This window comes from Microcaecilia unicolor, unplaced genomic scaffold (genome assembly GCF_901765095.1).
Source record: "Microcaecilia unicolor unplaced genomic scaffold, aMicUni1.1, whole genome shotgun sequence".
NCBI lineage: Eukaryota > Metazoa > Chordata > Amphibia > Gymnophiona > Siphonopidae > Microcaecilia > Microcaecilia unicolor.
The window spans coordinates 56,908-128,996 of record NW_021963127.1 but is presented as its reverse complement, the minus strand read 5'-3'; the positions used below and the strand labels follow the sequence as shown (position 1 = coordinate 128,996).

The 72,089-nt window shown below is 46.8% G+C and overlaps 1 protein-coding gene across 1 annotated transcript; it reads right to left on the bottom strand.

Moving 5' to 3' along the window:
* Window positions 1-15,082: 15,082 nt before the first annotated feature.
* On the bottom strand, window positions 15,083-63,587 carry LOC115458973 (desumoylating isopeptidase 1; the record flags this gene model as incomplete). The annotated part of the gene is made up of 4 exons (XM_030188835.1): window positions 15,083-15,278; window positions 24,468-24,577; window positions 63,261-63,330; window positions 63,553-63,587. Coding segments are annotated over 4 exons (342 nt in total), but the record flags the coding sequence as incomplete, so codon positions are not given.
* Between the last annotated feature and the right edge of the window lie 8,502 nt (window positions 63,588-72,089).

Below are 72,089 nucleotides of genomic sequence, written 5' to 3'. Positions count from 1 at the left end.
AAGGGGAGAGCTTATTTTAATGAGAACATTGGCCACAGCAAAGACTTCTCTCTGGGTCATGCTCTCTGGATCTGTGCCAATCTGTTCAGTGATGTCAAGCTGAGAATGAGCCACAAACGCATCATGCTGTTCACCAATGATGATCATCCTCATGTGGGCGACAGCACCAAAATCAATCTGGCATTCACTAAAGCCAGTGACCTTAGGGAGACAGGTCAGTAGCATAATAGCTAGTAGCATAATACCTTCAGCTGAAAGGTTGCTTAGCAGGCTGCCTCCCTTATTCCATGATGTTATTGAGATACAGTATTGCTTCAGCCTCTACTAGTGTAAGATAGAAATGAGAGTAAAAATGGATAATTACTTCTTAGCTCGTTCAGATAAGAGATTGCCCAGTAAGGCTGGAACAAGGCAGCTGTGCAAGTATATGGACCAGGTGGGCCTGATTTTTAATGTCTGGCACTGTCTACATCCAAGGAAACCAGGCTTTACCTGCTATTTGGCTGCCCATAAAACCTATGCTAAAATTGTTTGTTGGCTTGTTTTGTACACTCTGACTTGGTATGATGTGAGCACCATTTTACTTTAAGATCAATGTCTTAGTAACTCTGACATTTTCAGATGGTGATCCAGACAGAAGTCTGCCTACCTGGTCCATAAGTAGATCTTTGCTTAAGATTTCTAAGGAGTCAATGCTGGAAGTTTCATATTAGAGCTATGAGCTGATGACTGAGCACATGGCTACTAATGTGAATGTAACATGAAAGCTTTGCTTGCCAATGCAGTAAGCTAGTCATATGCAAACTTGGAGTGGAGGAATAGCCTAATGGTTATTGCAGCAGGCTTTGATCCTGGCAACCTGGGTTCAATTCCCACTGCAGCTCCTTGTGACCTTGGGCAAGTCACTTAACCCTCCATTGCCCCAGGTACAAAAACTTAGATTGTGAGCCCTCTAGGGACAGAAAAAGTACCTGCATATATTGTGTACAGTGCTGCATACGTCTAGTAGCGCTATAGAAATGATTAGTACTAATAGTAACATGCAGATCTTGTGCACTAATCAGGATCAGCACACCAGATGCATGGACACAGTGTTCTGTGCTGAAGGCAGCTAGTACTAGTTCTGCCTTCTCCAGCTTTTGCAAGATTTGAGACCACTCGTCAGGCTGCATTTTATTGCTTGGGCCCATGCCCTCTGAAATTCCTTTCCCTGTTCCCTAAGGCAGCTAGTACTAGTTCTCCTTTCTCCTGCTTTTGCAAGATTTCAGACCACTCGTCAGGCTGCATTTTGTTTCTTGGCCCATGCCCTCTGAAATTCCCTTCCCTGTTCCTTAAGGCTGGAGGATAATCTCGAGAAGTTTAAAAGGTACCTTGAAGCCTACTTCCTTGAGCTGGCTTTTGATGAACAGCTGTGAGATGCCAGTGGTCTTTTTATACTCTTTGTTCTATATTTTTACCTTCTCTCTTTTTAATTCTCCTTCCTTTGCATGTTCTAGTTATTGTTATGTGAACTGCTTTGGTTGTAACCCAGAAAGGCAGTATATTAAGGACCAAATAAACATAAAACATTTCTGAGCAAAATGAAAGTGTTGGTGCACATCTGCGTATGTGCTGGAATGTTGTTCTTTGCGTAAATGGCGTCATCACAAAAAAATTTGAGTGCATTAAATTTTTAAGATGGCAGTATTTATACACAGAGCAAAGTTCTAGTATACGCACAGATAAAACTTCTTATGCTTAGTAATGTGCATAGAACAGTTACTCCCCTGTTGTGTCTTAAAAAATAGTGGATGAAATGGGCCTTAAAGAAAGAAGTAAAAAGACGGCTACCACTGCTAGAAAGATATGCAACAAATAAACTAGCTAAAAAGAAATGCCCCTTCTTCCATTGGTGAACTCCATGCTACACCAATAGTTCACTGACCGAAGGAGGGGCATTCGTTTTTAACTAATTTATTTGTTAATAAAGTCTCCTGTTTTCTAACAATCATGTCTGCTCCTAAGCCTTTATTCCGTTTGGAAATTGAAGACTTTGCCAGTCTGGTTCTTGAAATTTGTACCTAAAATTGAAAGAGCATTTCTCCGAGGACAAGCAGGCTGCTTGTTCTCACGACTGGGTGATGTCCATGGCAGCCCCTACGAACGGAAATCTTCCTAGCAACAAAGATTGCTAGAGCCTTCGAGTGCGCGCAACGCACATGCGCGGCCATCTTCCCGCCCATCGCGCGAGAGTCCCGACAGTTCTTTTCTTTCCACGGTAAGGGAGTGACTGCCTATGGTCTCTCTCTGTGCCCTTGAAAAGAGCCTTCGGTTTCACTGTCTTTTTCCGCTTTTTTCTTCAGTTTTCGCTCTGTGGAGCTGTTTCTTTTAAAACAAACAAAAAAAATCCTTTATTTCTTAGGTTTTTCCCTCTTAAGTTTCCTTTCGTTTCCGTCGCAACCTCTTAGGCCATACGTACGCGTTTCTCCATTTTGTGCCCTTCTTTTTGGCACCATCGAGAATTTTGACTTCGCCGCCGCTATTTTTCCGTCCATGACATCCAGGATTCCCAGCGGCTTCAAGAAGTGTGGTCGATGCAACTGGGCAATCTCAGGTACCGATCCCCACTCGTGGTGTATCCAGTGCCTTGGGCCCGACCATCGCCCAGACGTGTGTAAGTTGTGTCTTAGCCTTAAAAGGCGGGCACAGGCGTTGAGACTAGCTCAGCGGGACCGTCTGTTTGGAGCTTTGCCCGGGACTTCAGCGTCGACATCGGTACCGTGGTCGGCGGCATTGATGTCGGCACCGGAGATGGCATCGACATCGGGAGCACAGGTAATGGCTGTTTGGAGACCACCACACATTGGGAGCAGTGAGCCATCAAGTGGGTGTCCTGCTGTGCAGGCCCAATGGGACCGACCTCTTTCGGACCCGACCCCGAGGAGGCATTTGGATTCCACGTCCTCCTCTTCGGTACCGAGGACTACCGATGACGTGCATCGAGCGAATGCTAAGAAGCATCGCCATCAGTCTCCTTCTAGACACGGTACCAGGAGCTCCAGGCCGTCGAAGGATTCGGCACCCGTGAAGCGTCGACGCCGGGAGGACCGCTCACCCTCCATATAAGAGGTGTCGGTGCATCGGTCTTCGGACAGCCCGGTACCGCCTCTTCGCCCTTTGCAGATTCTGCCTCCGACTCCTGCACCAGGCCCACAGCCTTTCCTGGCAGAGGCTCTGGACGAGCGCATCCGAGCCATTCTCCCAGGTCTTCTGGAAGGGCTGCTGCATCAGTCTGTTCCGGTACCGGAGGTGCTTGCGCCCTCGGTACCGGTGATGGAAGCAGCGGCTGGCTCTATGCCTGTATTGTGGTCTCCGACACCAGTACCGCTTGCGGTATCGGCGTCGGCTGCCACCCAGGTTGACTCCCCGTCGACATCACTGGAGGGAGCTTCATCGCCGCCGGCACGGGAGTTGACTTCTCAGCATAGCCATCGAGGATGGGGTTCCTTGGCGTCGAGACAGGCACAGTTTCGGACTGCAGTCAGAGAACCCTTGTCCGATACCGAGGAGGATGCCTCGTGGGTGGGAGGAAGAGGAGGATCCCAGATATTTCTCTTCTGAGGAGTCTTGTGGTGTTCCCTCTGATCCTACTCCTTCACCAGAAGGAAAGCTTTCTCCCCTGGAGAGTCTTTCTTTTTTTTTTCTTTTTTTTGAAAGTGTGTTTATTAGCATTTTCATATCAAACAAACATCATAAACATCACATCCTAAACAGCATATCCTTACATCCCCATCAGAACTATACAATATCCCTTTGCCCTCCCCCCCTCCCTCCAGGGTATTCAGAAGGAGAAATCTTATCCCAGAACAAAGAGACAACCGCCTCCACTAGAGATCACACTGATAAACCCCTCCACCCCATGTATGCAGTCCATGTTTTTAGAAACCGAATCATACCACCTCTCCATAAAGCAGTAAGTTTATCCATTAGACAGCAGTAGTCCACCTTAGTCAAAACCTGATCCACCGTCGGGACCGCAGTTTGTTTCCACATTCTTGCAATTAAAGTCCTGGCTGCTGTAACAATATGAGCCATCAGAGAGTGTTGCGAGCCACGGCTCATCTGTGGTGGGATATTCAGCAAACATAAGCCTGGACTAAGGATGACCGCAACTCCCAGGCCTCCCTGCAATCGGGCTTGTAGGTTTCTCCAAAACTGTTGCTCGTGTCCAAAATTCAGTCTTACCAGCTCTACACGAGCATCCACATGCGGAACAATGTGAAGCAACTGGCAGACTTGGTGGACAAGCTCCCTGTGGAGCACGCCAGGCCTTTTCAGGAGGTGATCAGGCAGCTGAAGGCGTGTCGCAAATTCCTCTCCAGGGGTGTTTACGATACTTTTGATGTTGCGTCCAGATCCGCTGCTCAAGGTATAGTGATGCGCAGACTCTCATGGCTGCGTGCCTCTGACCTGGACAATCGTACCCAGCAATGGCTTGCAGATGTTCCTTGCCGGGGGGATAATATTTTTGGCGAGAAAGTTGAGCAGGTGGGTGAGCAGCTCCACAAGCGGGAAACCGCCCTCGACAAGCTCTCCCACCTGGCGCCTTCTGCATCTACCTCAACAGGTAGATGGTTTTTCCGGGGAAGGAGGACTGCTCCCTATGCTTACAATAAGCGTAGGTACAATCCACCTTCCCGACAGCCTTCTCAGGCTCGGCACCAGCGCGCTCGTTCGCGTCAACAGGGTGCGCCCAGACAGGCCCCTGCAGCTCCCCAGCAAAAGCAAGGGATGGGCTTTTGACTGGCTCAGGCTGAGCATAGCCTCTCTAAAGGTGCCTGTGCCGGACGATCTACTGGTCGGGGGGAGGCTAAAATTTTTTTTACCAAAGGTGGCCTCTCATATCCTCCGATTGGTGGGTTCTTTAAATAGTCCGGTTCAGGTATTCCCTCAGTTTGATTTCCAGACCTCCAAATTGCCCACTGGGAGCTCAATCCTTCAGCTTCCAGCACAGGCAGGTATTTGCAGAGGAACTCTCCGCCCTTCTCAGCGCCAGTGCGATCGAGCCCGTTCCACCAGGGGAAGAAGGGCTGGGATTCTATTCCAGGTACTTCCTTGTGCAAAAGCAAACGGGGGATGCGTCCCATCCTAGACCTAAGGGCCCTGAACAAATTTCTGGTCCGAGAAAAGTTCAGGATGCTTTCCCTGGGCACCCTTCTTCCCATGATTCATGAAAACGATTGGCTATGCTCTCTGGACTTAAAACCCTAGAACGCATATTGGGGGCCTTTTAGGCCCCCATGCTTACATTTTTGCTATTATCTGCAAAATTACTTTAGTTAGAATTTTGAAACTCAAGGTATTACTCAAGTATGTCATTGTTGATAATATCCAGTTGTTCATATAATTATTTTTCATAGGCATTATGGTGTAACAATGCTTGTTTGGTGAAAACTACATCTGTACGAATTGGGGGCCTTTTAGGCCCCCGCTGTTTTTATCATGTTCTCAGAAGTGTTTGTGTCTCAAGTTACTTTATTTGTACTCAGTAATGCTGGTGGAGGGGCCAGGGTGTGGATAATAACATGTGAGGATGTCATGTGATTTTTGGAGGGAGTGATAAGGCCATGACATCACCTCAGGTCCTCTGAACACTGAGGACAGTATACACTGTGAGCTAATTGCTGAAGGACCTGTGATAAGATAAGCTGTTGAGAGGAAATCTGTTTCATTTTCTAACATCTAGTCAGCAATGGCACAGTCTTCCTCCAAGTGTCTGACTGACCAAGAGATTGAAGCGATTATGTTTCAAAGCGATGATGAAAGTGAACTATCTTTGTCTGATGAAGAATATCTGCCACCAGCTAATCAAACATCCTCATCCAGTGATTCTTCTGATGATGAAGAAGTGAATCTAGTGGATCCTCAAGAAGTGATAAGTAGAACATCCAAAACGAATGTTTTTTGGGACAGTAATCCTACATTAGTCGGACGTACTCCAATACACAATATTGTGAGGCAGGCTCAAGGAGCTGTGGGAAGTCCCAGTTACTTTACCCCTAAAGATGTATTCTGTACTTATTTTTCTGACAATATTGCAGAAGAGGTCCTATTATGTTCAAACCTAGAAGGAAGACGTATCGCTTCAGCAAAAAATAAGTCCTGGAAAAATATCTCAAAAGAGGAACTTTATGCATATATTGGACTTTTCCTGCTGGCAGGGAGTCAAAAATCGTATGATGTCCCAATACGAGAATTATTTCTGGACCCACTTTCTGATCCACACTATAAGGCGACAATGTCAGTGGGCAGATATGAGGAAATTAGAAGGATCATTCGCTTTGATGATAAGCGAACTCGTGCAGCGAGGTTTGAAACAGACAAATTAGCCCCTATCAGTTATATCTGGAACATATTTATCAAAAATTGCACAAAACTTTACAATCCTAGTACTAATGTTACTGTAGATGAGCAACTTGTACCGTTCAGAGGACGCTGCAAATTCATACAATACATGCCCAGCAAGCCAGCCAAGTACGGTATAAAAATCTTCTGGATGTGTGATTCTGCAAATTATTATGGCATAAATGGTGTAATCTACTGTGGCAAAGAGGTTGGTGCACCAGTACAGAAGGATCTGGGGTCTGAAATAGTCAAAACTCTTGCTGTTCCAATATTCAATTCAGGTAGAAACATCACCATGGACAATTATTTCACCAATGTTGAACTAGGCAATTTTCTGCTTGCAAAAGCTATTACACTTGTTGGTACTATAAAGCAAAACAGACGAGAAATTCCAGCAGCACTCAAACACAATCGTCAGCGAGCACTTTATGAGAGTGTCTTTGGATTCAATAACAAAGCGACTTTGGTATCTTACAAGGCAAAGAAGGAGAAATCTGTAATTTTACTCAGTACCATGCATCACGATTGCAGTGTTGACAGCAATAACCAAAAATTGAAACCAGAAATCATCCTGCATTACAATGCAACAAAAGGAGGTGTAGATAAAATGGATGAGATGGTGGGAGAATATTCGTGTAAGAGGCAAACAAAACGATGGCCTGTAGTACTATTTTCAAATATGCTTGATGTAGCAGCCCTAAATTCATTCATTATTTATATAGAAACTCATCCTGAATTTCATGCACAGAGGAAGGACAGGAGACGCTTATTCTTGAAGGACCTTTGTCATGAACTTGTAATACCTCACATGATAGAGCGAAGCGACTTGAAATGCTTGCCAAAGAAAACTAAAGAAGCAATTAAACGGTGTGGCGTACAGTTTCAGATTACTCCAGAGCCAGGAGAAAGAAAACAAAAGCGTTGTTTCATGTGTCCAAGAAACATAGAGAGGAAAACTGAGCGATATTGTTCCACTTGTAAGGAAACTGTTTGCAAAGAACACTCTTCTGAAAAAATAACATGTCAGAATTGTTTGGAAGACTAATATAATAGAAAAGAAAGTTAGAATAAAAATGTAGCTGCAGCTAGTTTGCTATAGATTTCTATGCATTTTTGTGTGTTTTCATGTCTTTGCGTGAAATTTGGGAAAAAAAAGATTTTTTGGTGTTTTCTGTGAAAAATTATAATTAAAATGTTGTCCACTATTCATATTTTATTGAGCAATTTTGAAATAAACTTGTGAAAGTTATTTAAGTGTGTTTTTCTACATTATGTGCATGGGGGCCTAAAAGGCCCCCATGACGTTAATATGTATATTTTTAACGTCATGCGTTCTAGGGTTAAGAAGAAAAAAAGTTACGTGCTGTTAACTGCAGAAAGGAGAAATATAACTTTCAAAACTAAGAGGCCATATTCAACATGGTTTAGGAGGACAGGAGACTCCTGCTAGCTTAAACCACACATTGCAGGCTGTTCATCAATATTCAGTGGTACTTAACAGGGTTGTGCTGCTGAATATCTGTTCCGACTGCTCTGGCCTGAATCCGGATAGTGCCACTACAGTCTGGGGGCAGAATTGGGGCAGAGCTAGAAGATTAGGTGGGCACCAGTGATATCCAGTGCCCCTGCCTTCATACCTAACTGGGCCGACAGACCACTTTTAAACGCAGGCCTATCTTTGCCCAGTTAGGTATGTGGGGTATTGACACACAATACTGGCTGGCACCAGGTACTGAGTACAGATATTCAATGCCAATGCCAGGCCACGGCCCAGCACTGAATATCCAGATCCAATTTAGTCAGCAGAGGAAGGGTATGATACATACCTGTAGCAGTTGTTCTCCGAGGACAGCAGGCTGATTGTTCTCACGACTGGGTTGACGTCCGCGGCAGCCCCCACCAACCGGAAAAAGCTTCGCGGGACGGTCGGCACGCAGGGCACGCCCACCGCGCATGCGCGGCCGTCTTCCCGCCCGTGCGCGACCGCTCCCGCCAGTTGAATGACAAGCAATAAAGTATGAAACACAACTCCAAAGGGGAGGAGGGAGGGAAGGTGAGAACAATCAGCCTGCTGTCCTCGGAGAACAACTGCTACAGGTATGTATCATACCCTTTCTCCGAGGACAAGCAGGCTGCTTGTTCTCACGACTGGGGTATCCCTAGCTCTCAGGCTCACTCAAAACAAGAACCCAGGTCAATTGAACCTCGCAACGGCGAGGGTATAACAGAAATTGACCTACGAAGAACAACTAACTGAGAGTGCAGCCTGACCAGAATAAATTCGGGTCCTGGAGGGTGGAGTTGGATTTACACCCCAAACAGATTCTGCAGCACCGACTGCCCGAACCGACTGTCGCGTCGGGTATCCTGCTGGAGGCAGTAATGAGATGTGAATGTGTGGACAGATGACCACGTCGCAGCCTTGCAGATCTCTTCAATAGTGGCTGACTTCAAGTGGGCCACCGACGCTGCCATGGCTCTGACACTATGAGCCGTGACATGACCCTCAAGAGTCAGCCCAGCCTGGGCGTAAGTGAAGGAAATGCAATCTGCTAGCCAATTAGAGATGGTGCGTTTCCCGACAGCGACCCCTAGCCTGTTAGGGTCGAAAGAAATAAACAATTGGGCGGACTGTCTGTGGGGCTGTGTCCGCTCCAAGTAGAAGGCCAATGCTCTCTTGCAGTCCAATGTGTGCAACTGACGTTCAGCAGGGCGGGTATGCGGCCTGGGGAAGAATGTTGGCAAGACAATTGACTGGTTAAGATGGAACTCCGACACCACCTTCGGCAGGAACTTTGGGTGGGTGCGGAGCACTACTCTGTTGTGATGAAATTTGGTATATGGAGCATGAGCTACTAGGGCTTGAAGCTCACTGACCCTACGAGCTGAAGTAACTGCCACCAGGAAAATGACCTTCCAGGTCAAGTACTTCAGATGGCAGGTATTCAGTGGCTCAAAAGGAGGTTTCATCAGCTGGGTGAGGACGACGTTGAGATCCCATGACACAGTAGGAGGCTTGATAGGGGGCTTTGACAAAAGCAAGCCTCTCATGAATCGAACGACTAAAGGCTCTCCAGAGATGGCTTTACCTTCCACACGATAATGGTAAGCACTAATCGCACTAAGGTGATTCCTTACTGAGTTGGTCTTGAGGCCAGACTCTGATAAGTGCAGAAGGTATTCAAGCAGGTTCTGTGCAGGGCAAGAACGAGGTTCTAGGGCCATGCTCTCACACCACACGACAAACCTCCTCCACTTGAAAAAGTAACTCTTTTTAGTGGAATCCTTCCTAGAGGCAAGCAAGACCCGGGAGACACCCTCAGACAGACCCAACGCAGTGAAGTCTACGCCCTCAACATCCAGGCCGTGAGAGCCAGAGACTGAAGGTTGGGGTGCAGCAACGCTCCGTCGTTCTGCGAAATGAGAGTCGGAAAACACTCCAATCTCCACGGTTCTTCGGAGGACAACTCCAGAAGAAGAGGGAACCAGATCTGACGGGGCCAAAAGGGCGCTATCAGAATCATGGTGCCGCGGTCTTGCTTGAGCTTCAGTAAGGTCTTCCCCACCAAAGGTATGGGAGGATAAGCATACAGGAGGCCGGTCCCCCAATGGAGGAGAAAGGCATCCGACGCTAGCCTGCCGTGTGCCTGAAGTCTGGAACAGAACAGAGGCAGCTTGTGGTTGGTCTGAGAGGCGAAAAGGTCCACCGAGGGGGTGCCCCACGCTCGGAAGATCTTGCGTACCACTCTGGCATGGAGCGACCACTCGTGCGGTTGCATGACTCTGCTCAGTCTGTCGGCCAGACTGTTGTTTACGCCTGCCAGGTATGTGGCTTGGAGGAGCATGCCGAACCGACACGCCCAACGCCACATCCCGACGGCCTCCTGGCACAGGGGGCGAGATCCGGTGCCCCCCTGCTTGTTGACGTAATACATTGCAACCTGATTGTCTGTCCGAATTTGGATAATTTGACAGGACAGCCGATCTCTGAAAGCCTTCAGTGCGTTCCAGATCGCTCGGAGCTCCAGGAGGTTGATCTGCAGATCCTTTTCCTGGAGGGACCACAGACCCTGAGTGTGGAGCCCATCGACATGGGCTCCCCACCCCAGGCGAGATGCATCCGTCGTCAGCACTTTCGTGGGCTGCGGAACTTGGAATGGACGTCCCAGGGTCAAATTGGTCCGGATGGTCCACCAGAGCAGTGAAGTGCGACAACTGGTGGAGAGGCGGATGACATCTTCTAGATTCCCGGTGGCTTGGAACCACTGGGAAGCTAGGGTCCATTGAGCAGATCTCATGTGAAGACGAGCCATGGGAGTCACATGAACTGTGGAGGCCATATGACCCAGAAGTCTCAACATCTGCCGAGCTGTGATCTGCTGAGACGCTCTGGTCTGCGAAGCCAGGGCCAAGAGATTGGTGGCCCTCGCTTCGGGAAGGTAGGCCTGAGCCGTCTGGGAATTCAGCAGCGCTCCTATGAATTCCAGAGACTGAGTTGGCTGGAGATGGGACTTTGGGTAATTTATCACAAACCCCAGCAGCTCCAGAAGTTGAATAGTGCACTGCATGGACCGGAGGGCTCCTGCCTCCGAGGTGTTCTTGACCAGCCAATCGTCGAGATATGGGAACACGTGCACTCCCAGCTTGCGTAGGTAGGCCGCTACCACCACGAGGCACTTTGTAAACACTCGTGGGGCAGAGGCGAGCCCAAAGGGCAGCACACAATACTGAAAGTGCCGTGCGCCCAGGCGGAATCTGAGATACTGTCTGTGAGCTGGCAGTATCGGGATGTGAGTGTATGCGTCCTTTAAATCCAGGGAACATAGCCAATCGTTTTTCTGAATCATTGGCAGAAGGGTGCCCAAGGAAAGCATCCTGAACTTTTCTTTGACCAGGAATTTGTTCAGGCCTCTCAGGTCTAGGATGGGACGCATCCCCCCTGTTTTCTTTTCCACAAGGAAGTACCTGGAATAGAATCCCTGCCCTTCCTGCCCGGGTGGTACGGGCTCGACCGCATTGGCGCTGAGAAGGGCGGAGAGTTCCTCTGCAAGTACCTGCTTGTGATGGGAGCTGAAAGACTGAGCTCCTGGAGGACAATTTGGAGGCAGGGAGGCCAAATTCAGGGCGTATCCGCACCGCACTATTTGGAGAACCCACTGGTCGGAGGTTATGAGAGGCCACCTTTGGTGAAAAAATTTTAACCTCCCTCCGACCGGCAGATCGTCCGGTACGGACACTTGTAGGGCGGCTATGTTCCCGTGGATCCAGTCAAAAGCCCGTCCCCGGCTTTTGCTGTGGAGGCGCAGGGGGCTGCTTAGGCGCACGCTGTTGACGAGAACGAGCGCGCTGGGGCTGTCCCTGTGCCTGACGAGGCCTTCGGGCCGGCTGGTTGTACCTACGCTTTGCAAAAGAATAGGGTGCAGCCTGCCGTGCCCGGGAAAAACGCCCACCCGTGGGGGCGGGTGCTGAAGGCGCCCGGTGGGAGAGCTTGTCGAGAGCGGTTTCCCGCTGATGCAGTTGGTCCACCATCTGCTCGACCTTCTCACCGAAAATGTTATCCCCCCGGCAAGGGACGTCGGCCAGTCTCTGCTGGGTGCGGTTGTCCAGGTCAGAGGCACGCAGCCATGAGAGCCTGCGCATCACTATACCTTGGGCCGCAGCACGAGATGCCACGTCACAGGTGTCAAAAATCCCCCTGGACAGGAACTTTCTGCACGCCTTCAGCTGCCTGACCACCTCCTGATAAGGCCTGGACTGCTCCGGCGGGAGCTTATCGACCAGGTCCGCCAGCTGTTGCACATTGGTCCGCATGTGGATGCTCATATAGAGCAGGTACGATTGGATGCGGGTCACGAGCATGGAGGACTGGTAGGCCTTCCTCCCAAATGAGTCCAGAGTGCGAGACTCCCGCCCCGGGGGCGCCGAGGCGGTATCCCTCGAACTCCGTGCCCTCTTGAGAGCAGAATCCACGACCGCTGAGTCATGGGGCAACTGGGGCCGCATGAGCTCTGGGTCAGAGTGGATCCTGTACTGGGACTCTGCTTTCTTGGGAATGGTGGGATTAGTTAATGGTCGCACCCAGTTCCGGAGCAGCGTCTCCTTCAGGACATTGTGCAGCGGTACCGTGGAGGACTCTCTAGGTGGTGATGGATAGTCGAGGACCTCGAGCATCTCGGCCCTCGGCTCTTCCACAGAGACCACGGGAAAGGGAATGCTTATAGACATATCCCGCACAAAGGAGGCAAAGGAGAGACTCTCAGGAGGTGAGAGCTTCCTCTCCGGTGACGGCGTGGGGTCCGAGGGAAGGCCCGTAGACTCCTCTGAGGAGAAATATCTCGGGTCCTCCTCTTCCCCCCACGAGTCCTCATCCTCGGTATCGGACATTAGCTCATGTAGCTGAGTCCGGTACCGGGCCCGGCTCGACGTCGAGGCACCGAGGCCTCGGTGTCGTCGAGCGGTGGACTCCCGCGCCGGCGGGGACGGAGCTCCCTCCATCGACGTCGACGGGGACTCCACCTGCGTGGCTGTCGAGACCGGCACCGCAAGCGGCGGCGGTGTCGACTGCCCCGGCGCCGGGCTAGAGCTCGCCGGCGCCACAGTCATCGGCGCCGAGGGCGCAAGCACCCCCGGCGCCGGCACAGCCTGGCGCATCAGCCCTTCCAGGAGCCCCGGAAGGATGGCTCTGAGGCACTCGTCCAGGCCCGCTGCCGAGAAAGGCGGTGGGGCCGGCAAGGGTGTCGGTGCCAGAAGCTGCTGGGGGCCAGGAGACGGCACCGAGGTGCCGGAACCCCGACGCGTCGGTACCTCCACCACCGACGGAGATCTCTCCTCTCTGTGATGACGCTTCGGCGTCGACACCTCTTCAGGCACCGAGGGCTCCCGGTGACGGCGCTTCTTGTCCTTCTTCCGGTGCACGTCACCGGTGCCGGAGGGCATGGAGGAGGAGGAGGTCGATCCCCCTCGGTCTCGAGGTACCGGGTCCGACAGGGTTCGGTCCCGTGGCTCACGAGTTGAGGGAGTGACCGGGGCCGACTGCCCACGCGGTCTCTCTACCCCACTCTCGCCGGCGGACCGGCGGGCCGACGGGACCTGTTCTCCTGGGGTCGCTGCCATCGGTGCCGATGTCTCGGGCATCGATACCGGTACCGAAGAACCGGCCTTCGATACCGATGCCGTCGAGGTCGACGTCGAGGGGCCGGCGCAAGTTCCAAAAAGACGGTCCCGCAGAACTTGCCTCGCAACCTGAGTCCGTTTCCGGAGACCGAGACACAAAGCACACGACTTGAGATTGTGCTCCGGCCCGAGGCACTGGAGGCACCAAGCGTGGGTGTCGGTCTGCGAGATCGGCCGGCCGCAGCGACCACACTTTTTAAATCCACTCGGGACCTTCGAGGACATCGACGGAAAAATCGCGTCGGCGAAGTCAAAGTCGGCAATGGTGGCTAAAATCACACCACGAAAATTGAAACCGACCGAGCGGCCACTAGGCCGCAACGAGGCGTCCCCGCTAGAAAGCGAGGGAAAAAGGAGGAGCGCGTGCTCCACACGCGCAAAATTCTTTTTTTTTTTTTTTTTTTTTGGATAACAAACGAAACGAAAGAAGAAGAGGCCAAAAAGGCCAAGAGCGACGACCCGCGTAAACGCGGTCGAAAATTCCGGCGGCTGAAACGAGAGAGTTGCAAAAACACGACTCTCTCAGTCGCGGAAAAAAAGTAACTGGCGGGAGCGGTCGCGCACGGGCGGGAAGACGGCCGCGCATGCGCGGTGGGCGTGCCCTGCGTGCCGACCGTCCCGCGAAGCTTTTTCCGGTTGGTGGGGGCTGCCGCGGACGTCAACCCAGTCGTGAGAACAAGCAGCCTGCTTGTCCTCGGAGAACAGCATTTAAAGAGCCATTGACCACTGCTAGCTGAATATTGACCTTCTAATGTTCAGTAATGACACAGATACTTGATGTTACGTTTGAGTTATTCTGGCATGTCAATAAAATTTAAAGAAAAAAAAATTATTTCTGGAAACAAGTAGCCCCTGTTCTTATGCAGAATGCCATAGGCTTTCATGAAATCACTTTTCACACAGCCTTCAGAAGATATGAACTTTGAAATACTGTTAATCTGCAGAACTTGGGGCAATGAGACCAAAGCTTGGCCATCTCCGTAGCAAAGAGTGTAGAGAAATCAGGACACTCTTGAGGACTGACAGGCAAACTACGGTAAAAGCAGTCATACAAAGCTTTTCCAGGCCATGCATATTGTACGATTTAAATAATTCAGCCCAGGTGGAAAGTTAACAGCAGAATGGAGCTGGTCAGTGCAGCTTTTTGAGATGGTAAAGTGTATAGATGGTGGGACTTACAGTATTCTATACTAAACAAATCAACAAAATTCTTAGATTAAAAAAAAAAAGGTAAAAAGTGATATGTAAACTTTTACTCCATTTAATTCAACTAAAAAAGAAACTAGACTCAAGAATTTACTTTTCTGGAAATACAAGTGATGATGCTTTTAATAAATGATGTGTTTTGTTTCCTGGGCTCTAAGCACCCCTGTGATGTGGCTGCATTATACCCCTTTTCTCTGCTGTTCATTAACCCCTTGTGCTGCTGTGTGCTCCATCTGTTGGAAGTTTTGCACAGTTAACAGGCCCAGAATTGTAAATGTCATTTGAGGGAAAGGGTGTCTCAAAAATATCGGACCAAAAATTGGACCATAGCACAATGTGTCCCGGCCTTTCTGTTCCCCTCCTGTCCCTCCACCTGCAGGTCTAGGACTCACGTGGATAGGATCTCAGAGGGCAGGTCAGTGATGTAGGAAGGGATCTTCTTCCCAGTCAGGAACTGGGCCACTTCATTGCTAAAAGTGTTACAGTTGTGATCAAATAGGTTGTAGCTCTCCCCTCTATAGAAAAACAGCAAGAAAAAAGAAAAGCAAAGTTAGCATCTAATGTATTTTTGGGTATTCGAGTGACATGATAGAAACTAAAGGCTCCCATTTGTCCACAGAATAGGGATATTAGGGTTGGCACAAGTGCCATCAGTGCCCAGCTCTGCTGTGGAGAGGGCAACGCAGTGACCAGGTCTGTGTAGACGCTGACCTTGTTGCTCAGACTGCCAACAAAGTCATAATTGGACATCACTAAATGAAAAGACCTTAATCCAGTTTCAATTCACATTCAAGCCTTTGTATCATATACGTCTACATGTATTTTAAATGATCATATACAAAATTATGGAGTCAATTCACATTTTCGTAAGTCCAACCATTTTAATCAGCATATTTTTACATTTATTTAATTTGGATATAACTTTTTTGCTGCTCTTAGAAAAGTGTTAACATAAAAATAACTTGTCTTTTAAGTATATTTTTCTGCAGCAAAGAGGTCAAAGGATGATCATGTTCATGTGTGTCCTGCATTCTGCAGCTCTATGTGAATGGGTCAAGAGTGCAGGAAAACTTTATAGGTTTTTAAATCTGAGTTGTTCCATTTTTCCAATCTCCGCTCTGCCACGGATTCCGTCTGTGACTTTGAGCAGGTAATTTATCAGTCTGTTTCACTTTGCCACACCAGTCACTAAGGATTTTTATGTTATTCCTTCTCCCCTCTGAAAGTTGGCTTGTTGTGTTTAAGTTGGTGTGCACAGGTAGCCACCAGGATGTGGTTGCCTACCTATTTTTAAGGGGCTGAATTGTGCGCCATGCTGGAATTCTGTTTGGATGAAAAGCGGTATACAACCCCTTTCTCCTTCCCCGCACATCTGCTTGATGTGCTCTTTCCACCTCCCGTTTCTCTTCCAGGAGCCGGGATTTGCACCCTGCTATGCGTTCTCCCATTGGAGTCAGGAATGATCTGCAAAGCACAGAAAACAGGGCCTCCCCCAGTACTACAGTTTACTGCTTAAAAAGTAACTGCAGCTGTGCTAAGAGAAGTGCTGTTCTCAAAATGTTTGATCATTCCTGGCTCCTATGGCATAACACAACAACCAGAGGGTGCAAATCCCAGCTCCTGAAAGAGAAAACATTACAAATAAAAGCCTTAAAAGTTCTCTGGCACTTTTGTCCCACTCACACAAACAAGACATGAAGAGGAAAAGAATAAGACACAGACACATGCAAGTGCAGGGATGCAGGGAAGGAGAATGAACCTCTTGAATACAGAAGACAGGCCATGAATTATAACTAGAGATATGCAGGTAAAAAAAGAACTGAATATCCCAAGAAGCCATACTTTGAATGCAGTGCAATAGTAGAGAAATAGAAAACAGAAATGTATTTCCTCCTGTACTGTGCTTAGAAATATAAAATTTTTTGTGGCGCTCAATACACCGTTGAGGACCCGTAAATCAAAAAGCAGGTCACACAACAAATCTTCAGAACACTTTATGAAAAGACAATTTTTTACAAGAAGAATTCTTTTGGGAGGAAAAAAGCCTCAGAAGTCAAGGACTATCAGCTGTGAAATTCAAACATTGTCGAATGCACTCCAACTGGAGGACCACAGCAGCTTACTGACTCAGACCAATCACTGGCAAAAACTTCCCAAAAATGTTTAAATTATTTTTACTAGTGAATGTCTTTAAACAATGTATGTAATATCTTCAAACTCTTCCTTCTGGCAACTAACAATTTTTCCTCCCAAAAGAATTCTTCTTGTAAAAAATTGTCTTTTCATAAAGTGTTCTGAAGATTTGTTGTGTGACCTGCTTTTTGATTTACGGGTCCTCAACGGTGTATTGAGCTCCACAAAATGTTTTATGGTTCAACATTTTTAGTGATGACAATTGAAAAGAAATATACTCCACATTTTAATCATACAAATGTCCAAAACTAGAAGCACGCTCAGTAAAATCAAATTACTACTGTCTGTCATCAAACTTTTAACATTTTATCCCACTCCCTCCCACTACGTCATGTTTTTACTTCTTAATGAATAGCAACGTCTAAACTACTTATACATATATGGTTGCAATAACAGTCATAGAGATCAAACTCTTCGTTTGGTCATTTACATGACGAAAACTCATTGGTTTATCTTGAATATCCCCCTTCCCCCCCAATGACGTACAAATAACAATGTACCACCTTCCTCCTGTCCTTTAGTATGAGATCCCCCCTCCCCTCCTTTCGATCCCCTATCCTCTCTTCCCCTCCTCCCATGTAATCCTACTTCCTCCCTGCCTCCCTAGACTTGGTCTCTGATAGTCCAGGCAGGCCTTCCCCCCTCCCTGAGTACCAACCTTTGCCGGTGAGAAAAACATTATAGATCTTGAAGCCTCCCACTCAAGTCTATAGCAAGTTAAGAAGAAAGCTTCGCCCTCACGGGCTTAACCCCTGTATGTATTGGTTCTCCGAGGACAAGCAGGCTGATTGTTCTCACTGATGGGTGACGTCCACGGCAGCCCCTCCAATCGGAATCTTCCTAGCAAAGTCCTTTGCTAGCCCTCACGCGCCCGCGCGCACCGCGCATGCGAGGCCGTCTTCCCGCCCGAAACCGGCTCGAGCCGGCCAGTCTTCTTTCGTCCGCACTCGGTACGGCTGTGTTTTTGTCGTGTCGAGCCCCGGAGAGTCGACCTCGCGTCGGCACCGAGAGGACCGCTCACCCTCTGTGCAAGAGGTGTCGATGCGCTCCACTCTGGACAGCCCGGAACAGCCTCCACGCCCGGAACAGGTTCTGACGTCGACGCCTGCATCAACCTCTTTGCCTTTCTCTGCAGCCGCTCTGAACGAGAGCCTCCGGGCCGTTCTCCCAAAGATTCTGGGAGAGCTGTTGCGCCCTACCCCTCCGGTACCGGCGGTGCTTGCGCCTCCGGTACCGTCGAGCATGGCGCCGGCTGGCCCATCGCCCGGGGTGAGGTCCCCGACGTCGGTACCGTGTGCGGTGCCGACTGCGGCCACCTCCCAGGAGGGCTCCCCGACTACGTCGGCGGAGGGAGCTTCGCCGATGCGGGCGAGGGAGTCTACCTCTCGACGCCCCCATCGTGGACGTGGCTCCACTGAGTCGAGCCGGGCGAGGTTGCAGACACAGGTTCGGGAACTTGTGTCTGACACCGAGGGTGAGGCCTCGTGGGAGGAAGAGGAAGACCCCAGATATTTCTCTGACGAGGAGTCTGAGGGTCTTCCTTCTGATCCCACTCCCTCTCCTGAAAGGCAGCTTTCTCCTCCTGAGAGTCTGTCTTTCGCTTCCTTTGTCCGGGAGATGTCTACGGCCATCCCCTTCCCGGTGGTTGTGGAGGACGAGCCCAGGGCTGAAATGTTTGAGCTCCTGGACTATCCTTCTCCACCTAAGGAAGCGTCCACTGTTCCCATGCACCATGTCCTAAAAAAGACATTGCTTGCGAACTGGACAAAACCCTTAACTAATCCCCACATTCCCAAGAAGATCGAGTCCCAGTACCGGATCCATGGGGACCCAGAGCTGATGCGCACTCAGTTGCCTCACGACTCTGGAGTTGTGGATTTGGCCCTAAAGAAGGCTAAGAGTTCTAGGGAGCATGCTTCGGCGCCCCCGGGCAAAGACCCTAGAACCTTAGACTCCTTTGGGATGAAGGCCTACCATTCTTCTATGCTCGTGGCCAAGATCCAGTCTTACCAGCTCTACACGAGCATACACATGCGGAATAATGTGCGGCAGTTGGCGGGCTTGGTTGATGCTCTCCCCCCTGAGCAAGCCAAGCCTTTTCAGGAGGTGGTCAGGCAGCTGAAGGCGTGCAGAAAATTCCTGGCCAGAGGGGTGTATGACACCTTTGATGTTGCGTCCAGGGCCGCTGCTCAAGGTGTGGTGATGCGCAGGCTCTCATGGCTGCGTGCCGCCGACCTGGAGAATAGACTCCAGCAGCGGATTGCGGACTCGCCTTGCCGTGCGGATAATATTTTTGGAGAGAAAGTCGAGCAGGTGGTAGAGCATCTCCACCAGCGGGATACCGCATTCGACAAATTCTCCCGCCGGCAGCCTTCAGCATCTACCTCTACAGGTAGAAGATTTTTCGGGGGAAGGAAGACTGTTCCCTATGCTTCTGGCAAGCGTAGGTACAATCCTCCTTCCCGACAGCCTGCGGCCCAGGCTAAGCCCCAGCGCGCTCGCTCTCGTCAGCAGCGTGCGCCTCAGCAAGGCCCCTCTGCTCCCCAGCAAAAGCAAGGGGCGAGCTTTTGACTGGCTCCAGCAGAGCATAGCCGACATCCAAGTGTCTGTGCCGGGCGACCTACCGGTCGGGGGAGGTTGAAAGCTTTTCACCAAAGGTGGCCTCTCATAACCTCCGACCAGTGGGTTCTTCAAATAGTCCGGCAGGGATACACCCTCAATTTGGCCTCAAAACCTCCAAATTGTCCACCGGGAGCTCAGTCTTTCAGCTTCCAGCACAAGCAGGTACTTGCAGAGGAACTCTCCGCCCTTCTCAGCGCCAATGCGGTCGAGCCCGTGCCATCCGGGCAAGAAGGGCTGGGATTCTATTCCAGGTACTTCCTTGTGGAAAAGAAAACAGGGGGGATGCGTCCCATCCTAGACCTAAGGGCCCTGAACAAATATCTCGTAAAAGAAAAGTTCAGGATGCTTTCCCTGGGCACCCTTCTCCCCATGATTCAGCAAAATGATTGGCTATGCTCTCTGGACTTGAAGGATGCCTACACGCACATCCCGATACTGCCAGCTCACAGACAGTATCTGCGATTTCAGCTGGGCACACGTCACTTCCAGTACTGTGTGCTACCCTTTGGGCTCGCCTCTGCGCCCAGGGTGTTCACAAAGTGCTTGGCTGTAGTAGCAGCAGCACTTCGCAGGCTGGGGGTGCACGTGTTCCCATATCTCGACGATTGGCTGGTGAAGAACACGTCCGAGGCAGGAGCCCTGCAGTCCATGCAGATGACTATTCGCCTCCTGGAGCTGCTGGGGTATGTGATAAATTACCCAAAGTCCCATCTTCTCCCAGCGCAGAGACTCGAATTCATAGGAGCCCTGCTGGATTCTCGGACGGCTCGTGCCTATCTCCCAGAGGCGAGAGCCAACAACTTGTTGTCCCTCGTCTCGCGGGTGCGAGCGTCCCAGCAGATCACAGCTCGGCAGATGTTGAGATTGCTGGGCCACATGGCCTCCACAGTTCATGTGACTCCCATGGCCCACCTTCACATGAGATCTGCTCAATGGACCCTAGCTTCCCAGTGGTTTCAGGCTGCTGGGGATCTAGAAGACGTGATCCACCTGTCCACGAGTTTTCTCGAATCCCTGTATTGGTGGACGATTTGGTCCAATTTGACTCTGGGACGTCCTTTCCAAATTCCTCAGCCACAAAAAGTGCTGACTACGGATGCGTCTCTCCTGGGATGGGGAGCTCATGTCGATGGGCTCCACACCCAAGGAAGCTAGTCCCTCCAGGAACGCGATCTACAGATCAATCTTCTGGAGTTGCGAGCGATCTGGAACGCTCTGAAGGCTTTCAGAGATCGGCTGTCCCACCAAATTATCCAAATTCAGACAGACAACCAGGTTGCCATGTACTATGTCAACAAGCAGGGGGGCACCGGATCTCGCCCCCTGTGTCAGGAAGCCATCAGCATGTGGCTCTGGGCTCGCCGTCAAGGCATGGTGCTCCAAGCCACATATCTGGCAGGCGTAAACAACAGTCTGGCCGACAGACTGAGCAGGATTATGCAACCTCACGAGTGGTCGCTCAACTCCCGAGTGGTGCGCCAGATCTTCCAAGCGTGGGGCACCCCCTTGGTGGATCTCTTCGCATCTCGAGCCAACCACAAAGTCCCTCAGTTCTGTTCCAGGCTTCAGGCCCACGGCAGACTGGCATCGGATGCCTTCCTCCTGGATTGGGGGGAGGGCCTGCTGTATGCTTATCCTCCCATCCCTCTGGTGGGGAAGACTTTGTTGAAACTCAAGCAAGACCGAGGCACCATGATTCTGATTGCTCCTTTTTGGCCGCGTCAGATCTGGTTCCCCCTTCTTCTGGAGTTATCCTCCGAAGAACCGTGGAGATTGGAGTGTTTTCCGACCCTCATCACGCAGGACGAAGGGGCTCTTCTGCATCCCAGCCTCCGGTCCCTGGCTCTCACGGCCTGGATGTTGAGAGCGTAGACTTTGCCTCTTTGGGTCTGCCAGAGGGTGTCTCCCGCATCTTGCTTGCTTCCAGGAAAGATTCCACTAAGAGGAGTTACTTCTTTTTATGGAGGAGGTTTGCCGTCTGGTGTGACAGCAAGGCCCTAGATCCTCGCTCTTGTCCTACACAGACCCTGCTTGAATACCTTCTGCACTTGTCTGAGTCTGGTCTCAAGACCAACTCTGTAAGGGTTCACCTTAGTGCAATCAGTGCATACCATTACCATGTGGAAGGTAAGCCGATCTCAGGACAGCCTTTAGTGGTTCGCTTCATGAGAGGTTTGCTTTTGTCAAAGCCCCCTGTCAAGCCTCCTACAGTGTCATGGGATCTCAATGTCGTTCTCACCCAGCTGATGAAACCTCCTTTTGAGCCACTGAATTCCTGCCATCCGAAGTACTTGACCTGGAAGGTCATTTTCTTGGTGGCAGTTACTTCGGCTCGTAGAGTCAGTGAGCTTCAGGCCCTGGTAGCCCAGGCCCCTTACACCAAATTTCATCATAACAGAGTAGTCCTCCGCACTCACCCTAAGTTTCTGCCAAAGGTCGTGTCGGAGTTCCATCTGAACCAGTCAATTGTCTTGCCAACATTTTTTCCCCGTCCTCATTCCTGCCCTGCTGAACGTCAGCTGCACACTTTGGACTGCAAGAGAGCATTGGCCTTCTACCTGGAGCGGACACAGCCCAACAGACAGTCCGCCCAATTGTTTGTTTCTTTTGATCCCAATAGGAGGGGAGTGGCTGTAGGGAAACGCACCATATCCAATTGGCTAGCAGATTGCATTTCCTTCACTTACGCCCAGGCGGGGCTGGCTCTTGAGGGTCATGTCACGGCTCATAATGTTAGAGCCATGGCTGCGTCGGTAGCCCACTTGAAGTCAGCCTCCATTGAAGAAATTTGCAAAGCTGCGACGTGGTCATCTGTCCATACATTCACATCTCACTACTGCCTGCAGCAGGATACCCGACGCGACAGTCGGTTCGGGCAGTCAGTTCTTCAGAACCTGTTTGGGCTTTAGGATCCAACTCCACCCCCCGAGGGCCCTGTTTGTTCTGTTCCAGGCTACACTCTCAGTTAGTTGGTAAATTTTTTAGGTCAATCTCAGTTATGTCCTCGCCGTTGCGAGGCCCAATTGACCATGGTTGTTGTTTTGAGTGAGCCTGGGGGCTAGGGATACCCCATCAGTGAGAACAAGCAGCCTGCTTGTCCTCGGAGAAAGCGAATGCTACATACCTGTAGAAGGTATTCTCCGAGGACAGCAGGCTGATTGTTCTCACAAACCCGCCCGCCTCCCCTTTGGAGTTGAGTCTTCCCTTGTTTCTCTTTTGCTACATACGAGACTGGCCGGCTCGAGCCGGTTTCGGGCGGGAAGACGGCCGCGCATGCGCGGTGCGCGCGGGCGCGCGAGGGCTAGCAAAGGACTTTGCTAGGAAGATTCCGATTGGAGGGGCTGCCGTGGATGTCACCCATCAGTGAGAACAATCAGCCTGCTGTCCTCGGAGAATACCTTCTACAGGTATGTAGCATTCGCTTTCCATACCGAAAGGAAATACTTTTTCCGTTTCAGGTTCTCTTTCGCCTCCTTAGCTTCCCATGTAGCCAGTTCATGTACCTGGTTTCTCCACTGCCAGTATGTCGGTGGTTCTGGGGATATCCACCGTTGTAAAATACTTTTGCGCGCCACTAGACACACCTTGCGGCACCATGTCCGAGTTCCTTCAGCCTGCGTCCTAAATGCTGATTGCGTATCTAACACAGTGATCCCAGGTCCCACCCACTGGTGCCTGTGTTGTTTTGGACATAAACCTCTGGATGTGGCCCCAAAAGGCCCGCACACCTGGGCATCCCCAGAAGGTGTGATATAATGTGTGGGGTGTATAATCGCATTTGACGCACTTCGCCTCCCGTGTGATGCTTATGTGTCCCCATTGCTGTCCTGACATTGTTGCCTGCATAATCACCCGATATCAACACTCTCGAAGTCTCTCGTTTATGGAGAGGGTCGGGATACTTTTCAGTGTTGCCCCTATGTCCCACCTCTCTAAGGCCCTCCCCGATTCCTTTTCCCATTTTTGTTTAATGTATCCAGAGTTTTGGGGGGGGACTCGCTTCACCAGGGCTTTATATAGGTTGACACTGTCATTCCCCCTATCTCTAGGTTTTGGAAAAGGTGTTTATTTTGTGTCCCAGTTTCTTCTGCAGACTTGACTGATCTAAGTGTAAAATGTAATGTTTGACCTGGGCATATGCGAAACAGTCTCCCCACGCATTCCCTATCTTACCTTGTAACTCCCTCAAATTTTATAAGGTCCCCTTCCCTTCCTAGCAAATGCTCCACCCTTGTGATCCCTAGCTGCTCCCATCTTAGAAATGTGGTGTTACTCTGCCCGGGTTCAAAATTTGGGTTACGCCTAAGAGCCAGTAGTTCTGACACTGTTGGCTGTCCCCCCATGCCTTTAACCAACATCCTCCATGCCATACACATCGGCTGCAGCAGCATGCAGTGTTTGAATTGAGCCGGGACCTGACCCCCCTCTAGGTGCAGCAAAGTAAGAACATCATAAGGGGCAAAATATGCACGCTCTGTCTCCAGGGGTGTGAATGTGCTGGATTGGCCCACCTAATCTCCCACATGCCTCAATAAGCAAGCCTGGTTGTATAAAGCTAGGTTCGGTAATCCCAATTCCACAAAATGTTTTTATATTTCTAAGCTTAGCTTGGTATGTGGAATTGTTTTTATACTCCTGTACTGTGCAAAATAAGGTATCAGAGAAACACATTTTCCCAGAGCCGATAGAAAATTTTGTGGGAAGTCTTGATTTTTTTCTATCATGCAGAGGTTATGTCAGCTTGTGTTCACTTACAGAATATCAGTGAAACATACAGTTTGACCATGGTTGCATAAGCTTTTGCACAAATTTGGCACATTCTAACACTTAATTTGGAGCCCTCAAAGTGTTTCTCCCAAGTGATCATTACGTTCCTCCCCTGTTCTCACCGGAACATGGACTCTCCTAGGGCTGTCAGGTACTCCAAAAAGATTTCCTCTGTCACTTCTGTGCTCCCAAGATCTACCACAGCATCTGGGGGTCCCAGCAGTGTACCCCCCTATAAACACAGACAATATGCACCAGTGAGAGATCATTAGCATAAGAACATTCCCTTCACCTGTTCACTACCAGCCAGAGACCAGAACATCTCAGCTGGGTTACAAGTGAATCTTAATAAGGAAGAAGATGGTCTGCAGTCCAAAAGTTAAAGTAGTCTTGTTGCAGGAATTAATACATGAATTTGTGATGCTTCAGGAGTCAGACAGCACACACCAGAATGAGAGAGTAATCTTCTTTATTTGCCAGCAAACAAAGCAGGACATCAGTTCTAGCTCTCTTCTCTTCTCTTAGCTCTTTGTGTCTTTCTCTCAGCTCTCTTCTTATGCTGTCTTCTCCTTCTTCTGTCTGTTCCTTCTGTCCTTCTCTTTCTTCTGAGCTCCTTCTGACGTAAACTGCGTCTGCTCTTACTTAAATACTGTTCTATCCCCCTCCTAGCCTTGCCCCCCCCTTACTCTCCAATTGGTTAAGGAATAGATTGGTCACTTTGCCTCAACCAATCATTACTTTTGAAATATCAGTTACATAGGTTTGATATTTCTCAAACTGACCTCTGACCTGGGGCCCCTCATGCCAGACATTTGGTCTCCAGTCTCTTACATTTCTCATTATGATTGATTTCTCATCTATAGCTTAAACTGGGTTCCCTTAGAGACCAAGAGGCCCTAGTGAGATTGGTTATTCTCATATTCCTAGTCTGGTTCATACTAACTGCTAACTAAACTCTGGCATTCATTAAAGAGGTCAAAAGTCAGTCTTACTTAATGCATACAGATATACTTTCAGGACTATTCCTACAGTTACCTATAATTAATCAAGGAGAAGAGAGCTGGCTAGTTCTGACCTCTTTCACCTATCAGCTCCATACATTGAACCAGCCAGAACTATGGCTAAGTCAAACCACATGTTGATCTCTTCACTGCAGTCTTTGCTTAGAAAATACAGCAGAGAGTAACATTAGATTTAAAAAGGTATTCTACATTTAACTACACAGAGTAAACATATTCTAAAATGAGCATCCTTATAACACATATTCTAAATATCAAAAACTTGTAAATACTAATCTATTGCCTCTCTCTCTAAATAGTATTTTCTATCTTGTAAACTACAATATATCTGGCTCATGCCAGAGCTTACAAAGGCTGCTCAGCATGCCTAATAATATACAGATGTGCCAGCTAGCATTGGCAATTCACAAGGGTGAAAGAAATTCCTGTCTTTGACCTTTCTAACCCAGCCCGGCAGCTAGACTTCTAGTAATTAATTCCAGCCTGCATTCCCCCACTGTACTTGCAAAACTGAGAATTTGCAGAAATAGTATTTGAGCACCTTTAACCAAAATTAACCCTTAATATGATTTCTCAGAATTATTCAATTTCTTTTGCCCACTGCCTCATTCCCCCCTTTGAGACTAAAATCAGCTTATGCAGAGATAAGTCTCACAACTCAGACTCTGGAGATTATAGTGATCCTAACTAGGAATAGACTTGTGAATCACCATTACCCTACTTGTTAAGGTCCGACGGCATACTGCCGAAGCACATGAGGCCAAGAAACAAAACAACAACCCTGCTAAAACTAAGACTATTAGGGAAATGAACAAGGGACGTATCCAGGAGGTCAATGACCACCACCAGGAGGTAAGGTCTAATCCTCCTCGGTAATCCTCCACATTAAGGCTAGCCAACTGTAGGACTTTATCCATGGCATGCCTAACTACATGCGTCCTATTTATGACAATAGTACAGCACTCTGAAGAATTTAGCACTGTGCAGAGACCACCCTGGGCTGCAAAGAGATAGTCGAGACCCATACGGTTATACCGAGAAACTATACTTAATTCATTAATTTGATCCTGCAATGCATTGACTACCACGTTCAGCTCATGAACTAAAACATGAAGTAGGGACTGAAGTCTCCGGGTAGCCATACCTAATTCGGTAATACCCGCTACCGGGCCTCCAATTGGAATCCAGGCCGTGGCAGAAAGGGCTACAAGTCTCTTTTTAGTCAGAGGATAAGTAGAATTAATATACTGGAGGGCTAATTCAATCGCCTCATCCTCTGTGGCAACGGAGGAGGGTAAGGACAAAGCCTCTCGCTTAGAGCGGTGCGGGGATGGTGGCTTAAGAGGAATAACTTTAGGAAAATAATTCAAGGTTACCAATACACAAAAATCATATGTGGAGGGAAGAATCATGTGGAGGACATTATCACAGAGCCAGTAATGACCAAGGAGAGGGTGAGGAAAGTTACCAATAAATGTTGGCTCAGGCTGGACAGGGTACTTAGGGTGCCCATAATGCGAGCCCCTATCCCAGGGGGAACGAAGACGAAATGGAGACTTTGCACACCATAGGCGCCAATCCCCAATTGTGACAGGCTGCTCATTTGTTAGTAACTCTTCATACCCCGGGGACTTATGAAAGTAGAAAATAAGCTTGGACACTATAGTCTTCTCAGTGGTACGCTTAGGAGCCAGATAATCACCTGGGTCATAATCTGCAGGTATGGTAGCAGGGCACATAGGAGTACCTGGAGAAACTACCCACACAGATTCTCCTTTTTCTGGGAGAACATTAGTATAATTACAGGGAATGGGAAGAACAGTTGAGATGCTTCTTGTTAAACAAAACACTCCAGAAGCTGGATAGGGAGACGTAAAAACTGGCCTTAGAGAAGAGTCAGAGGGGGAAGTAGCATTATAAAAGGACCACCAAGTATAATCCTGGCTCCAAGGACCTGAACTCGAAAAATAGGGAGGTATAAGAGCTGGGAGTTGCACAGGAACAGCTGGGACATCTGTAGTATAAGGAGAAAATCGGGAACACACAATACAAGGGGAAGTAATCTTTGCCTGGCTAATTAGTTCCTGGACAGAGTGTAACCAAAGGTTGGAGCGAGTTGGGGTATTAGGAACAAGGAGGCAAGGAGTAGAAAACAACAAAAGCATCCAAACTACTAACATTTTCTTTCTTCCTAATCTAAAACAAATACAGCAAACTAATTAAGCAATAATATTTCAACAGTCTGTGCTAATCACAGATTACTCTAATATAATGTTCTCAGTCTTTGAGTTCTTATACCAGTTGGGATAGACCCTCAACTGATAAGGATCAAGCTCTCAAATTCCAAGAAAGCCAGAATCTGGGCAAGAAAGAGTCTCAGTGTGAAGCCGAAGTTCAGCCGCTCCTGCAGTATGCAGTTGACCCTTCTTTTCAGCTAGTAGATTCTTTGGTTCGGGTCAAGCGCAACTTCAATGGCTCCGCTGGATCACTTTCTGCTCTCCACTGTCTAGGCTCCGTCTGATCCGTGCTGGGCTCAGTCTGGTCAGCAGACTTAATTCGAGACCAATGGACCCATGGAGTAATCCCTGCGACCTTCACAGCTGTAGGGGTAGAAAGCAAAACAGTAAAAGGTCCTTTCCACCGGGGCCCCAAAGGCTGGAGCCTCCAGTCTTTCACCCAAACTCTATCCCCTGGCAGGAAGGAATGTACCTGAGCCTGGAAGGGGACAGGGTTTATTTCTCTCACATAAGACTGAAGCTCAGAAATTATCTTACCCAGGAGGGCTACCTGCTCCTGCACCTGGGCAGACCCTAAAGTCCCTATGTCTCCCTTAATTCCCTGTAAAATGGCTGGGGGCTTCCCATACACAATTTCAAAGGGAGAGAGGGCTGTTCCTCTAGTTGGGGTGCATCGGAGGCGAAAGAGGGCTAGTGGCAATGCCTGTGGCCATTTCAATTGGGTTTCCTGACAAATCTTTGCTAGGCTATTTTTCAAGGTTCTGTTTGCCCGCTCAACCTGCCCTGAACTCTGGGGACGATAGGCACAATGCAATTTCCAGGTAATGCGCAATGCGCGGGACAGAGCCTGAAGTGTGGCTTCAACAAAGGCGGGACCATTATCTGAACCTATGGCAAGGGGCAGTCCATACCTGGGGATGACATCCCTAAGGAGGGCTCGAGCTACTTCTGTGGCTTTCTCAGTGACTGTAGGATATGCTTCCACCCACCCAGAAAAGGTACAGACCATAACTAAGAGGTATCGGAGCCTACCGCTCCTGGGCATTTCTGTAAAGTCTATAACTAGGGACTCAAAGGGTGTTAGTCCTCTAGACTGAACTCCTGGTGGAATACGGGGTCCCTGACGGGCATTATTCTGGGCACAGAGAGTACATCGGGCAGAGGCAGTGGCAACCAGACTATCCAATCCTTCCAGCACCACTACTCGATTGAGTAGGCGGGCTAGTGCTGTTTTCCCTAAGTGTGATAGGTCATGAGCTTGAGACACTACAGGCCAAGCTAGATGGCGTGGCACCAGAACTCTGGTATCAGGGAGATGTAACCAGCCATCAGGTCTCCTTACTGCACCTTCTTCTTGAGCCCATTTCTCTTCCGTTTGGGTATACATAGGTGTCCATTCTTGCAATCGGATTTGGAACAGGGGAGTCACAGTACTTGCTGGGGGTCCTCGAGCAGCTTCTTTGGCCACCCGATCAGCATGGCGATTCCCTCGGGCCACTGGAGTATCTATTCTTTGGTGTCCCCTGCAATGAATGACAGCTACCTTCTTAGGGGCCCAAACAGCCTCTAGCAGCTGAAGTATTTCGGGTCCATACTTAACAGGTTGGCCTGCAGCATTTATGAGTCCCTTTTCCTTATACAAAGCTCCATGAGCATGTAGGGTTGTGAAGGCATACTTAGAATCAGTATAAATGTTAGTCACCAGTCCTGCTGCTAACTCCAGAGCTCGTATGAGGGCCACAAGTTCTGCTTTCTGGGCTGAAGTTCCTTGGGGCAGGGCTCTTGCTTCTATCACCTTGTCCTCTGTCACCACAGCATAGCCTGCCAATCGCTTAGAGTTCTCCACATAACTGCTTCCATCTGTAAAATAAATTACATCTGGGTCCCTCCACGGAACATCTTTAAGATCTGGTCGACTGGAGTACACTTCATCCATAGTTTGGATACAGTCATGATCCGGTGGTCCCTCAGATGCTGGCAAAAGAGTGGCAGGATTAAATGTAGCCACTGTTTCCAGGTGTATCCGTGGATTCTCACACAAGCTAGCTTGGTACTTAACCATGCGGTTATTTGTAAACCAGTGGTTGCCCTTATATTCCATGAGGGTAAGAACTGCGTGGGGGACTTTAACAACCAGTTCTTGCCCCAAGGTCAACTTATCAGCTTCCTGGACCAGTAAGGCTGTTGCTGCAATGGCCCTCATACAGGCTGGCCATCCTTTAGCCACTCCATCCAGCTGTTTAGACAGGTATGCAACAGGCCTCTGCCAGGATCCCATCATCTGGGTCAGCACACCCAGAGCAACCCCCTGTCGCTCATGGACATACAGTGAGAAAGGTTTCTCCACATCAGGAAGGCCTAACGCAGGGGCTTGGAGTAGGGCTTTCTTTATGGCAATGAAGGATTGTTGAGCAGTAGGTCCCCATTCAAATGGTTCCTTTTCACCCCCCTTTGTGGCTTGGTAAAGGGGTTTCGCCATCAATGCAAAATTTGGAATCCAAATTCTGCAGAATCCAGCTGCTCCCAGGAATTCCCTAACTTCTCTTCTGGACTTGGGTTGGGGAATTGCAGCTACCGCTTGCTTCCTACTAGCATCCAGTCTCCGACTTCCCTGGGAAATGCAAAAGCCCAGATACTTCACTTCTGACTGACAAAGTTGGGCCTTTGAGCGTGAGACCTTATAGCCTGCATCCAAGAGTAGCTCCAGCAATTCTCTAGTAGCCTCAAAACACTCTTCCTGGGTCACTGCTGCAATCAGGAGGTCATCTACATACTGGAGTAAAACTCGCCTGGAAGGCTCAGATTTAAAAGTCTTAAGGTCTTGTCCTAGGGCTGTCCCAAAAATGGTGGGGGAATTCTTGAACCCCTGTGGCAGGCGGGTCCATGTATACTGAAGCTTCCTTCCTGTTACTGGGTTTTCCCATTGAAAGGCAAAAAGCAGTTGACTGGCGGGGGCCACCCGAATACAAAAGAAGGCATCTTTTAGGTCTAGTGTTGTGAAATGGGTAGCTCCAGAAGGTATCAATCCTAGCAGGACATATGGATTAGGCACTACAGGGTGTAATGAGATAGTGGATTTGTTGACCACTCGTAAGTCTTGGACTGGCCGGTAGTCCTCAGTCCCTGGCTTCTGAACTGGCAACAATGGCGTATTCCATGGAGACTGACAAGGACGAATAATTCCATGGGATAACAGACGATTCAAATGTGCTTGAATCCCTTCCAGAGCCTTTCTGGGAATTGGGTATTGACGAAGATGGATTGGCCGGGCACTTGGAAGTAAGTCTACATATACAGGAGGAATATTTCGGGCCAACCCTGGGGGATTATCTTCTGCCCATACCCCACTGACCTGAAAGCTGTCTGCCAGGGGTAGGTCAACTTGGCTATGTGACTGATGCAGCCGCCATTCTTCTTCAAGAGGGCAGCAGAAACTCAATATACCCTTAGGGCTGGATGCTGGGGGCCGAAAGGAGACTGAAGTCTGGCCATCAGAGTCAAAGGAAATTTGGGCCCTAAGCTTGGACAGCAGGTCTCGACCTAACAAAGGGATTGGACAGTCTGGCATATAAAGGAATTCATGAGTGACTATGTGTGAGCCTAATTGGCATCTACGGGTTGTCAGGAAGGGCCTCCGGTTCTGCACCCCCGTGGCACCCACCACTCGGACAGTTTTTCCAGACACAGGCGCTAATCGCTCCGTCACAACAGAATGTTCAGCTCCTGTATCAATCATGAATGGAATTGAGCGGCTCCCTATAGTTAACTTGACCATAGGTTCCTGGGAGCCCAGTTTGTAGGAACCCGGTCTGTCCTATTCGTCCCATTCTGCCATCTCGGCTATCCCGATGATGTCAGATTCAGCAGGCTCATATCTTCCCTCTCGAACTCGGCCTCGGCTTCCTCGATCTCCTGGTCCCCTTCTCAGTCCCTGGCGCCTCTGGGGGCATTCATCTTTCCAGTGCCCTCTTTCCTTACAATAGGCACACTGATCCCTCTCCAATCTTGGTCTGGGATTCTCCCCCCTTGGCCGGGATTGATTGAAGGAATCTCGGGGCCTGGCTGGTGGTCCGGGGTCCCACTTTGGCTTCCCATTAGCTAGAGGTCGACCCCGGTTAAGGGTGGAATTAGTAATGGCTGCCGCTAAAAGGCCGGCCTTCTTCTGCATCTTCCGGTCAGCCTCTCGGCGCACCTCCTGATCTCTATTAATGAAAACCTTGGTTGCGATCTCAATTAGCTGGGTGGTATTCATCCCTGCGAATCCCTCCTGACGCTGCAACTTCTTCCGGATATCTGGCATACTCTGGGCCACCAATGCACTATTCACCATTCTCTGGTTTTCTAGGGCTTCAGGATCAAATGGGGTGTATGTTCTGTAGGCTTCAATTAGTCGCTCTAGAAAGGCCCCAGGGGATTCAGTTGCCCCTTGGAGAATTTCAGAGACCTTTGCCAGATTAATGGGCCTCTTTATGCCTTTCCTCATACCTTCCAGTAAGTCCCGGCAATAGCCAGACAACAGTTCATAGTGCTGCCCATCATTTGGATCCCAATCTGGAGCTGCGCGAGGAAACCGAGCTCTAACCCACCCCTCTAGGTCCGGTGTCCTCTCGGGAGCACGTGCTCGCGTGATGGCCTCAGCATTTTGCAAAATCTTCCGCCTCTCCTCAGTTGTGAAGAGGGTCAGGAGAAGTTGTTGACAATCAGTCCAGGTTGGGTTATGGGTGGCCATAATGCTAGCCACTAGGTCCACCACTGCCTGAGGCTTTTCAGTATAAGAGGGGTAATGCGTCTTCCAATTCAGGAGATCGGTGGTTGTGAAGGGTACATACTGATAGGCCTGTGCCTGTATAACCTGACCCTGATTATTAGGATCCGGTCGAGTGGTAGTTACCTGACGAAGTGGCAGAACTCTCGAGGAGGTGGGAATGGAACCTGAGGTAGAGCTAGGAGCTACCCTCCTATCATGCTCAAAGGTGATTGCAGCGGGTCTAACCCATTCAGTGGAGGTAGGTTGAAATCCTGAGGGATGGGGAGGGGTACTCATAGACTGAGAGGTGGTCACAGGTGAGTCAGTCCATTGAAAGGGATGCCGGGCCCCTGATGAGTGGGTAGGGGTACTAGAGGGAGAGACTGGGCTGTCAGGAGTTGAGGAGTCAGGGAGTGGAGCCCAAAGTGGGTCTTCGGAGGTTAACAGGAGAGGATGTGGCAGAGGAGGGTAGAGACTGGGTGAAAAGTCCAACCTAGGGTGTGGCAGGTTTGGCACAGGAGGGGAAGAACTATCCGGAGAAGCCTGTGCTGGAGAGGCTTGAGCTGGGCGGCGTGGATCTCTAGGGGCGGCACGGAACCCCAACAATGGGCCATAAGGTGGTGGCTCAAGATCTGAGGGGTCATCAGAGAGTATGGGTTTCTCGGACAGGGTAGGGGCGGAAGCCACCGATTGGGTGGTAGGCTTCCTAGGGCTCTTTCCCTCTTCTAGTTTAGATTTTCTAATCTTTCTTTGAACTTGGCCTAACATGAATTTTACTGGGGATCCCATATAAGTTTTCAACCAGGAGGGAGGGTCAGTCACAAGGCTGTCCCAGGAATCTATATAGGGGAGTTGTTCAGAATATTCTGGTTCTCCTACAACTATACTGTAAACCTTCCGGATTACTTCAATATCTAAGCTGCCACTAGGGGGCCACCCCACTCCCATAGATGGCCACTCAACTTCACACAAGGTTCTTAGAGTACTTGAGCTTAAAGTCTGTCCATAGTCATTAATTAAAAATCCTTTCTTGAAGTTCTTAAGCATACAGTCTAGGGGGGTAGCAATTTGTCTAGATGATGTCCCACCCATAATGCTTACAGTTACAACACACAAAAAGGGAGGGAATTTTTTTTTTTTGAGAATGCAGTAAGGGGTCTGCACTCTCGAGACACTAGGTAGACAGACAACAATCGCTTCCTTCCGTTGCTGGTCAATTGAACTCGCGTTAATTGAAAACGCAGCTATAAGAAGTCCGCACTCAGTTAATCATTCACGCATCACACATTCCATACAGAAAATCCCACCCAACAATTTCAAATTTCTCAGATACAGATAAGCTCAAGCGTTTTCGCTTCTAGTCCCCGCGACTAGAAGGTACTAGGGCCTTCGCTGAGAGTTGATCAGGCTCTCCTTCCTCAATTTGTTTGAGGGGCTGGTTTACAATTTCCTAGCTAGGATTACAATACAGAATACAGAATACATACCCGGCGAATGTTCTCCAGTCAGTTGGGTGCTGGGATTAATGCAGGATGCATCCCACCGCTGCCACCAAGAATTGTTGCAGGAATTAATACATGAATTTGTGATGCTTCAGGAGTCAGACAGCACACACCAGAATGAGAGAGTAATCTTCTTTATTTGCCAGCAAACAAAGCAGGACATCAGTTCTAGCTCTCTTCTCTTCTCTTAGCTCTTTGTGTCTTTCTCTCAGCTCTCTTCTTATGCTGTCTTCTCCTTCTTCTGTCTGTTCCTTCTGTCCTTCTCTTTCTTCTGAGCTCCTTCTGACGTAAACTGCTTCTGCTCTTACTTAAATACTGTTCTATCCCCCTCCTAGCCTTGCCCCCCCCTTACTCTCCAATTGGTTAAGGAATAGATTGGTCACTTTGCCTCAACCAATCATTACTTTTGAAATATCAGTTACATAGGTTTGATATTTCTCAAACTGACCTCTGACCTGGGGCCCCTCATGCCAGACATTTGGTCTCCAGTCTCTTACATTTCTCATTATGATTGATTTCTCATCTATAGCTTAAACTGGGTTCCCTTAGAGACCAAGAGGCCCTAGTGAGATTGGTTATTCTCATATTCCTAGTCTGGTTCATACTAACTGCTAACTAAACTCTGGCATTCATTAAAGAGGTCAAAAGTCAGTCTTACTTAATGCATACAGATATACTTTCAGGACTATTCCTACAGTTACCTATAATTAATCAAGGAGAAGAGAGCTGGCTAGTTCTGACCTCTTTCACCTATCAGCTCCATACATTGAACCAGCCAGAACTATGGCTAAGTCAAACCACATGTTGATCTCTTCACTGCAGTCTTTGCTTAGAAAATACAGCAGAGAGTAACATTAGATTTAAAAAGGTATTCTACATTTAACTACACAGAGTAAACATATTCTAAAATGAGCATCCTTATAACACATATTCTAAATATCAAAAACTTGTAAATACTAATCTATTGCCTCTCTCTCTAAATAGTATTTTCTATCTTGTAAACTACAATATATCTGGCTCATGCCAGAGCTTACAAAGGCTGCTCAGCATGCCTAATAATATACAGATGTGCCAGCTAGCATTGGCAATTCACAAGGGTGAAAGAAATTCCTGTCTTTGACCTTTCTAACCCAGCCCGGCAGCTAGACTTCTAGTAATTAATTCCAGCCTGCATTCCCCCACTGTACTTGCAAAACTGAGAATTTGCAGAAATAGTATTTGAGCACCTTTAACCAAAATTAACCCTTAATATGATTTCTCAGAATTATTCAATTTCTTTTGCCCACTGCCTCAGTCTAATCTTGAGATTTATTATCTCACCTTACCCCTAACAGGTCCAAGGCAGGGTACACAAAGAATTCCATAAAAACACTGAGAATTATAATAAAGCAAATAATGAAATTACAATCAAACCTGTTTCCTACTTTCTCTCCACAGTCACTGAACAGGTAAGACTGCAGAGTTCCATAGCACTAGGCAGTCCTTGTAAAAGTCACATGGACCATGGTGTGCTCTGGGAGCTAGTCTGTGCATTTACAAGGCACAGGGCATGGTCTGCATGAGTCTGACAGGTACAATGGGTGTCCAAAAAGCCTATAACTATTTAGAATGTAAAGGGGGACACAGGATGGGGGAGGAAGAAGCAGAGTGATCACGGACAGCATTATCTGCATGCACAGTCGGCATGTGAATCAAGGAAGCCTGGAATGGTGTGCAGGGAAGGGAGAGCAAGGCCATCCATCCTGTGCAAAACATCAGTGTAGGAGAAAATGAGCACAGGGAATGGGAAGGGGCATTACAAGAAATCACAGCAGGGGAGATGGCAGCAGAACACAAAGTCTGGAAAAGATGATGATGAAATTAAATATAGGAGGGAATTGATACTTTTCTGTTTCCATTTCTAGTAGATTTTGTAGTACTTTCCTCCATAGAAAAAGGACCCAAAGCAAAGCGAGGACAGCAGTGTGGGAGATGAGACAGTGGAGAGAATAAGGTCAAACATCAGTCTCTTATAACTCTCCTCGGGAGAGGAGCTGGGAAGAGAGAATTGAGCTAAGGAGTTGCCTTGTTTTATATTTGACATTCCAGCCTGAGGATCCACCATGCTGTCTGCTCCCTCACCCTTGTACAACACAATGGATCAAAATGGACCCCATCCCCCACCACTTTCTCAATCAGGTATTAGCACGAATGCCTCTGCAAATCCAGGCTTAACTGTTTTGTTTTTTTTAATATATTTCAATTTAAGAACCCTTAATTGCACACTTCTCTCTTCTTTCACAGTTTACATCAGCTGTGTAGATGCTCTGGTTTCTCCTTACAACCTCCCACACCACTGCTTCCACTAACTGCTCCTGTGCTCAGCCTTTTAACCTCATGCTCATCAAATATATCATCCCACCATCAAAACACAGCTTCTTCTTGGCACACTAATATTCTCTGCCTGCATCTTACACTGAAAGCTGTTGATTCTTTCCCTGGCGGAGGACAGATTACCACCTCTGTAGCATCTTGCATGCCCATATGTTTATCTCACCTGCACCGTGCAGGATTCCTGGCCAAGCCTTGGTGATTTCTCAGCTTACTTATATCAAGTTCTTTTCTAGCTGAATTTTCATGATCATGAAACTATGCCAATTAGAGCACACCAGTGTAAACTGTGGTTCTCAATCTTCTCACGCTGCCTTCCAAATTCTACTTGGATATAAATGCAGGAGTGTAGGGCTTATTTTTAAATAAATGCACTCTACAGGCCCCACTCTCCTCAGATTAGGGTTACCATACGTCCGGATTTCCCCGGACATGTCCTCTTTTTGAGGGCATGTCCGGGGCGTCCGGCGGATTTTGCCCGCGCCCACGTTTGTCCGGATTTCTGGACAAACGTGGGCGCGGGTGCGGGCAGGCGCGTGCGTGCGGTGGGCGTGTGGGCGGGCGATCGGCGCCGTGGGTCTGGTGACCTGGTCTCCCGTCCCCTCCCCTTCCTTACCATGTTCCCTGGTGGTCTAGTGACGTCTTCGGGGCAGGAAAGAGCCCCCTCTTTCCTGCCCGGAGCGCTGCCTCCCCTGTCTATCATCCTTCTCGGTCTGGCTGGGGATTCAAAATGGCCGCCGAGAGTTGAACTCTCGCGAGGCCGCTTCAACTCTCGGTGGCCATTTTGAATCCCCAGCCATACCGAGGAGGATGCAGCAGGCAAGGGCAGGCAGCGCTCCAGGCAGGAAAGAGGGGGCTCTTTCCTGCCCCGAAGAGAAGACGCTACTAGACCACCAGGGCTAGACAGTAAGTGAGGGGGGGGTATGTGATGGGGGGAGGGGACTATGTGACGGGGGGGGAATAGGGGCGGAACCCGGACCTGAAGGGGGCGTGGCAGGGGCGGGGCATGAGGCGTGGCGGGGGCGGGGTAGGGGCGTGACATGTGTCCTCTTTTTCAGAGGACACAAAATGGTAACCCTACCTCAGATCCATCTCTGTTCCAACTTGTATAGCCTCAATGGAGCCCAGAAGTTTATGCCACCATGCCAAAAGTCTCCCTGCGTCAATCAAAACATCACTTGCTTTCTCTTTATGAAAAAAGCTTATGGGCAGAGCAAACTTACTGCACACCATGGTTCTCAACATAACAAAAAAGAGTAGCTATACTAGGTCAGACTAAAGGATCATCTAGCACAGTACCCTGCTTCCAGCAGGAGGCCAATACAAGTCAAGTATCTGGCAGAATCCCAAAGTGTATCAAAATTCCATGCTACCGACCAGGGCCAGTCCTAGGGTCTCTGGCGCCCCCCTGCAGACTACGAGTTGGCGCCCGCGCGACCCCCCCTCCCCCAGCATCTCCTTTCTCTCTTCTCCCACCCTGCCCCTGTCCAGCGATTCTCCTTCGCCCCCATCCCCCGCCGCCCTTGGTGCTTTAAATCTTTAATTTACCTCAGTTCCAGCAGCCGCATCATTTGAAAGCCCTGCCCCGTCTCTAGCCTTCCCTCCCTTCGCAAGTTCGTTCTGCAGTCCCGCCCTCGAGGAAATGCCGTAAGAAGGCGGGACTGCGGAACAAACTCACGAAGGGAGGGAAGGCTAGAGACGGGGAAGGCTTTCAAATGATGCGGCTGCTGGAACTGAGGTAAATTAAAGATTTAAAGCACCAAGGGCGGCGCGATATGGCGGTGCAGCGGCGCCCTTGAAGGCAGGCGCCCCCCTGCGGCGCTTACCCCGCTTACTGGGTTTGACCGGCCCTGCTACCGACCCTAAAGATAAGTGGTGGCTTTTCCCATGTCTGTCTTAATAGCAGATTATGGACTTTTCGTCCAGAAGTTGTCCAAACCTTTTTTAAACACACTAACTGCTGTTATCACATCCTCCAGTAACGAGCTCCAGAGCTTAACTATTCATTGAATGAAAAAAATATATTTTCTCTTATTTGTTTTAAAAGTATTACTATGTAACTTCATGGAGTGTCCCCTAGTCTTTGTACTTTTTGAAAGAGTAAACAATCAATTTACGTTTATCTATTCCACTCAGGATTTTATCATATCCCCCTCAGCCACCTTTCCCAAGTTGAATAACTGTAACTTTAACCTTTCCTCATAAGAGAGGCGTTTCATCCCCTTAATCATTTTGGTTCTAATTCTGCTATATCTTTCAGATATGGCGACCAGAATTGCACACAATATTCAAGGTGAGTGATACAGAGCTGGGAGGGACAGACAGTGTTCCTCAACAATTGCGTGTGTGGCAGGTTGGAGAGAGCTGAGAACCAGGAAATCAAGTCCTTGAAATCTCCTTTATTAGTCCCTACTTCTATCACCAGGCTCAACTTGAAATGCTGCAGTCTCTGGCCCACCCTTCTCCTCAACCCCAACAGTTACCACCATTGTGTTTGTATTTCCCTTGCATCATTGTTAGCAACAATTAAAATGATATATAGAATTTTCTTCTTTGTTCAGCTGCTAACTATAATGGTTCAGTGTGTCATGCACATAAACAGAAGAAAGACTGAGAACCGTAGCAGCACACACTAACTCGGGAGGGTTGCAAGAGTGCCACATTTTCAGGATATCCTTAATGAATATGCTTAACACAGTAACTACAAGATTTATATATCAAAATCTTTTTTTTATTAATATCAAAACTTCCTTCTTAGTAAATATTCTTTTTTCACATAAATGCTATACTGCATTTTACTCAGTTATCCTATTATCCCTTCACTCATACACTCACATTCATACTACACAGCATAACTGTCACAACTTAACTTTATAAAGAGATACAGAGATATTTTCTACATTAGACTGCAATGGAATTACCTCCCTTCTGTTCTCAAATGGGTTATATAAGTCTTTCCTTCCTTTTATGGATCCTGTTATAGATAAACAAAACGTCTCTTATCACAGTTATCATGTGATCAACTCATTTACTTCACTTCGTCAAGATCCATGTGTACTTGACTGTCAGTTCAATGCTGATCCTTGAATCACTTATCTTTAAGCAACTTCGTGATGTACGCTTGTTAACTGCATTTCCTGTTCTTCTGCAGCTTTTCTCTGTACTTCTCATAAATATATTATACGTTTTAAATCCTCAGGCAAGCTGTAGACATTTTCTTCCTCTCCATCGCTAATGAACAGTCTGTTGTCCTCCCATGCTCAGAGTCAAACCCTACGCATTCATTAGCGATGGAGAGAAAGGAAATGTCTACAGCTTGCCTGAGGATTTAAAACGTATAATATATTTACGAGAAGTACAGAGAAAAGCTGCAGAAGAACAGGAACTACAATTAACAAATCAGAGACTTTTTATTCACGGGCAAAACTGAAAAGGCAGATGGTAAATCTTAAGAATGTGCATGATCTCTTTCCCCCCCCCCCCCCCCCCCCCTTAAGACTGGTTGTCATTTAAGAAATTCCATATGTGAAGGGAAAGACTATACTACCATCCCACCAGGCCAGAACAATCAAGATATGTTAACAGAAATTAGAAGAGCTAGCAAATCCGGCAACAGCACAATAATGGGTGATTTCAAATAAATGCCACATCAGGGAGTGCTAGGAAGGTAAGATTTCCAGATGTAATAAATGACTGCTTTTTGGAGCAACTGGTCCAGGAGACAACAAGAAGGGGAGCTATTTTAGATCTAGTCCTTTTTTAAAAATTATTATTATTTATTTGCATTTCACAAAAACAGCAAAGATCAAAAACTTTGAATAGAAATTCAGAACAAATTAAGAAATAACAATAGTGATCAATACATCAAACAAGAAATACAACTTTAATCATAGTCCAAAATAAAGGAGAGGAACCAAAAAGAAGCAAATCTATAGAAAGATATTTAAAGAAGTGAAATTTAAGAAGAAAGGAGTAAGTGTTAAGTGAGAATTACACTTCTCCCCTCCAAACAGGTTCATTAAAAAAAAAAACATACAAGGGGGTCACGTGACGCTATGCACAGGAGCGGACGTTAGCTACTTCGCTCCTGCCAACTCCTCGAGAACCTTGCGGATAAACAGCAGAAATTCGAGCGACCTCCGACCCATTCTACCAGGATAACCTGGAGGGAAGCTTTAAGATCAGCCAGACCCGGCGGCGAGACTCAATGGCGGCAAAAACGCTCAGAAAAGACAAGGAGAAAAACCGGCCGACAGATGACAAGATGGCGGCCCCCGGCTAGTCCATCTTCCTCCCAGGTCAGCTCGATGTGGACGGCTGAAATAGTTGGGGAGGTCACTAATGCGCTGGAAACAATATTAGAAAACAAGCTGGGTTCGCTGGAATCGAAACTGGAATCACTGCATAATAATGTCGCGCAAATTAAGGAAGACATGGCGTCCTACCAACAGTGGACAAGCGATATAGAGGACCGTGTCGCTAAAATGGAGGCCAGCCATAGTGAGATGGAAAAACAATTATCCCAATACGCCGACAAAATTGAAGATCTCGAGAACAGGTCGAGACGCAACAATCTTCGCTTGGTAGGCGTAGCGGAAGATCGAGGAGACCGTGATTTGAGAAGCTATTTGGAAAGTTGGCTCACTAAAGAATTGGACCTTCCGCAGGAGCTGGGCCCTTTAAAAATCGAGAGGGCACATCGGCTGGGACCAAAACAAACTAATGCAACAAGACCCAGGGTGATTATTTGTCGTGTACTAAATTTTGCACATAAAACGGCTATTCTGCAGGCGCTGAGAGGCGGGAGAGAACTGCGTGTTGGAAACCAGAAAATACTTTGCTTTCAAGATTATTCAGCCAGAGTTGCGGCTAGGAGAAAGCAGTTCTCACCTGTTTGTTCTGAACTAGTGCAGCGCAAAATTCCGTTTGCTTTATTATATCCAGCGAAACTGCGCATAGTGCACAAGTCGGAGACAAAGTTTTACACTACAGCAGAAGAAGCCCGTGCCTTTATAAAAGATTTGGAGACACCTAGAGCAAGCTGAAAAGAGTTGTTAAGCTTAAATGGATGCCTATAATCAGTAGTCAAACTTTTGGCGAAGCGGCAGTGAAACAATGCAGATTTGTATATGTTGCAGCAGAGTGGATTGGTGAATTGATCTACAGCAACATTTTGAGAGGGTTTGCTGCTGCAGAAAAAGGTCAGTGGATGGGGAAGCAACCAGAGCTTCAAGAGAGAGAAAGCCATCTTCCATGCAGTTTTCTGGCTCCCAGTTGAAACGGCTCATCAACTCAGGAACATTTGATATCAAGTGACTGGTTGCTTATAAGATCTAATGCAGTAGTAAGAGAAACCAAGTACATTTGAAATATGTTGTGTTTCTATTTGTTATGTTCACTGTTTAGAGTAAATGATGTTGTTAGCAATGTTTTTGGTTCCCAGAATGGGGTGAAATGGAAAAATAAGGGAGTGAAAATAGTGGTTGGCAGAGGCTGTCCCGGTTTTCTGGGTAATAATGGCAAGGGGGTCATTGGCTGATGATTGGTGGATGGGGGGTGGTTGCACGAAAAAATTTGATTAGTTGACTATCAGGGTGTAGAGGAGGGGCGTTCGAAGTGACCTGTATCCCATAGGGATAGGAGGGGGAAAAGGGGGGATGGGATTGGGAGGGTGGGAGTGTAAAGGAAGGTATAATATGGAAGTTAGCTTCGGGGCATGAATGGAAAGAAGTAGGAGTAGACTGGAGTTTAGACTGTAAAGATGACACAAGGAAAATTTTGATCTATTACTGGAAGTTAAGGAGTGACAAGAGACACGAGGGACACATCAGTGGTTTGTGGAAGAGGGGCCAGAGGCTGGGCTGGCTCCTCATGTTAGATAAAAGATTCATCTGGCTTAATACTCTTAAACACTGTGAGAGGGATGCTTAAGATTGTTACCTGGAACGTGGGGGGTATACACTCCCCAATAAAAAGATCAAAGATTTTACAGTATTTACAGCGCATTAGAGCGGATATAGTATTCCTCCAGGAAACACATCTGTCTGGACAAGACCATGCTAAGCTTGCGAGGTGGTGGGTGGGAGAATGTGTGGCTTCAGCAGCCATGGGTCGAAAGGGTGGTGTGGCAATACTCATTCGAAAGGGGGTGGCTACACAGCTTACTAACATAGTGCAAGACCCCGAGGGGCGCTTTGTCTTTGGAACAGCTACAGTGGCAAGGCAACAGGTGAGGCTCGGTAGCATTTATGCCCCAAATCAGCTCGACCTCCAATTTTATAAGAAATTAAGGACGATTCTAACGAATGTGGCACTCACCCCCTTGGTGCTAGGAGGTGATTTTAACACGGCTTGGGACCCCACTTTAGATAAATCTAATCCTCCGACTGGACCAGGGACTAGAAAACACGCGAAGGGATTGCCTGATTTTTGTTCATTATTAGACCTTATTGATGTATGGAGGACCTTGCACCCTCTTGATAGGGAATATACACATCAGTCCAGAGCACACAATACTTTTTCCAGGATTGATTATTTGTTGACCTCTAGAGAGGCCTTTTCAGATATAGGGGAAGTCGAGATTGGTCCCTGTGTGATCTCTGACCACGCCGCAGTCTGGATGACATGGAATGGTGGGGGCCAGAAGGCGGCAAAAGGGGGGTGGTCTTTCCCTAGCTACCTTTACAAGGATGTGCATTTTCGGGAATATTTGTTAACCAAATGGGGTGAATACTCAAATTTTAATGCAGCACCAAATGTAGATGCCACACTCTTCTGGGAAGCGGCAAAGGCCGTTCTAAGAGGGGACATAATAAACTATGTTAGTCACCACAAGAGAGCTAGAGATAGGGAAATCCTTCGATTGGAAAAACAATTGCTGGGTTTGAGGAAACAATTTAGTGTGAACCCGATACCAAGGGTTCGACAAGATAGTAGCGGCCCAATGTGCTTTGAACTCATTGATACACGAACGTGCAGTTAAATCCCATATGTATTATAAATTTCATCTTTATAAATTTGGTAACAAGGGGGGCAAGATGTTGGCTCGTTTAATTGCTCCTAGGCACACTTCTAAACAAATTCTAACTATCAGGAATGATAAGGGGCAATTGCTTCATACTGACAGAGAGATACGTGATGTCTTCCAAAAATTTTTCAAGCAACTCTACAAGTCAGAGGCGGAGAGTGGTCTTAGTGGGGAGCTATACTTAGAAAACATTGCCCTCCCTGGCATTACGCAAGCAGATCGTAAGATGTTAAATGCCCCTATAACTGATGACGAGGTGAGCTGGGCAATTGGACATAGTAAGTTGGGTAAGGCCCCGGGCCCAGATGGTCTCAAATTAGAATTCTATAGGATGCTGGGGAATCCGATAGCTCCGTCAATAGCGAAAGCATTTAACAGGTGGGTGGAGGTTGGCCGGCTACCAGAACATCTCAATCTAGCTCAGATTATAGTGCTACCTAAACAACAGAGAGATCCCACTCTGGGGTCTTCATATAGGCCGATCTCTCTCCTAAATCAAGAGGTAAAACTATTTGCCAAAATTTTAGCTAACAGGTTGAGTAGAGTGTTACCGAGAGTCATTCACGAAGCACAGGTAGGGTTTGTTCAGGGACGCTCAGTGGCGCGTAATCTGAGAAGCATATTGGCTTCACTAGAGAGATTGGAAACCACTCAAGAATCAGCTATAATGATTAGTTTCGACGCCGAAAAGGCATTTGATCGTGTGGAGTGGCCTTATTTATTTACAACCTTAGCCAAATATGGGTTTCAGGGCTGGTTTCGGAGGGCGATCTCTGCATTATACACGTCGCCTCGAGCCAGGATATGGGTGAACGGGCTGTACTCAGAAGAGTTTGAAATTTGTCGAGGGACCCAACAGGGATGCCCATTGTCACCTTTACTTTTTGCTCTATATCTGGATCCTCTGATCCGAGACATATGCACATGCCCGGCAATTAAAGGAGTTAAATTTGAGCACCAGGAATTTAAGGTGGCGGCATTTGCCGACGACCTGTTAATCATACTCACGAAGCCCTGGGAGACGCTAGCGTATCTTTTAGAGATATTTAAAGAATTTGGGTCCTATTCTGGCCTTAAATTAAACTATGACAAGTCTGAAGCGTTGGCTCTTACTGCTGAGACTCGAAGAGCATGGCCGGGACAATTCCAACTAAGATGGGTGGAGGAATCGTTTTGTTATTTAGGTATCCTTCTACCAGCCCGGACAAGGGGGATCTACAGTATAAATATTCAGTGGCTGATAGCTAAGACCAAACAGCAACTGGAGGCCTGGAGAACTCTGACACTATCACTATCGGGGCGACTGTGTTTAATTCGCATGGTTATTTTGCCAAGGTGGCTTTATGTGATGCAAACGCTGCCATTGCACTTATTGATGAAGGATATTAGAGTGTTCTATCGCATGGTAACGAAGTTTTGCTGGGCGTATAAGAAAGCAAAAATTTGCCAGCAGTTGCTAATGGGAGGGTGGGATCAGGGTGGGTTGGGCCTACCTAATATTAAATATTATAATCTCGCTTGTTTGTTGCGACACGTGAGGGACTGGGTATTCTCATCAAACTATCACACACCTATAGAGTTGGAGGAATCACTCTTTAGTCCCTATTAATTGATTTCACTATTGCAGGGGGATAGATCTTCTTTGCCACAAAGAATGAGAGGTTCGATGCTGTTAGGATCCTTACAGGGGGCCTGGAGATTTTTGGGGAAATTATTGGGTGGAGACCCACATGTGACAGAATTGCTAACTATACAGGGGAATCCGCACTTTTTACCTGGAATTGAGAATCCAGTATTCCAACATTGGGTGAGACGGGGACTTCATAACTTGGGGATAGTGGTAGATCAGACTGGAGTGATTAGACCACTGGAACAGCTGATCCCTAATGAGTCATTAGACTGGGGAGACACTTTTGCCTACTGTCAATTGAAGCACTATGTACAATCCTTAGACAGGGCGTCCCTGAATTACAAATTGGGGGAGAAGATTCAGACACTGTTTGAGAAGGCCGCTGAGGAGGCTCCTTCCATCTCTGGCCTCCAGAAGAAAATATGGTCCTTGGCACCAGCCAGGGATTTGACACAGCTCAGACGGAGATGGGAACTGGATGTGGGATGTGATCTCGCCTCCTAGGATATTATAGCACACCTTAAAGGTATTCCGCAAATAATTAGTGGGGCGGGATACAGAGAATGTGCATTTCGAGTTATCCACAGGGCATATTTCTCACAAGTACAATTGTTTAGAGCGGGAGGAATTGGTTCGCCTACCTGTATGAAATGTAATCTAGCTGATAATACACTATACCATGGTTTATGGGAATGTGGGATTATAAGATGTTTTTGGAAACGGGTGGTGGCCTTTCTTTCCTTGATGCTGTCAAGAAGGGTACAGGGCACACCTCAACAGTTGTTGTTGGACTGTCCTGGCTCTCTCAGGGGGCTAAGGGCGGAGGAAGTCCTGCTGTGTAGAAAGCTCTGTTTACTAGCACATAATGTATTTTGCAAAAATGGACTGTTCCGGATAGACCTGAATTTTGGCACTGGCGCAATCAGGTACATCAACTGATGACTTGGGAGGCGCAAGAGGCCAGGGGTTCCTTTAAGCGGAAATCACGTTTTTTAAAGACATGGAGTCCCTTTATAGCCAAACTCACGCAAAGAGGAAGAAGTCTCATCCTTAACAAACTATGATTGAGAACCTGGAGACTCCATTGATGCTTTTAGACAGATCATAGGGAGGGTAAAAGGGAGGGGGGATGGGAGGGTTGGGGGGTGGGGGAAAAGGGAGGGATGAAAAGACTATGTAAAAGTTTGATGTTACTTTAACAAAAGGTTTTGTTATTGACTTTAGAGATATCATTTTGGTGATTGTAATTGATGCTTAAATGTTGTGGATGTGACATCAATAAAAAAGTTAAACCATAAAAAAAAAAAAACATACGATTATTCCGATACATTACAAAACATTCACAAGGAATCCTAAGTTGGATGAAAGCTCCTAGTGAAGTCACTGCAGAACGTAATTTCAAGTTCTTCTTCCTTCTAGACTGCATCCATTTAGAAACATCTGTACTTTATTCCCCAGAAATGTTGTACCTGCAGTCCTATAATATAATCTGCATATTGAATCCCTATCCTGATGAAAAACAAAGGACACTAAGAGTAGATCTTAGTGTTACTTCAATCTCTGAGGATTCCAAAATATCAGATATATTTAAATGAACTGAAGCTTCTTTTCAGTAGACGTTATATAGAAGGTCTTCTGCGAAGGTGGAAAGACTGATTTCAGGTATTTCAATACTGATTGCAAACACCTATGGAAAAGAATGCTAGCCGAGGTTAGTCTAGACTACGGGAAGTAAAGCAGTTTTAGGTTCAGACCTCTTTGCATAGTTTCTAAATTTCCAATTTTCCTTAACATAAAGGACTTAACCTGAATTAAAGTCTGAGAAGATTTTAACCTCAGTCACTGTTTTATCCATTACATCAATCTTAGTACAGAAATTCACTTTAGACTCTAAATCTTGCAGTTTGGAGGCAGAAGTCAAGGAGATGGAAAAACAGGGGAGTAAACCTGATCAAACCACTCCATAACCAACCATGGAGTCTCAAAGGTCACCACATTCAGCTTCACTAACGGTTAAGGGTGCTAGGACAACTGAAGAAGAAAGCAGAACTTCTACCTGAGTTGAGAAACCTCCACAGTCTTTCTCTTCCGCTCTTGTTGGTTCAGAGTCCCTCAAAGGTCTGGAAGTCCAGACCAGATGTATTTCACATATTAATAAAGGTAGAAAGAAGAGCAAAGGACAGCCAGTATGGTTAAACGGAGAACTGAAAGAGGCTATTAGACTCAAAAGAATATTTTTCAGAATACAGGAAAAAGATCAGAATAAAGAAAACAAGCAGCAACATAAGCACTGGCAAGCTTGATGCAAAGCATTGAGAAAGAAGGCCAAAAAAGAATACAAAACAAATCTTGCCTTGGAAGCAAAACGCATAGTAATAACTTTTTCAGGTATATCAGAAACAGAAAACCTGTGAGGGAATCCATAGGACCATTAGATCATCAAGGAATAAAAGGGGCACTCAGGGAGGACAGGGCCATAGCACAGGGGCTGAATTAATTCTTTGCCTCTGTCTTTCCTGCAGATGATGTAAGACCTACCTGTACCAAAGTTGGTTTTCAAGGATGATGATGTAGAGGAACTGAAAGAAATTTCAGTGAACCTGGAAAATGTACTGAGACAAATTTAAAGATTAGTAACTAATCACCTGGACCCCATGGTAAACACCCTGGGGTACTTAAAGAACTCAAATATGAAACTGCAGACCTGTAAGTGACCTGTAACCTGTCATTAAAATCACCTGTAGTACCTGAATATTGGAGGGTAGCAAATGTAATGCTTATTTTAAAAAAGGGATTCAGAGGTGACCCAGGAAATTACAGACTGGTAAGCTTGACGTAAGTGCCGGACAAAATAGTGGAAACTTATACAGAATAAAATCACTGAACACATAGACAAACATGGTTTAATAGGACAGAGTCAAAATGGATTCAGCCAAGGGAAGTCTTGCCTCAATCTGTTTCATTTCTTTGAATGCATGAACAATCATGTGGACAAAGGTGAGCCGGCTGATATAGTGTATCTAGATTTTCAGAAAGCGTTTGACAAAGTCCCTCATGAGAGGCTCCTGAGAAAATTAAAAACCCATGGGATAGGAAGCAATAGTCTGATGTGGATTAGGAACTGGTTACTGAACAGAAAACAGAGGATAGGGTTAAATGGCCATTTTTCTCAATGGAGGAGGGTGAATAGTGGAGTGCTACAGGGATCTATACTGGGACCGCTGCTATTTAACATATTTAGTAATGATCTGGAAAATAAACAAGTGAGATGATTAAATTTGACAATAACAAAACTATTTCAAGTTGTCAAATGCAGAAGACTGTGAACAATTGTAGGAAGACCTTAGAAGTTGGAAGACTGGGCATCCAAATGGCAGATGAGATTTAATGTGGACAAGTGCAAAGTGATGCACATTGGGAAGAATAATCCAAATCAGTTATTTGATGCTAGGGTCCACCCTAGGAGTAGCTCTGAAGAAAAAAATCTAAGTGTCATGTGGATAATCCACTGAAGTCTTCTGCCCAGTGTGTGGTGGAGGCCAAAAATGAAAACAGAATGATAAGAATTATTAGGAAAGGGATAGAAAATAAGACTAAGATGTTATTAATGGCTCTATATCGCTCTATGGTGTGATCACACCTTCAGTATTGCGCGCAATTTTGGCTGTCGCATTGTAAAAATGATATAATGGAATTACAAAAGGTTCAAAGAAGGGCAACCAAAACGATAAAGTGGGATGGAACTCCTCTCGTATAAGGAAGGGCTTAAGAAGTTAGGACTCTTCAGCTTGGAACAAGAGAGACAACTAAGGGGGGATACAACAGAGGTCTAAAAATACTAAGCAGTGTAGAACAAGTAAACATAAATTGATTTTTTTTTACTTTTTTCAAAAAGTATAAAGACTAGGGGACATTCAAGGAAGTTACACGGTACTACTTTCAAATAACACTGATCCTTTGGCTAATGCTTCACTCAATGAAAACTCTATACAGCAGCCAACTGGTTTTTCTCATCCAAACAAACTCAACCCAGAAAAAAAAAACCCCACAGGCTCTACTTATGACTTGCTCAGGGACTCCTAATCCAGATCTTCCCATTATTGAGCCAGTTCTCCTGTCATTTTTCAGCCTACTCTCAAACTTCTAGGCGTTACATTTGATTCAGCCCTCACATACCATACTCATATCTCAGCCATAGTACAACGTTACTTTTATAAACGTAAAATGATCTCTTCAATTCACCACTTTTTTACTAAACCAGCTCTTCGGGTCTTTATTCACTCTTTGGTGAATTCCTTTCTGGACTACTGTAACACTCCAATTTGACACGACTCCTCTCTTACACACCTGATCCCTTATGCTCCCTCCAGATCCCTGTGCTCATCCTCCTCCAACCTATTACATGTTCCTTCCCTATGTTAGCTCCGCTTTGATTCCATTCGCTCCAAAGCTTTCAGGGTAGTAGCCTCTACCCTCTGGAACTCCCTGCCCCTTCATCTGTACTCCTCGACTAATCACACTGTATTCTGTGCTGCCCTTTAAAAAAAAAAAATTCCTGATGCCTTTAACCCCTTTAGAATGCTTTAGATGCTACTCCCAGAGTCTTTTGGACATCAGTGACTGGTGAACCTGTACAGAGAGCACATGTTCTCTTCCCCTCCCCTTTCCCGATCCTTCTTTCCTATATGTTTATGGAGTTCTTCCCCGCCCTCTTTCTCTCGCCTCTTACTCTATACTGACTGCCCTGAAGGCCTCACCATAGGACAGTATATCAGACTACTAAGAAACTTGAAACTCAATGAATAGTTAAGCTCTGGAACTTGTTGCTAGAGGATGTGGTATCAGTGGTTATTATATCTGGGTTTAAAAAAAGGTTTGGACAAGTTCCTGCAGGAAAAGTCCAGAGTCTGCAATTGAGATACGACATAGGGGACGCTAGTGCTTGTGCCTGGGATCAGCAGCAGCATGAATCTTGCTACTATTTGGGATTCTGTCAGGTACTTGTGACCTGAATTGGCCACTGTTGGAAGTAGGATACTGGGCTAGATGGACCATTGGTCTGACACAGTATGGCTATTCTTAAGTTTTTAAGATGGCATTTTCCTTATTTTCAGGTATCTTTTGTGTCATTAAAGCTACTCTTTTTTTAGGTGCACACTGTATGCACACAAGATTTTAAAAGTGCACACAATGTGCCTGTATTAAATCTGAAATATTTATTAGGCTTTATTTACAGCCTTTTTGAAGGAATTCACTCAAGGCGGCGTACAGTAAGAATAGATCAAACGAGCAATAGGCAATTACAGCAGTAAAAATATTCAAAAACAATACAAAGTATAGCATAGTATACTACTTACAATAACACAATACATAATAGAGAATTATAATTGATACTGAAGGGTAAAGCAAAGAAGTAACATACAAGTAGGTAAGAAAGTAGGAAGAGTTAGAAAATAAGGTGATTGATTTAAAGAAAGTTGCACATGAGGTCAGAGAGATGGCTGAATATTCTCTCAGCTAGGGCAGAAGTGGATAAACATGAAATATACGCGCATACAAGCAATTTGTGCACTTTACAATTTTAGACACCCAAACAAACCTGAATGCATGCTCACAAATTCTCATCCATATTAAATCTAAACATTTTTTCACACCATTTACAAAACAGTGTGAAAAATACGTTAATTTTTATGTTTAAATCTCTTTATTACCAAAGAGGAACAAACAACAGATCTCCAGAAATCTTAAGAAATACAAATTGTTCCATCCACACAGTTAACAATGTTACATCAAATACAAACTTTTAGTTTTTAATTTTACCCTTTCCCCCACCTATCCCCCCACCCCCATCAATCTTCAACATCAAAATCAACACTAAGTATTCTGCTTCGTGCTGTATGACAACATAGTCCAAAATGGCTCCTATATCACAGTAAATCTTTTCCCCTAAACAGAATCTAATTGACCCACACTCAGTCTTTCCAAAGGACACAACATAACCATATCAGCCCGCCAAGAGGCCAAGGATGGTGGAGGTGCAACCAACACCTCAAAATACTCTTTTTCTCCATCAAAGTGGCCCTGTGTAAAAAACCAGTCAGGCTAGGTTTAATAGAATGTGCCAATCCAAAGACATTAAACAAGATTTTTGGGGTGCTTTCAGGCGAGCCCAAAACTGATGAATTACTGAGCAGCGCCAGTACATGTGTCCCAGTGATGCCGAAGATGCCTGACATTTTGGACATTTATCCTCTACACTCATAGTGGCTTTAAAGGCACGGTGAGGTGATATATGTAGATAAAATACCATTTTATATTGTAGTTTCCATAAGGTAATGTTGTCAGTAAGGGCTATGGTGTGTTTTAGACAATTTGGTATCCAAGTGGAATCAATTTGTACATTCAGATCTCTAGTCCATGCCCCCGCCAGAGGCTCATAGTCCAAAACCAACAATAAGTCTTTCAAAGATTGATGGTGATATTGCAGAGTCACCAGTTGTTGTGCACCTAGTGTAAATGTAGTAGACAGCTGCTCCCGCAAGTCCTCTGTCAAAGCAGAGGCAGGCAAAGAGTTTACATAATGTTTAACTGTAGATAAGAAAATGTATCAATCTTTTAATGTAAACTCCGTTCGTAAACAATCATAAGATTTACAGTAACCCTCCTTTGGAAGTACATGAAAAAGAAATAAAATATTCCCTTCCGTCCTAAACACTGAAAGGAAGCATTATTCATACCGGGGGAGGAAGGACCCATTACCTTGTAGAGGCAAGAGGGGTGAAACCTTTTGGACAAGATGAGACTGACTGCCTACCCAGCCCCACACCTAACATAGGGGAGACACAAAGTGAATCCCTCACCTTTGGCTGGCATAGTGCCGTTGAGGCATGCAACACAACTGATACAGTGCACACAGTCTCTTTTCCAGAATTAAGTAGGAAAAATAGTCAGTATCGCAATACCAATCATTGAGATGTCACATCCTGCATGCCATCGAGAGCAGCTTTAAATTAAGCAATCCCAACCCCACTTTATCTCTAGGTAAGACCACCTTTGCTAGAGGAAGGCGAGCTCTCTCCCCATTCCATAGGTAACCTATGAGATGTTTATTAAGACGTTTCTCCATAATACCAGTTAACACACACAGATGCATTTGAAAATAATAGAGACACTGTGGGACCACAATCATCATATTATATAAAACTATTTTCCCCATCAGTGAAAGCGGATACACCCTCCAAATGTGTAATTTGCACCAAGTTGCCTCCAATAGTGGGAGAAATTTAACCTCATAAAACTGTGTCAGATCCTGTGGAATCTGGATACCTAGATGTTTGATAGAAGCATCAGCCTACAGTAAGGGAAATGACCTCACCCAATCATGATGGACTGTCTGTTGCACTGGAAGGGCTACTGATTTATGGAGATTTAATGTACATCCCGAATAATACTGACACTCATAAGACATGGCAGAGACACCTGTGGAGAAGACAAAGAACTAACAAATCATCAGCAAACGCGAATACATTGATAGTTTCAGTCTCTATCTGTATACCAAAGATTTCACCATCCCTGAAAACCATACAAATAACGGGTTCCAAACACAGTAGAAATAAGAGCAGGGACAGAGGATAACCTTGCCGCACGCCACAACCAATTGAAAAGGATGGAGTAGGTTGCCCATTAACAAATACTGCAGCAGATGGATTGGCATACAAGAGTTACAAAGCTCTTAAAAACTACACTGGCCCATGTACTTCAAAACCGAGAATAGATAGTTCGTCAACCAAGTCAAACGCCTTTTTGGCATCTAGACTAACTAGAATAGCTGGGACTCCATGACGGTGACTATGAGAGATGCCAACTAAGGTCTTCCAAATATTCAATACCGAATGTTGTCCCTTCACAAAACCTGTCTGTTCAGGGTCGATCACATCAGGAAGATGAAGAGCCAACCTGTCCGCCAAAAGATGCGAAAAATCTTTAAATCCACATTAAGAAGGGAAATTAAACGGTATGCTTCTGGTAAATGTTGGAGTTTACCCGGTTTTGGAATAAGTGTGATCAAAGCCATACCATCATATGGTGGTAAAACCCCCGCTTCTAATGAAGCCGAGTAATATGCCTCCAAGGGGCCACACAGATGAGGATGTACCATTTTGTAAGACTCCGGTGAGTACCCATCGGGACCTGGGGCTGTAAAACATTTAAGTGCCTTAATAGCTTTTTGGATCTCAATGGCACCCAATGGAGCACTCAACTGGGTGAGAACTGCCGCAGAAAAGCGAGGTAGTCCAGCATCCTCTAAATAATCTGTCAAAGAAGGCCCAACCAGCTGGTCCTCACCCTTATACAAATTACTAAAGCGATCATAAAAAAATGTTTCCGATTTCCTCCACCTTATTGGTACGTTGATCCCCAGAAGTCTGCATAGAGAAGATAAAATGCAAGCCATGCCACGCTTTCGTTACTTTAGTCAATAATTTCCCCGGTTTATTTCCAAATTTATGAAATTTATATTTCCAAAAGATCAACTCCTTTTTTGTATGATCATGGATTAATCAACTAAACTAGGATTTACAATTTTTTTTCTGCTTTATATTTAGCTTCCAGTCCAATTATACCTTGTGTAATCTGCTTACTTCGGGTTACAACATACGCAATGACATATCCATGAAGAATTCCAGTATAGGTGGTTGGTCATCGCGATGTTGCCCATTAAACTCCTCAAATTCTTTGGATTCCTGGCAAAGATACTTCCGAAAATGCTCATCCTTATAGAGATAAGCCAGAAATTGTCATCGATGACCACTACACTGCTGTTTACTACCTTCCAAATCAACCCAAATCATATTATGATCATAAACAGCCAATGGTCCAATCGCAGCCCCTGCAACCTAAAAAAATAAGGTTTCAGTAAGCAAGATATAATCAGTATGTGAAAAGGTATTATGTACCCTAGATAAATGGGTATACAATCTCTTTCCGTGGGGTGCAGGAGGTGCCAGGGACCGACCAAATTCAGAAAAGAACAAAGAAAGGGCAGCATCTTCATGGGCCGCAAGTCCACACCACTCCTCAAAGCTCATCTATCTACTAATGGGTCTATCACTTGATTAAAATCCCCCACTACTATCATAGACAAGGTGGTATCTTGTAAGCCCATATGTACCAATTAAAAAAAAAACAAAAAACGTGGTCATATCTATTCGGGCCATACACCACTAAAAGAAAAAATGTCTGATCACTTAAGGTTACCTGTAATATATAGCGACCATAGGAGTCTTTACAAACTAATTTCACAGTCCCCAACAGGTTCTTTCAAATCAACACTGCTACTCCGCCCTTCCTAGACATAGATGAATAATTAAAAAAAAAATCTCACCCATCCAGCCCTTTCAGAGTTTCCCATGTTCAACATCAGTTAATTTTATCTCCTGAAGATAAACGATGCCAGCTTTATGTTCTTTCAAGAGACTTAAAACCGTTCCCAACTGACACTAAGACATCAGTTACCCCTTCCACCCAGCACTCACATGGAGAACATGCACCACCCACCCCAACTAATAGCAAGTACAATGCACCATTCCCATATCAGAACAACAAAAAAGATGAAGGGCGAGGCCGCGTCTCTATCTTGGCATCACCCCAGTCGATGCACCCTATCCAAACGAATAAGGACAGCTGTCGCCAATTTCAGGAAGGTATTGGCTAACCAAAGTTCCGTGATCAATGGTGGCCAGCGTTTCAAGTTCGCGTGTTCTGCTTCAGTGATCCTGAAGCAGAACACGCAAACTTGAAACGCTGGCCGCCATTGATCACAAAGTCAACAAGAAAATACAGAGATCATCTCTCTATTGAGCTAAGTCTATTTTAGCACTGATTAGCTAAGCTTAAAAGTTTAAGAACTACAAAGTGAGATCCCATACGGAGGTTTTCTGGCCAATGATGAGGAAGTCCAACCCCCTATTGACTTTTTCATATGTCAAGGGGTTTCTCAAGGCCTTTTCCTCCTAAGCAGTGCAATTTTTCTAGCAAAAAAAGGTGCCGGTACTCAAAAGCCAGGCCACCCTTCAGGGGTGGGGTGATGACTGAGGGACCCACCCCACAATAGCCAGGCCCCCTGCAACCAGTCACAGAATCTATGACAAGGCAGAATTGGTGTGTAGAGCCTGAGCTGTTTCATTAAAACTTGTGGTTCATGGGTCAATTTTAGCAGACACTGGAAAAAGTGCCGGTACTCAGTACCCCCGAGTAACCCCTCAAAAAAAGCCCTGCTCCTAAGACAAATAAGTGTACTTGCTAAAAAAATTTTTTGAGTACCTTTAACCTATTTACTTTCACCCGACTGATTTAGGTATCTCACCCCTACATTTGCAGTTGATGTTTTTAAAAATGCCAGCTATGCTATATAAATATTTTACATAGTGGCACTGAATCTATCTGCAGAAGCAATGATGCTGAATACACATCTATAGCAGCAAGAGCAGTCACTATATGGATAGCATACTATATTCAGCTGCTATCCGTAGAGCTATATTGATAAATGTAGGATGGCCTTTTTGCTGAATTTATCTGCATAACTACACAGATGGCACCTGCTTATCACCAGGCCCTCTCGGTTAGGAATGTTCCACCCCTGCATTATGTACATAAACATTTTGAATATTGGGTCATATAAATTTCACTGCAGCACACAAGGCAATTTTAATTTACTCTGAATCAGTGGCGTAGCTACAGGTGGGCCTGGGTGGGCACAAGCCCACCCCGCGGTGGAACACCACATCAACATCTCTCCTCCTCCGCACTGTCCCGGCATCTGCCTGCCCATCTCTGATGTATCTTACAGGAGTCCTCGGCGCCTGCAGCAATTTGATTATTGCTGCCTGTGCTAGCCCTGCAGGCTTCCATCGGCTGGGTCCCGACCTCGTTTTCATCATTTCCTGTTTGGCAGGACCCGGCTGATGGAAGCCTGCAGAACCGGCACAGGAACAATAATTGAATCACTGCAGGCGCCGGGGATGCCTGTAAGGTACATCAGGGAAGGATGGGTTTCAACAATGGTGGTAGGTAATTAAAAAATATATTTGGGGGGGGGGGGGGGGCTGTGGAGTGTCGTGCCATAGAAGGGCCCATCTAAGTTAGCTCTGGGCCCATCCAAAATATTGGGTCTGGCTATGCCACTGCTCTGAATCAGGTCAGAAGTCACTGTCAGAAGATAAAAAGCTTTGATCAATAATGGCTTCTAAATGAAACTTTCAAGGATCATTTGCCGTCAAGAAAGATGCAGTATGTTCTAAACACAGAAAGTGTACCTGAATGTAACTTGCCTTCAAAAGGTGTGAGCTAAATACTAGAATAAAATAACCCCCTCCCCAAACCCTGAGGCTTTCATTTTTGTTAGTTTTTCAATCTCCTCCCCTGTAATTCCCAAGTATGTCACATTCATCACATACTGATCCTCAATTGGTTCACATTAACAACGATATCACAGGTGATATCACACACCTCATGATTTAATTAACATCGCGTGGGGGACCACGTGATGCACGGCTAGAGAGTGGCAGTCGCTGTGCAGAGCTCCCTCCTTACCCGCAGTTAATTGAGCTTTCTAACTTTCATCGCGCTACTCCCACTAAATCGGAGAATATCGCTGAGCAGGGGAAGTGTAGCGGCAGCTGTTGGTAGACGCGGATAGGGTGCAGGAGTGGAGAATGGCAGCTAAATCTGGAAAGAAAGAAGGGGCGCGAAGTCGGCTGCTCGAAAACAAGATGGCGGAGACGGAGAGCGGGAGTCCACCGGACAGTGAGCTCCGCGTGGGCCGCGGAGGTAGCGGCAGAAGTGTCGGCCATGCTGGAGGTCTCCGTAGACCTTAAACTGCAAAGGATCGCGGATCAGCTGAAAGGGATCGATGACAAGCTGGGCGGTATCCAGACGGAGTTTACCCAATATAAACAAAGGCTGTCGGATGTAGAAGATTTGGTGCAGCAGCAGGAGACGTCGAGTAAAGCCCTGAAACAGAAGGTGGAGCGACTTGAGGCAAAATTGGAGGACCTTGAAAATCGTGCGCGGAGGAGTAACATCAGAATGGTGGGGCTGCCGGAAGCTATTAGAGAGGCTGATTTGCGATCTTTCCTCGAATCCTGGCTCCCCACGGCACTTCAGCTCAAGTTGACAACAGGCCCGTTAAGAGTGGAGCGGGCCCACAGATTAGGGCCTGTGCGAAAGGATGATTCGCGTCCCAGAGTTGTGATTTTTAAGGTGCTGAACTTTGCACACAAACAGGATATATTACAAGCACTCAGGAAATTGGGACAGCTCAAGTACGAAAATTCGGTGGTGCGCTGCTTTCAGGATTTCTCCACGGCAGTGTCATTGCAGCGAAAAGCGTTTCGCGAAGTGTGCCAGCTTTTGTTTTCCAGAAAAATACAATTTGCTTTACTCTACCCCGCACGACTGAAGATTTGGTACCGGGGGTCTCAGCAGTTCTTTACTGTGGCGGAGGAAGCGATGAAGTTTATTCAACAAGACCTACCTGCTGAAGGGCCAGCATGAAGAGTCTGGATTTGACAGCCAGTGAGAATGGAATGGACATATGAAGGGACTGGACTGGTACATACTTGGTGAGATGGTGAGGAGTACTAGTGAGCATGTTGTAGTGATTTTTTTTTTTTTTGAACTGTGGGGATAGGCATCACAACTATATAATGCAGTTGGTGTGATTTGTTTGAGAAGGTGGTGAGTGAATGCGGTTCTATTTTCTGTTATAGTTGAGTGAGGAACTGTAAGGGACACTGTACTATAATTATATGATGGGAAGGGCCCCTGGGTACTAGAGGAATGGGCTATATATATGAGGCTTGGATGGATATCTTATAATGTCTGGGGGGAGTGAGTGGGTATGGGAGATAATAACTTTGATGTATAAAGGGGGCATGCATGCGTGATTATGGAACTGGAGATGAGATGGGTGAGGGGGGAGCTCGCGTGGTCCGGCTCTTTTAGGAGCTATGGAGGATGATGTAGGGGTTGGGATGGGAGGGAAGGGTGGGGAGGGAGGGTTGCGGAGATATCTGGAGATAGTATGGAGAAGAAGTTTTTGGAATGGATGGCTGGGGGGCATCCTCCTTTGTTTTTGAGTGGAGTTAGTTTTGTTATGAGAATACATGACTACTGGGCTATTGGGATCACTTAGAATAATCTCGTGGAATGTAGGGGGGGTTTCCTCCCCTATTAAGCGCACTAAGGTGTTACAAGCGCTGCAGCGGCAGAGGGCGGATGTAGCTTTTCTGCAGGAAACGCACTTGTCCTCCGGAGAACATGCTAAGTTTAAAAGAGGTTGGGTTGGTTCTTTGGTGGAGGCTCCTGCAGTGGGGAGGAAGGCAGGGGTGATGATCCTATTCAGGAAGGGTATCCCACTTCGGCTCAACTTGACCCAGGCTGATCCGGAGGGCAGGTGGGTCTTGGCCGATGTGGAGATAGCTGGTCGCCATTTGGTGTTCTGTAATGTATATGCCCCCAATGTGTTCAATGGCAAGTTTTTTCAAGCCTTGATTAAGAGACTGGCTCCGCGTGCAGGGGGGGAGCTGATATTAGGGGGTGACTATAACTTAGTGATTGATCCCTTAATGGATCGTTCCAATTCAGGTGGCCAGAGTTCGGGGGGGAGGCTGTAGGGCACTATCTTCCTTATGTAAGGCTTTGGAGCTGGTAGATGTTTGGAGGGTGCTGCACCCGTCTGAGAGAGACTTTACTCATCTTTCTCGAGCACATGGCTCTCAATCCCGTATCGATTATTTGTTTGTCTCTCGCTCTCTATTATCCCAGGTGCAGAAAGCGGAGATTGGACCATACGCGGTCTCGGACCATGCTTTGGTTTGGTTGACCCTGATGGACAAACCGTGGGCTGGGTGTAATCGGACATGGAAATACCCTTTGGAGCTGGTGCAGGATTCGAGATTTCATGCTTATCTGATGGATAGATGGGAAGACTATGTATATCACAATGGGGAGCATGTAAATCAGCCGGCCCTTTTTTGGGAAACAGCAAAGGCGGTGTTACGAGGGGACATTATCTCTTATTCGGCGAGGGCTCGGAAGTTGAGGGATGGGGAGATTGTTCGTTTGGGGGCCTTTGTTCAGAGGCTGCGGAGAGCCTATGGGCGCTCACCTACTTCTGAATGCAGGGGGGCATTGTTGGGAGCGCAGAAAGAGTTAAACGAATTGCTGCATCAAAGGGCGGTTAAGACCCAATTTTATTATAAATATCGTCTGTTTCAATATGGGAACAAGGCCGGGCGATTGTTGGCTAGGATGCTTCATAAAAAGGGGGGTGTTAACCGCGTGTTGCAGTTGAAGGCAAAGGACGGGAGGATGACGAGTGTAGACGGAGAAATTGCTGATGTTTTTGGACAGTTTTATAAAGCACTATATGCAGTGGATCAGGATGCTGTGATGGATAGTGATATGTATTTGGAGAACCTGAACTTACCTCGGCTTTCTGATAGTCAACGTGGCCGCCTGAATGGGTCATTCACGGAGGGGGAGTTAATATTGGCTCTGCAGCAGTGTGCTACTTACAAGGCCCCTGGACCAGATGGTTACAGGGTAGAGTTTTACAAACAGTTTTTTGATAAGGTCAAAATGCCGTTGTTGTCCTTGTTCAACTCGATGGTGGCTAAGCGCACGCTCCCGGGTACTTTTCAGGAGGCTCAAATAGTTGTGCTCCCTAAGGAGGGGAAAAATGAGGTGGAACCGGAATCTTACAGGCCCATTTCTCTTATTAACGTTGATGCGAAGTTATATGCTAAAGTTTTGGCCAACAGATTGGCGGTGGTCCTCCCGTCATTGGTTGATGAGTCCCAGGTGGGTTTTGTGAAGGGAAGGACAGCAGTGAAGAATGTTTGATCCATCTTGACATCTTTAGAAGTTGTGGCCCGGGGACGCCTTCCATCGCTCTTAGTTAGCTTTGATGCGGAGAAGGCGTTCGACTGGGTGAACTGGTCCTACATGTTTGCGGTGTTGAGACATTACGGCTTTGGAGGGTTTTTTCTGGATGCTGTTGAGGTCTTGTATTCGGAACCGCGGGCGTATGTGTGGGTAAATGGGGAACGCTCAGAGTCTTTTAGGATCTATAGAGGGACTAGACAGGGTTGTCCCTTGTCTCCTCTTTTGTTTGTTCTTTCTTTGGATCCTCTCATTCGGGAAATCCTACAGCATCCAGAGATACAGGGAGTACCAGTTGGGCGAACGGAATTTCTTCTTTCTGCCTTTGCGGATGACCTGCTGGTGCATCTTACGGAGCCGAGCACTTCTCTACCTGCCCTCTTAGAACTTTTTCGAGAATTTGGAGACTTCGCTGGGTTTCGTCTTAATTATTCCAAATCATTGGCGTTGTCTTCAGCGGAGGAGATACGGCGGGAGTGGGGTGGGGAGTTTCCTCTTCGTTGGGTGCAGGGATCCTTTAAATATTTGGGTATACGTTTGTCGATGAGGGTTTCCGAGTTGTACCATCTGAATGTCTCCGGTTTGTTGAAGGCCACATCGGAGAGGTTGCAAGCTTGGATGTCTTTGCCTTTGTCGCTTTCTGGGCGGATCCAGTTGTTCAGAATGGTGGAGTTCCCCAGATGGCTATATCTGCTGCATATGTTGCCCATTTATCTACGAGCCAGAGACCTCAACCAGCTGGGTAAGGTGATCAGACGTTTTTGCTGGGGGGGAAAGAAGGCAAAGCTGCCGTTGAGTTTACTGCAGGGGTCCTGGGGTGAGGGAGGTTTGGGCCTGCCGGATTTGCGGCGTTATAATTGGGCTTGTCTCATGCGTTACATTGGGGACTGGTTTTTGGCGCGAGATGATTACATATGGAGACGATTGGAAAGCCAGTATTATACACCGTGTAATTTTCATTTTTTACTACAAGCTCCCAGCAGGATGATTCCGGTGGAGTTACGGAATAGTATATTATTGACCCCTCTGCGAAGTCTTTGGAAAGATATGATGAAGCTGTTTGGCTTGAGTAGATGGATTTCGGATATTCTTCCTATTCGGGGCAACTTGTTGTTCTGACCAGGTTTGGAGAATGTGATTTTTCAGAAATGGGCGCGACAAGGTATCACTAGGTTAGAACATGTGTTAGATAGGCAGGGGGTAATGTTGAATCTGGGGGCATTGGGGCTCGGGTATGATATGGGAGGTATCTTTGCTCACGCCCAACTGAAGCATTATGTTGATTCCTTGGACAGGGGGGCTTTAGGTTCTCGGCATTGTCATTTTCTGCGGCAGTTCTTTCATTCAATGCAGGGGGAACGTCTTTCAATTTCTGGGCTGCATAGGGCGTTGGGAAGATATATGGTGCCCAAGATCCGAGGGCAAATTCAACAGCGTTGGGCGGACGATTTGGCTAGGCCGCATTTGGCTTTGGATTTCAATGCTTTGACAGCTAGGATTCCAGGTTTGACGGGTAATGCAGGACTTAGAGAATGCCAGTATCGTATTCTACACAGGGCCTACCTAACAAAGTCTCAAGTGTTCAGGATGGGAGGGGTGTCCACTCCTCTCTGTGGGAAGTGTGGGAGGGCTCCGGGGTCGTTTTTTCATTATTTGTGGGAGTGCTATAAGGTGAGGCATTTTTGGGACTCCATCATTCGGTATTTGGGCACTCTTTTGGGATCGAGAGTCATGTGTTCCCCGATGGGGATCTTGCTAGATAAGCATGAGCTTTTCTTGTTACAGGGTGGTGCGGCCCGACAACTGATTCGCAAGGCCTGTCTGATTGGTAAGCGGATTATAATGAGTCAATGGATGGAGGAGTCCTCCCCGGATTTCTGGCACTGGCGGAACAGATTGCATGAATTCATGCTATTTGAAAGGAGGGGGGTGGGCTGTTCCCCTAAGCGGAGGAGGCAGTTTCTGGACATTTGGGGGCCATATATCCAAAGCTTATCTCCTAAAGGGAGAAGTTTGGTGATCAATTCGCTTTAAGTTATAAGTTGATAGGGAGTCATCCATTTCAGATATAGATCAAAAGTTTGGGTATCTCCTTAGAGGGGGGGAGGGGGGGATTTTCCTTATTGGTCTGATTTATTGGTATGGGTTTTTCCTATAATTAGGGGGAAGGGGGATGCAGGGCGAGGGGGGGAGTAGACAAGTAATAGTCTGATGGGTATAGCAGTGTTGTTGGGGGGGAGGGGGGGACTTATTACGAACTATGGAGGATAACGGCGAACAGTACTATTGTGTGGTTATGACATGTGACCTAAAGAGGTTCAAATGGAATTGGCAGACTGCAATATAAATGTTGAATTATTAAGATAAACTTGTTGAACCATAAAAGGGTGGGGAGCTATAAGAGTCCAGGCTCTCTACGCTTCTTTTGAATGAGGATGGTTACAGCAATAGAGGGGGAGGATGAGTTTTAGTTATTTGCAATACGCTTAAAAGTACATTAATGGTGTGGCATATAATCTGGGGGGGGTGGGGTGGGGGGCGGAGTTGGAGAGGAAGGGGGGGGGGGGGAAATGTTAAATATTTTGATGATGTGATTTTCACCCTGTTGGTATTCTGTTGGTTTTGTTTCTCAATTGATATATATTGAAATGGTTGACGGTCATTTTTATTATATCATCCATAAAATATTGTTGAAACAAGGAAAAAAAAAAAAAGAAAAAATGCTGAACATAATATAGAGGGGCGGGGTGGAGTTAAATTGTTAAAAGTTTGATGACGAAATGTATCATTTGGTCCTTATTGTATATCTTTTTCTATTTGAACCTCTGTGTATGAATATCGTGGATGTTTTTTTTTTTTCTTCTTTTGTCATCAATAAAAATGTTGAAATATAATTAACATCGCGTGTAATGTCATCTGTAAGCACTGGAGAAAAACAGCAAAAGGGAGTTATTTAATGAATTAAGAAAATAAACATAAATGAAGTCTACAATGTCCAGTCCTGGTTTTATGCCACAGATTGCATGGACTCACTTCCCTCAGAAAAGCAGGTCACATCTCTGCTAAATGGTGGAACGCCTTACCGTTAAATGTGAGATTAGATTGTTATAAATTGGTTTAGGAAAGCCTTAAAAAAAACTACCTCTTCCAGCTTTTCAATAGAATTTGAATTAACTCTTAATAATTTTTATACTTCTCTGGGGTTTACTCAGTTTTCTTTACTGTAAACCGCATGGAGCTCCTGTGGGTTTTTGCAGGGTATAAGTACCTATTGTATGTATCTATGTAGTGAATGTAATAGGAGGATATAAATCAGGTTTGGATCACCTGTGAAAAATGGAGCCGGTTGGTATCCAACAGTAAGAAGCACCAGTACACCTCCCATATGAGATTTCAGAGTATGGACTAGTGAATGCAACCTGGGGGGAATCACTCACCGGTGGGCAGCTGGAGATCCCTGTGCTGCCGTAGAAGAACTCATCCTCATATATGATGATGGCAGTGTGCCTGGCAGGGAGAGAGAAAAACAGATGCAATTAAGCATTAAAAAGTACAAGAAAGGCACGCTAGCTTCTTCACAGGGATGCAAGGCAACAAGATATTGCTAGTAGACATTACTCACACCTGCTTCACAGTATAATTCTAGCTAAGGTACATGGCGACCTGACAGAGGAGGATTGAATAAGGCACATTCAAAACTCATGCAAGAAACTTCATCCAAATGCTTACCAGATGCCTTCCAGCTGTTTCCCTGTAAGAAGAAAAGACAAGGAGAGAGAGAACAAGCATTACCAATTTGTCTGATGCATAGCTAAGTCTATACCATTGTTATAATGATACAACTACACAAAGCAGGGTCTCCTAAAAGTTACAGCCCGGAGCTTGGAAAACCAGGAGCACTGCCAGATTCTAATCCCAAGTCTGTGCCAAACTGTGGTCCCTCCAATTCAGAGTCCGGCCTACCCAGTCCATGGCAGTGACTCAGACCAGTAGCAGGAGAACTGGGGTGGTGCCCACCCATATTAACCTTAAGCCTCACCAGAAGATTAGCTCTGGCTAGGTCACTGATCTCTAACGGAATAAGAATAGTGTGCTAAGTGTTCTAGGCTTGAAACCCAGGACTTTTCAAAAATCCCAGTCTTACACTTTTACTACTGCATCAATTTCTGCTATGATAGGAGACAGGGTAAGGCACTGAATGGCACATAAAACCCGCAGATGCACAGGTAAAGGAAGCTGGCAAAAATGGAATGCAGTAACTTAATGATTAGAGTAGCAGGCTCTAGCACAGTGCTTTTCAACCAAGTCCTCAGGACACACCTAGCCAGTTGGGTTTTCAGAATACCCACAATGAACATGCATGAGATAAATTTGCATTCACTCTTCCATTATATGCAAACCTCTCTCATGCATATCCATTGTAGATATCCTGAAAACTTGACTGGTTGGGTGTGTCCCAAAGACTAGTTAAGACTGCAAGACCTTCAGGGAAGTCAGGCTTCAGATCCTGTTTCTCACCTTTCCTACTGATGTTCTGTGTCAGCTTGGACAACTTATTTCACTCTTCTTTGCCTCAGATATCTGCAGATTATAACCTCTCTTGATCAGGGACCTACTTATGTCATGCTCACTTTTAAGCTTGGATTAAAAAGGCAAGTAATTAAATTTAAAACAAAGACCTTTTCACAAAAAAAAAAAAAAAATCCTCCTGGGGATGCAGAATTCAGAAGTTTAGATAGTGATCAAGCTATATTATACAAGCTTAAAATACACCCATTTTAATGGACTATTCTTCACATTGGTTAGATTTACACTGTAATTGCTTTATCAGCCACTGGTTTTTGTGAAAGGGTCTCTGGCGTGAAAAAGGGATGAAAATCTGGTGTTAACCATTTCATTTTCACCAGTTTCAGCTATTTTTCATACCCACATGATCAATAAAACAGATTATATTGCTTTGATAGCTTTTGGGCTTGTATGTGATCCTATATAATAATTCTCACCACCAACACTCTAATGTGGGACTGCCTGTGTCCATGGCTCCTGGAGTTGCTGAGCTAGGCTCCATAGCCAGGATGACATCACTCACAGCTGATTCCCAGGCAAGGGGAGGAATAGGGAAACACGCGTGTTTCCCGACTACTTCCTTTGCCTGGGAATCAGCTGTCAATGCGCCGCTCCCTGCCACTTCGGAGCAAGTGGCAGGGAGCTGCACATCTCCCCCTGCAGCCACCCATGTCCAGCGACCATCCCCTCCCCCCTCTGCAGCCACCCATGTCCAGCGACCCTCCTCTCCCCCTGCCCCCTTGCAGCCACCTATGTCCAGCGGCAACCCTCCTCTCCCCCTGCCCCCCCTGCAGCCACCCATGTCCAGCAACCCTGCTCTCCCTCTGCCCCCCCCCCTCCAGCCACCCATGTCCAGTGACCCTGCTCTCTCACCTGCCCCTCTTTCATCCACCCAGGTTGTGTTTAATGAAATTTTTGGGGCAGGCAGGAAAGATCCATGTTCCTGCCTGCCCACTGCTGGCGCTCCCCTGATGCCGAATCGCTGTTCAAAATGGCCACCGATACTTACAAGAGCGGCCTCCAAGACTTCAACAGAAGTCTCGGCGGCCATTTTCAACAGCGATCCGGCAGCGGGGGAGTGTCAGCGCCAGCAGCGGGCAGGCAGGAATGTGGATCTTTCCTGCCTGCCCCAAAGATTTCGTTAAACACAACCTGGGAGGATTAAGGAGGGGCAGGTGAGAGAGCAGGGTCGCTGAACATGGGTGGCTGGAGGGGGGGCAGGGGGAAAGCCGGGTCGCTGGGCATGGGTGGCTGCGGGGTGGGGGGGGGGTCAGTGGACATGGGTGGCTGCAGGGGGGCAAGGGGGGGGTCGGTGGACATGGGTGGCTGCGGGGGGGGGGGGCAGGGGAAAGCAGGGTCACTGGGCATGGGTGGCTGCAGGGGGGCAGGGGGAGAGGAGGGTCGCCACTGGACATGGGTGGCTGCAAGGGGGCAGGGGGAGAGGAGGGTCACAGGACATGGGTGGCTGCAGGGGGGGGCAAGAGGGATGGGTCGGTGGACATGGGTGGCTGCAGAGGGGCAGGGGGAGGGTCGGTGGACATGGGGGGGGCCTCAGACCATAAAGGGAGGGGGTGCACACTCTTTATCACATACACTGTCTCTGACACACTCTCTATCACACTCTACTCTCTCACACACAGTCTCTCTCAAACATACACTCTGAGGAAAACCTTGCTAGCGCCCATTTCATTTCTGACAGAAACAGGCCTTTTTTACTAGTATATAATTATTAAAGATGAGTTAGGTTATCTTCTGTGGTTGTTACAAATCTGTTTTCATTTACGTTTTAAAAGTGCAATTGTTATATTGCAAACTGCTTTGGTACCTTAGGATGTGTAATACCGTATGCTATAGCAAATGAATAAACCAAATCAAAATAATATGGTATTCCTATCAATAATAAAGCAAGACCCTATTGTCTTAAAAACAAAACATCGAAAGCAGTACTCAAAAATTACAGTGCTGGGGTTTCGGTTACTACAGTCTTATCCATAGGCGTAGTTTGACTGTTTCATTTGGGGGGGCAAAGAATGGGCGGGGCATATTAGCATATCATTTGCATATATACATATGCAAATGAATATGCTAATATGGAGGAAGGAAATGAAATTTACAGGCAAAATATCACAGATGCACATTTCAAAAAGCTGACACATTTCAATTAATAAATTATGAATAAAATACTTTTATTTACCTTTGTTGTCTGATCATTTAGTTTTTCTATTCGCTTTGATCCCAGTGTCTTCTGTTTTATGCAGTGTCTTCTTTCCAGTAGGCTTCCCTCTGCTCCCCACCCTCCCAGTCCCATCCATCTCTTGCTCCTTCCCTCTGCTCCCCACCCCTCCCAGTCCCATCCATAAGTACATAAGTACATAAGTAGTGCCATACTGGGAAAGACCAAAGGTCAATCTAGCCCAGCATCCTGTCACCGACAGTGGCCAATCCAGGTCAAGGGCACCTGGCACGCTCCCCAAACGTAAAAACATTCCAGACAAGTTATACCTAAAAATGCGGAATTTTTCCAAGTCCATTTAATAGCGGTCTATGGACTTGTCCTTTAGGAATCTATCTAACCCCTTTTTAAACTCCGTCAAGCTAACCGCCCGTACCACGTTCTCCGGCAACGAATTCCAGAGTCTAATTACACGTTGGGTGAAGAAAAATTTTCTCCGATTCGTTTTAAATTTACCACACTGTAGCTTCAACTCATGCCCTCTAGTCCTAGTATTTTTGGATAGCGTGAACAGTCGCTTCACATCCACCCGATCCATTCCACTCATTATTTTATACACTTCTATCATATCTCCCCTCAGCCGTCTCTTCTCCAAGCTGAAAAGCCCTAGCCTTCTCAGCCTCTCTTCATAGGAAAGTCGTCCCATCCCCACTATCATTTTCGTCGCCCTTCGCTGTACCTTTTCCAATTCTACTATATCTTTTTTGAGATACGGAGACCAGTACTGAACACAATACTCCAGGTGCGGTCGCACCATGGAGCGATACAACGGCATTATAACATCCGCACACCTGGACTCCATACCCTTCCTAATAACACCCAACATTCTATTCGCTTTCCTAGCCGCAGCAGCACACTGAGCAGAAGGTTTCAGCGTATCATCGACGACGACACCCAGATCCCTTTCTTGATCCGTATCTCCTAACGCGGAACCTTGCAAGACGTAGCTATAATTCGGGTTCCTCTTACCCACATGCATCACTTTGCACTTGTCAACATTGAACTTCATCTGCCACTTGCACGCCCATTCTCCCAGTCTCGCAAGGTCCTCCTGTAATCGTTCACATTCCTCCTACGACTTGACGACCCTGAATAATTTTGTGTCATCGGCGAATTTAATTACCTCACTAGTTATTCCCATCTCTAGGTCATTTATAAATACATTAAAAAGCAACGGACCCAGCACAGACCCCTGCGGGACCCCACTAACTACCCTCCTCCACTGAGAATACTGGCCACGCAATCCTACTCTCTGCTTCCTATCTTTCAACCAGTTCTTAATCCATAATAATACCCTACCTCCGATTCCATGACTCTGCAATTTCTTCAGGAGTCTTTCGTGCGGCACTTTGTCAAACGCCTTCTGAAAATCCAGATATACAATATCAACCGGCTCCCCATTGTCCACATGTTTGCTTACCCCCTCAAAAAAATGCATTAGATTGGTGAGGCAAGACTTCCCTTCACTAAATCCGTGCTGACTTTGTCTCATCAGTCCATGTTTTTGTATATGCTCTGCAATTTTATTCTTAATAATAGCCTCCACCATCTTGCCCGGCACCGACGTCAGACTCACCGGTCTATAATTTCCCGGATCTCCTCTGGAACCCTTCTTAAAAATCGGAGTAACATTGGCTACCCTCCAGTCTTCAGGTACTACACTCGATTTTAGGGACAGATTGCATATTTCTAACAGTAGCTCCGCAAGTTCATTTTTTAGTTCTATTAATACTCTGGGATGAATACCATCAGGTCCCGGTGATTTACTACTCTTCAGCTTGCTGAACTGACCCATTACATCCTCCAAGGTTACAGAGAATTTGTTTAGTTTCTCCGACTCCCCCGCTTCAAATATTCTTTCCGGCACCGGTGTCCCCCCCAAATCCTCCTCGGTGAAGACCGAAGCAAAGAATTCATTTAATTTCTCCGCTACGGCTTTGTCCTCCTTGATCGCCCCTTTAACACCATTTTCGTCCAGCGGCCCAACCGACTCTTTGGCCGGTTTCCTGCTTTTAATGTATCTAAAAAAATTTTTACTATGTATTTTTGCTTCCAACGCTAATTTCTTCTCAAAGTCCTTTTTTGCCCTCCTTATCTCCGCTTTGCATTTGGCTTGGCATTCCTTATGATCTATCCTGTTACTTTCAGTTGGTTCTCTTCTCCACTTTCTGAAGGATTGTTTTTTGGCTCTAATGATTTCCTTTATCTTACTGTTTAGCCACGCCGGCTGACGTTTAGTCTTTTTTCCCTTTTTTCTAATACGTGGAATATATTTGTCCTGAACCTCCAGGATGGTGTTTTTAAACAGCATCCACGCCTGATGCAAGTTTTTTACTCTGCGAGCTGCTCCTTTCAGTCTTTTTTTCACCATTTTTCTCATTTTGTCGTAATCACCTTTTCTATAGTTAAACGCTTCTGTTCCTTCCCTCTGCTCACCATCCCTCCGTCCCATCCATCTTCTGCTCCTTCCCTCTGCTGTGCCTGACCTCTCCCAATCCCATCCATCTCCTGGTCCATCCCTCTGCTCCCCACCCCTCCCAGTCCCATCCATCTCTTGCTCCTTCCCTCTGCTCCCCACCCCTCCCAGTCCCATCCATCTCTTGCTCCTTCCCTCTGCTTCCCACCCCTCCCAGTCCCATCCATCTCTTGCTCCTTCCCTCTGCTCACCACCCCTCCCAGTCCCAACCATCTCTTGCTCCTTCCCTCTGCTCCCCATCCCTCCCAGTCCCATCCATCTCTTGCTCCTTCCCTCTGCTCCCCACCCCTCCCAGTCCCATCCATCTCTTGCTCCTTCCCTCTGCTTCCCACCCCTCCCAGTCCCATCCATCTTCTGTTCCTTCCCTCTGCTCACCATCCCTCCGTCCCATCCATCTTCTGCTCCTTCCCTCTGCTGTGCCTGACCTCTCCCAATCCCATCCATCTCCTGGTCCATCCCTCTGCTCCCCACCCCTCCCAGTCCCATCCATCTCTTGCTCCTTCCCTCTGCTCCCCACCCCTCCCAGTCCCATCCATCTCTTGCTCCTTCCCTCTGCTTCCCACCCCTCCCAGTCCCATCCATCTCTTGCTCCTTCCCTCTGCTCACCACCCCTCCCAGTCCCAACCATCTCTTGCTCCTTCCCTCTGCTCCCCATCCCTCCCAGTCCCATCCATCTCTTGCTCCTTCCCTCTGCTCCCCACCCCTCCCAGTCCCATCCATCTCTTGCTCCTTCCCTCTGCTCACCACCCCTCCCAGTCCCAACCCCTCCCAGTCCCAACCATCTCTTGCTCCTTCCCTCTGCTCCCCATCCCTCCCAGTCCCATCCATCTCTTGCTCCTTCCCTCTGCTTCCCACCCCTCCCAGTCCCATCCATCTCTTGCTCCTTCCCTCTGCTCCCCACCCCTCCCAGTACCATCCATCTTCCCTCCCCTCCCCCCCCCCGCGAGGTCCAAGATGGTGACTCAGTTTACCCCCTTATCTTCCTCCCTCCCTCCGGCGCAGGCAGCAGTCTTTTCCAGCGTTCCTGGCAGCGGTAGCGATGTACACGCTGCCTTCGGTCTGCCCCAGAAACTTTCTCTTCAAGTTCCTGTTCCCACCTATGCGGGAACAGGAACTTGAAGAGAAGGCTTCGGGGCAGAGCCAAAGGCAGCATGTTGTTAATATGGATTGGAGCTTGAGTATCCACTGGAATGGTGGTAAGCCAGGTTACAGGACTTAGGTCAGCAGAGAAGCCTGGACTAGGCCTGATAACCCACTAATGGCATAACAGTTGAGAACCTGCAAGCGCAGGACCATATGATGCAGTCTTAATAAAACCTGAAACAAATTACAAATTGAATATAGCATATATGATGATAGAATAATAGACAAAAATGGTTTGTAAAATCTGGCTTGTATTTCTATAACATGGCACACAGGTCATAAGATTATATAAAAATAGATTGTGAAACTGGATGTTTCTATATAAGATAAAGGCAAGATGTTCAGGGTGACGGAAATGATGCGAGGTTTTGAAATAGCAAAAGAAAGAGATGTTTACCGGAAAAGACAGTTGGGTAGAGATGGACACCTGGCCAGAAAGGAAAAAAAAAAGAAATGTTTCAAAATAACTAGAACAGGAAAGAAGTTGGTACAAGATGTTACAAAAGTACAAATGACCATCTGCCGGAAAAGGAAAAAAAAATTGGTACAGAGATATTGGCCAATAAGATGAAAAAATAGGTACTGCCATTGAGATCTGTGCCTATAAAAGAGTTAACATTCAGATAGAAAAGTTAGAAGCTTCTACAGCACTTGACCGACGGCAGAGCTCTGTGCATTTGAACCCAGATGTATGTATTAAACTGAAGACTTTATCTTGGTAAGAATAAACAAGATCTTATTCCTGAAAACTATCTTTGTCTTTATTCCTCCATACTGTATTATATATGTACTCTTTCCTTATTATCTACTATACACAAATAAACAACACTCACTGAACTACAAAGAGTAGATTAAACCATATATATATGTGGGAACATAAATGGCTCAGAATACACCTAGATCCAGATAGACTGAAAGCAGTGGTCATGGGGATCAGGTTTGAATTGCGGCTTCTGATGCCTCCCCAGAACAGACCCCCATGGGACGGGGTAACCCTGGAGGTTAGGGAAACAATTCAAAGCCTTTTGGATGAGCAAACACTCTTTACCCCTCCGTGTAGAGGGGTCAAGAAGGGGTCTAAAAGAGGTCCAATTAAACGGTGGTGACCCGCCGATCGCTGACCGTTCTCGCAGCCCCCCTCGTACGTCATTTGAACGCAAGAGGGGATACTTAATCTGTGCGTTCAATGTTCAACGTTTTCTTTCTGTCACTTTATTTTACTTTTTCTTTTTCTCTCATATTTCTCTCCCCAATCTCTTCTTCTCTGTCCTTCTGCCTCATACGGACATTGTCCACTCGTGGGGTATTGGGCACTATCATTCTGTCCGTTCTTTTCTTTTTTCTCACCCCTCACTTTTATACTCTTCTATTTTTCTGCTTTCTTACTTTGTTCCCTGAATGTCTTATTGTCCTGCGCTGGACTAACACATCTGTTTCTTTGTCCTTTTGTGATTCTGTACATCTTATAACTGTCCTTATATTTTTTCACCTATATACTATCCCTTTTTGAGTGTTTGGTGTATGAAAGGGTATGAATGGCATCTCGGTTCTGGGCAGGGAGACCTAGCCTAGCAGATGCTGGCTGTTTTTTCTTATTTCACCACGATTGTCATGACGCGGTCTTATGCTGGCTATTCTTAGCCTAACGCCTTGACATTTCGTGGCTTTAGTCTCTGTCCTCTCTTTATTTTTTTTTGCCTATCCGGTATATGGTGCAGTCTACGTTCCTTACATTCTTTGCCATCCCTATCTGTTGCTCATGTGTTCATTATTTTCCCTGACATCTCATATCTCTCCATCCTGCAATTCATTCTGGTCTGCACTATGCTTTTAAACCCCCCCTCTTCC